At 46.0% G+C, this 71,744-nt stretch overlaps 1 protein-coding gene across 8 annotated transcripts; it reads right to left on the bottom strand.

The window, feature by feature from the left end:
• Window positions 1–11,104: 11,104 nt before the first annotated feature.
• Window positions 11,105–66,911, bottom strand: Cnot10 (CCR4-NOT transcription complex subunit 10). Of its 8 annotated transcripts, XM_052187056.1 has the most exons (21): window positions 66,810–66,911; window positions 66,619–66,714; window positions 58,105–58,199; window positions 57,254–57,415; window positions 54,441–54,591; window positions 49,534–49,676; window positions 48,575–48,661; window positions 48,158–48,241; window positions 45,003–45,120; window positions 41,405–41,554; window positions 40,237–40,439; window positions 37,786–37,907; window positions 36,511–36,687; window positions 34,364–34,444; window positions 24,777–24,890; window positions 24,196–24,326; window positions 23,406–23,441; window positions 23,091–23,218; window positions 18,320–18,395; window positions 16,886–17,076; window positions 11,105–11,386 (listed from the first exon to the last, which is right to left on the bottom strand). In XM_052187056.1, the coding sequence occupies exons 2-20, from the start codon at window positions 66,638–66,640 to the stop codon at window positions 16,922–16,924; spliced, it is 2,235 nt and encodes a 744-aa protein (XP_052043016.1). In that variant the 5' UTR covers window positions 66,641–66,714; window positions 66,810–66,911; the 3' UTR covers window positions 11,105–11,386; window positions 16,886–16,921. The 8 variants fall into 8 exon arrangements, with proteins under 8 accessions (XP_052043016.1, XP_052043021.1, XP_052043015.1 ...); XM_052187061.1 differs by lacking the exon at window positions 57,254–57,415 and adding an exon at window positions 60,746–60,907 and having other exon boundaries at window positions 66,619–66,910; XM_052187055.1 differs by having other exon boundaries at window positions 66,619–66,910.
• Window positions 66,912–71,744: the final 4,833 nt, after the last annotated feature.

The raw sequence follows: 71,744 nt of genomic DNA, 5'->3' as shown, positions 1-71,744 counted from the left end.
TTTTGTTTTGTTTTGTTTTGTTTTTTCGAGACAGGGTTTCTCTGTGGAGTCCTGACTGTCCTGGAACTCACTCTGTAACCAGGCTGGCCTCGAACTCAGAAATCTGCCTGCCTCTGCCTCCCAAGTGCTGGGATTACAGGCATGTACCACCATGCCCATCTTATTTTTTTCTTTTTATTAATTTTCTTTTCCTTTTTGTTGTTTTGTTTTGTAGCTAGGGTTTCTCACTGAACTCTTGACTGTCCTGAAACTCACTCTATAGATCGAACTAGCTTTGAACTCAGAAATCTGCCTGCATCTGCCTCCTGAGTGCTTCTGGGATTAAAGGTGAATTGTCCTAGAACTCACTGTGTAAACCAGGCTGGCCTAGAACTCATAAATTCAACCTGTGTCTGCCTCCTGAGTGCTTCTGGGATTAAAAGCATACACTACCACCACCAGACTCCAGCCACCCCTTTAAAAGGTGGGCAAGCTGGCCAGCCTGGTGCACCTTTAATCCCAGCACATGGGGAGCCAGGTGCAGGTGGAATTTATATGAGTCTTAGATCAGCCTGGTCTACATGGTGAGCCAGTTAGGGCTACACAGTGAGACCTTGCCTCTAAATAAACAAATAAAATAAATGAAAGTAAAATAAATATTGGGTGGACACAGAAGTGTGTGTGTGTGTGTGTGTGTGTGTGTGTGTTTAATCCTAGTGCCTGGGAGGCAGAGACAGAAGGATTTCCAGGGCTTGCAGGCCAACAAGTCCAGGCAGATGGATGAGTTTCAGGCTGGTGAGAAACCTTGTCTCAGAAAATAAGGCGTTGGCCAATCCAGTTCCAGGGGTTCCAATGCCCTCTTCTGCTTCTGGCTTCCACAGGCACTGCGGGCACGGGGTGCGTGTACACACATACAAGCAGGCAAAAACAACACATGAAAGAAGTTAGCCCAAAAGGCAAGATTAAAAAAAATAAAGGAAGGAAGGTTTGGGCTTGAAGATATAGCTCAGAGGGAGGTGCCATATTTGATCCTGAGCACTACCAAAATTATTTAATTGATGATGAGATGATGTTGATGATGATGATGGTTTGATATTGGCTTTATACACACACAACTTGTGTAAGTGTACCCACAACACACGTTCACACACAAATACACATACAAACACGAATAATAAAAAAAGGAAAGCTGATGATACAGCTTAGCTGGCACGTGATGCCCCTTCCAGAAGTCTACCCTGAAAAGATAAGAAAACTCCCCAAGCCTGCAGTCCCAGCCCTTGGTGGTCCTGGAGAACCACCAGTTCCTGGCTGTGTTGAATTACACAGAAAGACTAAATCTCACCCACACAGATCCCAGCCACAAAACCCATAATAACGCTACTAACCCACAGGCACCTGGCCACCCAGGTTCTGCCAATTCCGAATCAGTTCTCTGCCTCTGCTCCTGGGTGTCTCACCCCGGCCATTTCCCCATGCGTTTCCTAAGACGGTGAACATTATCTTACACAACCCAAGTGCCGTTATCAAAATCAGGAAATCCTGTGTTGATACAAGTCTACTATCTAATCCACAGTCCGTTCACATTTCATCGGTTGTCCCAATAATGTCTTGTCTGGGTTTGTTTTTCCTTCCCAGGATCCCAAGTGCAGAGTCGTCAGGCTCCTGGATCCAAGACAGCCCCCAGGATGCCTTCTTTTGGGACCCCGCAAGGTCTCCATTTGGGTTTCTTTGTTGAAGCCCATGTGCTCATAGCCCACATGTTCAAAAATCCCCCTCTCTTACCGCCTCTCACCTCTGTCAGCAGCTCTGTGCCTCCAGACCCAGGGGACGGACTCTTTGCAGGGTCTTGTAAAACCTTAAATAAACCACGCGAACAAATTTCACTTTGACCACTATCTTGTTAAAATTCCTGAAAAAGTTAACTCATTGGGACCGAAGTACCTTAACAAAAGCCAGGCTGTGTGCTCCCATCCCTGACAGCCTTTTATGTGCTGTTTAATGATTTTTTTTTTTTAACAAATACTTTCTTTTGCCCTTAAAGTTCGATTAATTGAATCTTAATTCAGTGGGACTGCCCTCTCGGTCTGGCAGTAGATCCTCACGGGTGCACTTAATTAGGGTTCCTGTTCAAGTAAGAGTGGGACTGTGAGGGGTACGCTACTTAACACCCCCACTTTGGGTCTTAGGGAAGAGTGGCTTCCCTCCTCTGCCTAAGAGAGGCCGGGATCTATCCACGCTGACTTGGTGGACCTACTAGGACTTCCCTGGGGTATACAACACCTCACACCCTTAGGTCGATTTTTCTTTCCTCGCTTCCTGCTTCATAAAGGATTCGTTGAAGGCTGGAAAGATGGCTCCGGGGTTAAGAGCACTGGCTGTTCTTCCAGAAGTCCTGAGTTCAACTACCAGAAACCACATGGTGGCTCACAACCATCTACACTGCTATCTGATGCCCTCTTCCGGCCTGCAGGTATATATGCAGACAGAGCACTCACAAGCATAAAATAAATAAACCTTTTAAAAAAGAACCCATAAATGATTAGTCTTCTTTTTGGGATTTGGTTTGGTTTTTTTTTTTTTTTTTGTTTGTTTGTTTGTTTTGAGACAGGGTTTCTCTGTGTAGCCATGGCTGTCCTGGTGGCCCCAAACTCAGAAATCCGCCTGCCTCTGCCTCCCACCATCACCCGGCCCTAGTCTTCTTTTTAATTTGGCATATTGTTGTGACTGTGTGTAGGTATATGCATATGTGTGCGCAGACACCCAAAGAATCCAGAAGAGGGTGTGGTATCTCCCCGGAGCTAGCATAACAGGAGGTGGTGGGCTGACTGACGCTGGAAACCAAACTTGGGTCACCCGGAGAAGCAGTAATTACTCTTAACCACTGAGCTCTCTCTGCACTCTGGCCCTGCCAACTTCCAACGTCACTTGGATGAGGAGACGGCTCAGTGGACAAGAGCACGTGCCACCATGAACCATGACCCGAATCCAATACCCCGGGGACCCCCAAGTTGGAAAGGAACCCACCCAGTCCTTCCTGTCTTTCAGGTTCCACTCATTCGTGGCAAACATATATGCTCCTACAGGTGCTGTTCCTTTGTGTCTCTCCACTGTGTGACTACACAGAAATGCGATGCTTTTTTTTCTTTTTTTTTCTTTCCTTTATTTATTTATTTTTTTTGGCTGGGTTTCTCTGTGTATCCTTAGCTATCCTGAAACTTTCTTTGTAGACCAGCCTTGGCCTTGAACCCAAAGGAATACAAGTGCCTTTGCCTCTTGGGTGTTGGGATTAAAGGCATGCACCACTACTGACTGGAAAACAATTTAAAAAAAAAAAAAAAAGGACTTTAGGGCTGGAGCGATGGCTCAGAGTTAAGAGCACTGGTGCTCTTCCAGAGGTCCTGAGTTCGAATCCCACAACCCCACCATGACTCATAAACATCTATGAGATCTGGTGCCCTCTTCTGGCCAGTGGGTATATATACATGCAGGCAGAACACTATACATAATAAATACAGGTTTTTAAAAATAGACTTTAATACTCATTAAAAATGTTCTTGGCCCGGGCAGTGGTGACACACGCCTTTAATCCCAGCACTTGGGAAGCAGAGGCAGGTGGATTTCTGAGTTTGAGGCCAGCCTGGTCTACAGAGTGAGTTCCAGGACAACCAGGGCTACACAGAGAAACCCTGTCTCCAAAAACCAAAAAAAAAAAAAAAAGAAAGAAAGAAATTTCTCATACCAGAATGACCAGGAACTTATATTGCTAAAGATGAACTAGAATTTATTTTTCTTCCCCCACCTCCTCCTGTCCCTGCTTTCTGTCTGTCTGTCTGTCTATTTGTCAGGGGGGTGCTGGTTCAGATCCTCTCTTGCATGCTAAGCACATGGTACACACAGGCTCCCTCTGGGGTCTTCTCCTCCTGAACCCTGGTCGGTCACCCTCCTTGTAGCTGTCTTTGATGGCTCCCATTGTAAGAATTGTGTTTTATTTTTCACTTAAAAAAATTGATTGTGGCCAACGTGATAATGGCTACGAGCACTGGTTGTTCAGCAGAGGACCTGGGTTTGATTCCCAGCAGGCACCCATATGATGGCTCTCAGCAAAATATGTCTCCAGTGCGGGGGCATCTGATGCACATACATGGTGCAGACATGCCTGCAGTCAAGACAGTCATACACATCAGAGAGAGAATAACTTGCTTGTGTGTGCAACCATGTGCATACTCCATATTACACCCGTGTGAACGCGTGGATTCCCTTCTACCTTGATGGTAGAGCCAGGGCCTCTCTTGTTCTATCATTGTATTGGGCTGGGGTTAATCAAATCTGGCCTTTTTTTTTTTTTTTTCTTTTTTTTTTTTTTTTTTTTTTTTTTTTTTTGATTTGGTTTTTTCGAGACAGGGTTTCTCTATATAGCCCTGGCTGTCCTGGAGCTCACTCTGTAGACCAGGCTGGCCTCGAACTCAGAAATCCGCCTGCATCTGCCTCCCAGAGTGCTGGGATTACAGGCGTGCGCCACCACTGCCCGGCAAATCTGGCCTTTTTAAAAAAGATTTATTTGTTTTTATTTTTATGTGCATTGGTGTTTTGCCTGCATGTAAATCTGTGTGCAGGTATTAGATCCTCTGGAACTGCAACTACGGACAATTGTGAGCTGCCATGTGGCTGCTGGGACTTGAACCTGGGTCCTCTGGAAGAGCAGCCAGTGCTGCTACCCACCAAGCCCTCCTCCAGCCTGGGTCCTGGCTTTGCTGTATAGCTTGCAGGGATCATACTCAGGTCCCCAGACTGATATGGAAAGTGCTTTGACCCACTTGCCCACTGAGCCATTTCCCAAACTCCCCCATGTTTGTTTGATTGTGAGACAAGGTCTTTCTACAGAGCCCAGGCTGGCCTTAAACTCATGGTAATTCTGCCTCAACTTCCCACAAGTGCTGGGACTACAGGCTTAATGCACCAACCACCCCTGGTTGCTGTAGTGACTGAATCAGAGTGAAGGGTCAAATGTGTACCCTCCATCATCCCAGACAGCGAGTAACCTGGGAGGGAGACGGTTTAAAGGAATGGGTCACCACCGCTTGGGGTATGATTTTATGCACTGTTCTTATAGAAAGATAGGACGGTAAAAGGGGCCTCTCCTGAGCCAGGCGGTGGTGGTGGTGGCGGTGGCACATGCCTTTAATCCCAGAACTTGGGAGGCAGAGGCAGGCAGATTTCTGTGTTTGAGGCCAGCCTGGTCTACAGAGTGAGTTCCAGGACTGCCAGGGCTACACAGAGAAACCCTGTCGCGTGAGGCCTCTTCCCACTTTCCTCCGCAGCACAGCTAAGTCTCTCTGTCTGGGTGTGAGCACATCCTTCATTTTATAGTGGAAACAGGTTCAGAGAGGCCAAGAAGCACAGGAGGCTCACACAGCTAGGGAGAGAGGGAGCTGGGATTTGGTGCGTTTGTTTTGTTGTGTTTTGTTGTTTTGTTTTTCTTTTGTCAGCTCACCTCTGCCCCCGAGTGGCAAGCTTTAGAACTAGAGTTGAAATCCAACAGGTAAAATGTGCCTGAGATACCAGCACTTGGGAGGCTGAGACAGAAAGATCACCATGAGTTCCAGGGCAGCGAGGGCTACAGAGTAATGGATATTCTGCCTCAAACGAAGCCAACAGATGAAGTATGCTTTCATGAAATCAGTTTACTTTTTATTTAGATAAATGAGGCAGAGGCCGAGAGGCCAAGAGGCTGAGGCATATCTGTGAGTGTGGTCTATATGAAGTAGAGGAGTAGAGGCTGGCCATGAGTATGTGGAGAGGGGGGGGAAGGGAAGCAGAGAAAGAGCAAGAGAAGAAACGACAGAGGAACGAGAGTAGAGAGACCTTTCTTTAAAAACCGAACCAAACAAACAAAACGGCAAAACTCAGAGGAAGCACGCCTGTCTTTCGTCTTCCTGCTATCCGCCGTGGCATTTACTTTTAAAATCTTCTGGTCCAGCACGGCCAAGAGAAGCCAATGTTAGGGGCTGGAAAGCTGACTCAGCAGTTACGAGCCCTGGCCATTCTTCCTAAGGACCTGGGTTCAACTCCCAGCACCCACGTGGGAGCTCACAACGGTCTATAACTCTAGTTCCAGGGGATCTGACACCCTCACACACAGACTGACACTCAGGGAAAACACCAGTGAATATAATAACAGTAATAATAACAACAACAATGACAGAAACCTGTTTAAAGGGCACGCATGTGTATCCTCTCAGCACACACTTGGCAGCACACAACTACCTCCAGGTCCATGGGATCCAGCGCCCCCTTCTGCCTCTATGGCTCCTGCACACATCCAGGCAAAACACTTCTACACATACAATAAATGTTATAAATGGAAAATTTAATGTTTTTAACTTATTATTTGAGAATTTCATGGATGTGCACTATCTATTTCAATTCTATACATCTCCAGTCCACTTTCCAACTCAATCAGGACCCCTCCTCCATACTACCCTACCAATCTCATGCTCCTTCCTTTTATTAAAATTGCTCGTTGAGGGCTGGAGAGATGGCTCAGGGGTTAGAGCACTGACTGCAATTCCAGAGGTCCTGAGTTCAATTCCCAGCAACCAACCACATGGTGGCTTACAACCATCTGTAATGGGATCTGATGCCTTCTTCTGGTGTCTGAAGACAGCAATAGTGTACTCATATAAATAAATAAATATCTTTAAAAATAATTTCCCATTGAGCCCAATTAGTGCTGCACATATGTATCTGGGTGCCGGGCCATGCACTGGAGTGTGGGCAACCTACCAGAGAACATATACCTACAGAAAACTGACTCTCCCAAATAGACTGTTTAATCTTTTTTTTTTGTTTTTTTGTTTTTTTGTTTTGTTTTCCGACATAAGGTTTCTCTGTGCAGCCCTGGTTGTCCTGGAACTCACTCTGTAGACCAGACTGGCCTTGAACTTAGAAACCCGCCTTCCTCTGCCTCCCAAGTGCTGGGATCAAAGGCATGTGCCACCACTGCCCGGCTAATGTCTTTTAGATTTTATGGGTATGAGTGTTTTGCCTGCATGTCTGTCTGCATATTACATAAAGGCATGTGGCAGCCAGAAGAGGGCCCTGGATCTCCTGGGACTGGAGTTATGGATGGTTGTGCCATCAAGTGGGTGCTGAGAACTGAACTCAGGTCCTCTGCAAGAAGGCCAAGTGCTTGTAACTTCTAGACCATCTCTACAGCATTTATGTATAATATGTATTAGACACACATATGCATACTATATATATAACTGGCTGGTCTTGAACTTACAGAGGGGACAGGTATCCCCATTGCTCCGTCTGTCCTTCTGTCTCTAAGTGCCCTCTGAAATGATACTTCTGTGAAGATGCTATGGAGGGCACCCAGGGCCACTGGGCTATATCCCAAACTTCAGTTACTCTTCTTCTGCCTCTTGGGTTGGGCTCCCACTCTTTATCTAAGTTTGCTGTGGAGTTCTCTGGACTTTAGCCTGTGGCTGGGGCTCCCCTTCCAGAACTGGGTACTGTGCTTTGCCAAGAGCAGGTTCCTAGCTGGGCTTTAAAAGGCTGAATGACCTTCACTTGACCAATAATTGACTTTCAATTATTATCATCATTATTTTTTTTTTTTTTTTACCCTCCAGCAACCGGAGAAGTATACGTTATCGTTGTTGTTATTTGATTTTTTCTTGTTTTAAGACAAGGTCTTTCTTTGTAGCTCTGGCTGTTCTGCAGCTCACAGAGATCTGTCTGCCTCCTGAGTGCTGGGACTAAAGGCACGGGCAACCTAGACATCTTTCTGGGTTCATTTGATATATATATATATTTTTTTTTAAAAGATTTATTTTATTTATATGAGTACACTGTAGCTGTCTTCAGATACACCAGAAGAGGGCATCAGATCTCATTACAGATGGTTATGAGCCACCATGTGGTTGCTGGGATTTGAACTCAGGACCTTTGGAAGAGCAGTCAGTGCTCTTACCCGCTGAGCCATCTCTCCAGCCATATATATATATATGTGTGTGGGTTTTTTTGGATTTGTTTTTTTCAAGACAGGGTTTCTCTGTATAGCCCTGGCTGTCCTGGAACTCACTCTGTAGACCAGATGTATGCCGCCAACGCCCGGCTGTCGTTTGATTTTTGAGACAAATTCTCACTCCATAGTTCAGTTTGACCTGAAACTCAATATGCAGCCAAGCTTAAACTTTTGAGCAATCTCCCTTAGTCTAGGGAATATAGGCACTATAGGCGTTTGCCACAATGTCAGATACTTATCAATGGTATTTATCTAATTAATAAATGCTTGGCTGGCCAGGCAGTGGCGGTGGTGGTGACGCACGCCTGTAATCCCTGCTCTCTGGGAGGCAGAGGCAGGTGGATTTCTTAGTTCGAGGCCAGCCTGGTCTACAGAATGAGTTCCAGGACAGCCAGGGCTATATAGAGAAACTCTGTCTCGAAAAAAACTAAATCCAACCCCCTTCCCCCAAATAAATGCTTGCCTGGCCCAGCGATGGCATGAAGCCATAAAATATTGTTCTTGACAAATACTTGGAGTATGTAGCTAAAGCAGTATTTTTTCCTTTCTTATCCATTCTTCAAAACCTCACGCAGAAAAGACCTGGAAGAGTACACAAAGAAGGATCTTAAACCCTCACCCACAGAACAAAGATAAGTCAAGGAACCGAAGCAAATGAAATACATTAAGTAATGTATTCTGGCAAAAATTAGAATCTAAACAATGAAAAAGCAAAAAGCCGGAGAAGAAACGGCTTACACATTTACTCAGCTAAGAAATCATTAACCACGGAAGTGACCTGAATAAAATAAAGCTATTTAAAACAAACTGGTTGAATAATTAGTCAAATAAGTAAAACAAAATAAATAGAAGACGTGGATAAAGTGGAAAGGAACGGATGAAGCAAGTTTAGTTATCAGAGAAGTAAAACGGAGAATTTGCTCGGCTGGGTGGCTGGACAGGGCAGGCGCGCCTGTTTGGCGCTGCGGCTAGGTGGCGCTCGACGCCCCGGGGTCCAGGCGGGTTCCCGGGTGCGTCCCGAGGGGATCCCGTGGGCGGGCCATACCCCTTTGCACTGTGTCCCCTTCCCGCTGGGAACAGCTCGGAGGTCGTGCGAAGCATCGCATCGTGTGCAGGATACCCTGGTGATAAGGACACAGATTGCAGCTGGACCACAGATGTTCTGATGATTCTGATTTCCTTGGTGGGGCAGCCACAATAAAGTTTTTTTCTCATAGATTAAAGGGTCGGCATGTATGGAGTGAACTCCCCACCTGCGGGGTTGCCTCTGTTAGCTTCCCGAGGTTCCGGCAGAGATGTTGAGAGTGGCATGCTGTTGGCAGCTGGCCATTGCCGAGTCCCAATCAGGGCCGCGATGGGAGGTGCGGGTGGGGGTGGGGATAGGAGCTGCTCACATGCTAATGTGGCAGTGACAATCACGCGGGGCACCCCTGCGCTGGGAGAAGCCAAGGCTGAAACAAAGCATTAGCATTTTCTCCAAGAGAAAGGACTGCATTCCTGGGAGGGGAGCAGGGTTCTCCCCATTCACACTCGGGACCACACAGAGTGCCTCTCGCGCCAAATGCTGGAAGGTTCGGTTTGGCTTTTCTTTTGACCCGGGCGATGCATACGAAATGTAGATATTTCCCTAAATGCCGGCTTTGACATTTAATGCGTTCCTAAGTAGTCTGAAATGTGGACGGGATTAGGAGGAGGTTAGGGGCCCACCGGGACACTCGGGCAAATCCCCCTAAATCCTCCAAGACAATTGTGTGTCACCACACGGATTCGCTTTGCCCCAAATGAGGAGGCTAATGAACTTCACTGCCTCCTTCCGTGGCAGCCCACTCCACTCGCACCCACTCTGCGCCCCTCTCGAAGCTTTGTGCCTGGGCGCGTTCCTTTAGGCCGGGCCAGCAGGCTTCTAGGATGCAGTCTGACCAATAACTAAGGACTTGTCCTGGGCCACTGCTTAACCTTCACTCCACAAGGGCTGAGGGGCACAAATTCTGAGGGCCCTAGAACTCTGGGGCTATGTTATAGGCCACCCCATTTCAGGCCTCTTGTAATATTGCTATGTCCAGAAAGAAAAATAGCATATTATTTTATTTTACATTATGAGTGTTTTGCCAGCACATCACGTGCCCACAGAGGCCAGAAGAGGGAGTTAGGTCCATTGAACTGAAGCTATAGGTGGTTTTGAGCACCTGTGGGTTCTGGGAATCCAGCCCTGTCCTCTGCATAACTCCAGCTCCCCTCCCCCATGCTCTTAACTTCAGTATTCTTTCTCTCCCCTGCCCCTTTGAGACAGGTCTCATTATGAAACCCTGTCTGGGCTGGAATTTGCTATACAGAACAGAATGGCTTCAATCTCACATATTTTAATGTCACTCAAATTTTGCAAATTTTTGTTGTTTGTTTGGTTGAAACAGGACTTTTCTGGGTAGCCTGGCTACACTGTGTAGTCCTGGAACTCACTCTGTAGACCAAGCTGGCCTTGAACCCAAGAGATCTGCCATCCTCTACCTTCCAGTGTGCTGAGAGGCAGGTGGATCTGCGAGTTTGAGGCTAGTCTGGTCTACAAAGCAAGTTCAAGGACATCAGGAATAGAGAGACCCAGTTTCAAAAAGAAACATCACCAGTGTGAGGATTTATGCCATGGGAGAATCTTGGCAGATTACAGGCAAGGTATACCAGAAAGATCACACCATGCAACATATCTGATGCAACAGATTGAGGGGGAGGAGAAAAGGCAGTCTTGGAGAAGGGACAAGAGAGACAGAGACATCAAGAGAGAGCTAGAATGATGGCCAGAACTTTTTTGTTTTTGTTTTTTGTTTTTTTTCTCCAAGACAGGGTTTCTCTGTGTAGCCCTGGCTGTCCTGGAACTCACTCTGTAGACTAGGCTGGCCTTGAACTCAGAAATCCACCTGCCTCTGCCTCCCAAGTGCTAGGATTAAACACGAGTGCCACCACTGCCCAGCAAGCCAGAACATTTTAGTGACACAGTTCAGTTGCTAAGGCAACTGAGTCTTTGAAGAAAGGCTTTGGGTGCACCTGATTGCTATAACTCATGGCCCTCAAAAAAATAAAAACAAAATACAAGAAAAAAAAAAACCAAAGCAATTATTTATAACGGTCTTGGGTGCTAGGTCCAATCTCCATTACTATGGTGGTTTGAACAAGAATGACTCCGACAGACTCATATTTGAATGCTTGATCATCAGGGAATGAGACTTCGCGAAAGGGATTGGGAGGTGTGGCCTTGCTGGAGGAAGTGCATCACGGGGGTGGGGGTGGGGGTCCAGTGTTTCTCCCTGTGCATCATGGGTCAGGCCGTAGCTCTCAGGATGTCACTTCTCCAGCACTTCTGCCTTCCTGCCATGCTGTTCCCTGAAATGAAGATGATGAACTGAACCTTAGAAATCGTAAGCCAGCCCCAATTAAATGTTTCCCTTTATAAAAGTTGCTGTGGTCATGGTGTCTCTTCACAGCAATAGAACAGTGACTAAGACACATGCCACAAAATGGCTAAGAAAATAAAGTTTTAGTTGTTTTGTTGTTACATCAGCCTAGGCTATGTGGGACACCCCACACACTTATTTTTTTGGATTTGGTTTTTTCGAGACAGGGTTTCTCTGTGTAGCCCTGGCTGGAACTCACTCTGTAGACCAGGCTGGCCTCGAACTCAGAAATCCGCCTGCCTCTGCTTCCCAGAGTGCTGGGATTACAGGCGTGCACCACCACTGCCCGGCCACTCCACACATTTTGTTTTTGAGATAGGGTTTCTATGTGTACTCCTGGCTGTCCTGGAACTCATTCTGAAGCCAAGCTAGACGCAAACTCAAAAGTTCACTTGCCTCTCCCTCCTGAGTTAAAGGTATGCGCCACCATGGTCCCACTCCCTCTTTTTTTTTTTTTTTTTTTTTTGGTTTTTTTTGGATTTGGTTTTTTCGAGACAGGGTTTCTCTGTATAGCCCTGGCTGTCTTGGAACTCACTCTGTAGACCAGGCTGGCTTCGAACTCAGAAATCTGCCTGCCTCTGCCTCCCAGAGTACTGGGATTATAGGCGTGTGCCACCACCGCCCGGCTTTTTTTTTTTTTTAAGATTTATTTATTTATTATATGTAAGTACACTTTGACTGTCTTCAGAAACCCCAGAATAAAGAGTCAGATGGTTGTGAGCCAACATGTGGTTGCTGGGATTTGAACTCAGGACCTTCAGAAGAGCAATCAGTGCTCTTAACCACTGAGCCATCTCTCCAGCCCTCCCACTCCATATGTACACACACACACACACACACACACACACACACACACACACACCAGGGCATCAGGGCAAGAACTCAAATAGGCAGAAGCAGCGGCAGCAACCACGGAGAAACATTGCTTTGGGCTCGCACCCGGGCTTAATTTGGGATACCATTTTTTATACTGGGCCCAGTGGTAATAAAGCCCACAATGGGATGAGCCCTTTCCACATGCATCAACCATCAACCTGACGACCCACAGCCTTATCTGTGGGACAGCGTGGGGGAGTCCATTTTCTCAAGTGATGTCCCCTCTTCCCAGGTGACTGACTGGTCTGTGTGGAGTCAGCCCACACAGGCCCTTTCTTCCCATGCAAAGCTCAGGCACAAAGCCTGCCTGTCCCAGGGAGGGAATCGAGTACCAAGGACTGACATGGGGCCCAGGACATTTCAGTAGCTTTTCCTGTTGGCCTCCAAGAACGAGGGTCAGGAGAGACTCTGCAAAGGAGATGGCACCATGTGAACTCAATCGTTCAGGGCACACAGGCCATAGAGGGTGAGTGGATTCATCCAGTCTGTGGGCCAGGCTTCTCTGCGACCACCCAACTGTATTTTAATTACTAGTATCCTAACTGTTTTCACTTACTGTGCCACAGCACAGGAATGGAGGTCATAGAACTGGGTCTCTCCTTCCTCCAAGTGGAATCGTCGGGACTAACCTCAGCCCGGCTGGCTTGTTGGTGAATTACTTTTTCCACTCAACTATTTGATCTGCCCCTTTTAAGAGATGGAGCCCTATGGAGCCCAGGCTGGCCTTGTTGTACCTCGTTTGTGAGTCTAAAAGACCAACCAGGAGACAACCCTGATGCAATCACATTAGGGTTTCTTCATTACAAACTCGAGTTAGCTTAGTCACCGCTATCCCACAGGATGGACGGTTTGGTGAAGCAGCCTCAAACCCTCGGCAGAGCAAGGCTTTACAGGAAATGGGAGCAGGGGGTATCCAGCCTGGCAAGCATCTGATTAATTGAATGACTATCGTAAGCTAACAGGTTGGTGCTCTGAAGCAAGACCACGAACAATCAGAACAATCACAAACGGTCTGAAAGTCCATCTGAAACAATCAGACTGATCTTTGACTGACTGTTGCTAGGAAGTAGCTAGGGAGTAGCTCTGACTAAGTCTGTCTCGAAAAAACAAACAAACCAAAAAAACCCAAAAAAAGCCAGGTGGTGGCACACGCCTGTAATCCCAGCACTCTGGGAGGCAGAGGCAGAGGCAGGCAGATTTCCGAGTTCGAGGCCACCCTGGTCTACAGAATGAGTTCCAGGACAGCCAGGGCTACACAGAGAAACCCTGTCTCGAAAAAAACCAAAATCCAAAAAAACCCCAAACAAACAAACAAACAAACAAACAAACAAACAATTCTGAGTCAGTCGTTAACAATTTGGGCCTTGATCAGCAATCCGTTGTCTTGGTCTCAATCTTTTCTTTTCTTTTTTTTCCTTGGTTTTTTTGGAGACAGGGTTTCTCTGTGTAGCCCTGGCTGTCCTGGAGCTCACTCTGTAGACCAGGCTGGCCTCGAACTCAGAAATCCACCTGCCTCTGCCTCCCAGAGTGCTGGGATTACAGGCGTGCACCACCACCGCCCGGGCGGTCTCAATCTTTTCTTGTCCATTCTTCCCATCCATCCTAGCTCCCTCTCCAGGTAACTTATTCAATGTAGCTGTGGATATCTACAAACATCTGCCCAGCACCATGCCAACAGTGGAGGCAATTCACCTTTTCTAAAGGATATCTACAATATTTTCCAATTTAAAGTTGTCAGAATGGCAATCTTATAACATACACACCTTATTTTGTGAAAAATTATTCAATATTTTAAATTCTTGCTTGCATCTTGAACTTGGTAGGTAGCAAGGCAGACATAAACTCCTATTCCACCTTCTACGTGCTGTGATTACAGACTTGTACCACCACACCTTTGTAAAAGGATCTGCAATGTTCCTTGAACTTGCCTGGTAAGATTCCCAAGACAAGAACAGGCTGAAGCAGGCCAGATCAGGGATGTGCCTGTCTCTCTGGTTTTGACTTCTTTTTGTTTTTTTTTTTTGTTGGAGGTAGGTTTCTTGTTGGTTTTTGTTGTTGTTTTTTCCAGACAGGGTTCTCTGTGTAGCCCTGGCTGTCCTGGAACTCACCCTGTAGACCAGGCTGTCCTGGAACTCAGAAATCGGCCTGCCTCTGCCTCCCAAGTGCTGGGATTACAGGTGTGCGCCACCGCCTCCTCCTGGCTGTTGTTGTTTTTCTTTTCTTTTCTTTTGTTTTTTTGAGATAGGGTATCACTATGTAGCCTTAAACTTAAGGAATTGGCCTGCATCTGCCTCCGGATTGTTGGGATTAAAGGAGTGCTATGCCATATCTATCTATCTATCTATCTATCTATCTATCTATCTATCTATCTAAGTGTATTTGTGTAAAAGTAACTTTTATCCGACAAATGCAATTATTTTCTTTCTTTCTTTTCTTCTCTTTCTTTTTCTTTCTTTTTCTAAGACAGGATCTCTCTGTATAGCCCTGGCTGTCCTGGAACTCACTCTGTAGACCAGGCTGGCCTCGAACTCAGAAATCTGCCTGCCTCTGCTTCCCAGAGTGCTGGTATTTCAAGCATGTGCCACCACTGCCGGGTGTGCAATTGTTTTCTTTTTCTAAAGATTTATTTATTTATTATATGTAAGTACACTGTCGCTGTCTTCAGATACTCCAGAGAGGGCATCAGATCCCTTTGTGGATGGTTGTGAGCCACCATGTGGTTGCTGGGATTTGAACTCAGGACCTCTGGAAGAGCAGTTGGTGCTCTTTACCGCTGAGCCATCTCTCCAGCCCCAATTGTTTTCTTTCTTTCTTTTTTTCTGAGACAGGGTTTCCCTGCATAGCCCTGGCTGTCCTGGAACTCACTCTGTAGACCAGGCTGGCCTCAAACTCAGAAATCCACCTGCCTCTGCCTCCCAAGTGCTAGGATTAAAGGTGTGCGCCACCACTGCCAGGCTTCCCAATTGTTTTAAGAGGGCTACTGCTGAATAAGCTAACCTTTTCTAAACTGTCAGGCTGCTTCAACTCAGCCGTTCTGGCTCAAGCTCCTCTTTAGGCTGATTGATTCAATCTGGCTTCTCTCTGTTTCTCACTGAAGTGCTCTGCTTGGCCTCAAACTCTGGTAATTCATTCTAATCTTCTGGATCCTTCTCATTCTCTGGCTCATTCTGTCTGCACCTGTAACCTGTCTCTGTAAAACTACACACACACACACACACACACACACACACACACACTCTGTGCTGCTCTTTTAAAATAACCTTTACTGTCTCTTCTCCTGAGAGCTGGGTGTGTCCTATCTGACTCATTCAGTTAAACCTTTCTCAGATTCGTCACTTTGTCAGCCCCTCACCTAAACATCACTTTCAAACATGGCTGGTTCCTTCTATAGACTAACCCTACCTTCACTGTTAGGGATTAAAGGTGTGTACCAAGGATGTGTCTGTATTCCAGCCGGATCATACTGTAATCCAGGACATGTTTGCCTTCTGGCTGGATCACATAGACCCAGGTCTTTGGATGTGATCGCTTATCAGAGCAGCCATGTTGTTTCCACATATGTGAGCAAGCACTGAGCTCATCTGTTGCAGGTGCTTGCAGAGACCAGAACATGCTGTCATATACTCCTGGAACTGGGAGCTATAGGCAGTTGTGAGTCACGTGGTGGAAGGAACAGAACTCTGGTTCCTTACAAGACCAGCAAGTGCTCTTCACCACTGAGCCATCTGTTCAGCCCCACGGTCAGGAATTTTTCAGTAAATGATTCCTATTGTATTATTTGTCTCCTTTAAACTCAATTATATCCATCCTGTGGTGTGTGAATGAGAAAGGCTTCAGAGGCTCATAGATCTCAATGTTTGGTCCCCAGGGAGAGGCACTACTTGAAAGGATTAGGAGATGTGGTCTTGTTGGTGGTAGTGTGTTCCTGAGAGTGGGCTCTGAGGTTTCAAAAGCTTACACTGAGCCCAGAGTCTCTCTTGGTCTAGGGACCAGGATGTGGCTCTCAGCTCCAGGGCCACATGTGCCACCAGGCTCCCTGTCACAATGATAACGGACTAACCCTCTGACACTGTAAGCCAGACCCCAGTTAAACGCTTTCCTTCCTAAATTGCCTTGGTCATGGCATTTCCTCTCAGCAACAGGGCAGTGACCCTGTAGGTGAGAATGAACTGACCTCACCCCTATACCCCAGGGTCAACTTCTAAAATGGCTAGAACTGATGTTTCTTTCTGTTAGTTTTTTTTTTTTTCTTTCAACTTTGACAATAAATCTGTTGCTAAACTATTCCAAAACAGACTATGAAACTGTTCTGATAAGAATATGTTTTAATGCCTAGACAAAGACATACCAACACAATGGTTCACAATTAAAAGACTGGCAGAGATTAAATAAAAACTGAAAGTGGGTTATGAGTCCTTAATTTTAAGTAAGCCTCTGGCATAAAACCCAGCAGGTACAATAGTCTCAAACTGCCTTCCATCCCAGCAGCACCATTGCCACTGTGCTTCTTTACTGGCTTTCCTGAAGAACAACTGAAAGGCCCTGAACATACCCTGGGCCTCAGGTGACAGCTCCCCAAGGTAAGCTCTCACTTCCTCTGCACGGTGGTGAATGCCGGCATTTGGATGGGCTGGATGGGGTGCACAGGCTGGAATACTGTCTTCTTCCTTACATCAGAGTGCGCCTTTACTGCAGGGAGCAGCTGGTTCCGCTTGATCATCTGCAAGGCCAACTGCGTATTACCTAGAAAAAACACAGTCCATTAAGGAGAACCAGGCACACAGCATTGTATAGAACCCTAAAAAGGAGAAGGAGTCCTCGATGTCTCTGCTCTGCCGCCCTGGCTGTGCATGACGACAAGCAACAGATGCCCAGACAAGTTTTTATATATAGGCAGGCTGTACAAAAGAAGGGGTTCAAGGGATTCAGGACCAGCAACTTAGAGAAGTCCTGGCTTTCAGTCAGCTAAGCCCTCAGAGTGCCAGACATTTAATATCTCTTCAACTACAAAACAGAAATGACTGGAGAGATGTTGCAGAGGTTAAGAATACCGGCTGTTCTTCCAGAGGACCCAGGTTCGATTCCCAAGTGCCTGGCTTTGATTTGACAATTCTTGTAACAAGTGGCATTGTGATTCATGTTCTCTATTAAGAGTCAATCAGCTGCCTAGGAAAACTTTCATGTTCAGTTTAATTTTAATTTTGATGGTCAGAAGTTAAAGATTTATTTATTTATTGAGTACACTCTAGCTGTCTTCAGACACTTCAGAAGAAGGGATCAGATCTCGTTATGAATGGTTGTGAGCCACCATGTGGCTACTGGGAACTGAACTCAGGACCTTCAGAAGAGCAGTCAGTACTCTTCCCGCCCCCCCCCCCCCCCCAAGACAGGGTTTCTCTGTATAGCCCTGGCTGTCCTGGAACTTACTTGGTAGACCAGGCTGGCCTTGAACTCAGAAATCCGCCTGCCTCTGCCTCCCAAGTGCTGGGATTACAGGCATGCGCCACCACTGCCTGGCGAGCAGTCAGTACTCTTAACCTCTAAGCCATCTCTCCAACCTGAGGGTCAGAAGCTAATACTTGGCATTTTTCACAGACTAAAGGGTACATTTTAATTTGTGAGCAGGAATCTGCATATCAAATCCTTGCCGACTCCTCTTTTCCCCATCCCATCTGTTCAGCTCCAAAGGCAGTGTGTATGTGTGTGCGCGTGTGGTCAGAGGACAGCTTTGTGACTAAGGCTCCCGTCACTGTTGTCACTGAGGTACAGTACCCTTCGCTATACTTGTTACTTAGAAAACTTGGGTCATGTTCTCAAGGACTCAGGTGCTTTACATCGCATGATCACATGACTCTCCTGCCTCCTCTCAAATGCTTTATTAAGTACAAACCAACACGCCTTGTTGCCTTGAGTTTGAATCTGCAGTGATGGCAGACACCCAAACTCTGGAGCACTTTGAAAGTCAACACCCTGCAGCCTCACTCACCGTTCTGCAGCTCCAGGTAGACGGCCAGCAGGATGGCCTCAGGGGGCACCTCTTTAGGATGGGTCATCGATGCCGCCTTTGCCCATGAGAGAGAGAGACAGTGAGAACCCACAGTTCAGATACAGCTCCAAGTACTGTGACACACACAAGGTCCCCAGACACACTCCCCACGGGACGCTGGCAAGCTGACTCCGGAGTCCTGCTCTAGGGCCGCTTGGCAGCTCTGCTGCCTCTCAGCTGCCTTTGCTCAGGGTCTTGTTCTGTGCCCAAGGTGGCCTCACACTGAGTGTCCTGGGCTTGGGGCTACTATGCTTGGCCATCTGTGGCCAAAGGGGACGATAGGCCTTCAACACAGGGTGATGATCCTGCCTCACACCCTGGGTACAGGGCACAGGAACATACCACCTCCCTTGGCATTATCTTTTCTGGAAACCTACTGACTACTAAATATGTACTTCCCTCATGTATGGCATGAGAATGGAGGTTCCCAGCCCCACCTATTTACCCAGCACTGCTCTTGGCTCCCCAGTCCTTATTTATTTTTTGAGCCAGCAATCCCAGAGTATTCAACCAAGAATAACCCTGAACCTCTAACCCTGACCTCTACCTGGCTCAGAGTTACAGGCCTGTAAAAAAAATTTTTTTTAGATCAGTTTACTTTTTTTTTCATGTATGTATGTATGTATGTATGTGCACCACATCCATGCCCAGCAAACTGAGGAGGTCAGAAGAAAGCATCAGATCCTCAGGAACTGAAGTTTATAGATGGTTGTGAACCACTAAGTGGATGCTGGGAAACAAACCTGAGTTCTCTGCAAGAATAAGTGCTCCTAATAGCTGAGCTATCACCAGGTGGTAGTGGCACACCCCTTAACCTCAGTAGATTGAGGGTCAGAGGCAGTGGGTGTCTGAGTTCAAGGCCAGCCTGGTCTACAGAGTGACTTCTGAGATAGCCAGAGCCAGAGTTAAAGAGATACCGTTTCGAAAACAAATGAATAAAAGCTGGACAATCTTTCTAGTGCCTAATTCCCTTTTCCCTGTTTATCCTTTTGTGCATGTGTGGGGCAGTGTATGCGCCACAGTACACAGCAGAGGCCAGAGGACAACTGTACAAGCTGCTTCCACAAGGGGTCCTAGGGGGAGGTGAACTTAGGCCATTAAGCCTGACAGCAAGTGACTTTACCAGTGAAATGCCTTCCTAGCCCTGTTTTCCAGAGGTCAGATCCTTGGAGCTGGAGTTACCAGGTGACTGGCAGCACCTAACTGGGGTGTTCTATATGCTCTCACTGCTGAGAAACCTCAGCAGCTCCACAAATTTGGCTTTTTATCTTACAGCTCTTCTTCTTGAAAGGGTCTCTTACTGCATAGCCAGGGAATGTCTGGAGCTTGCTATGCAGGTCAGGCTGTCCTTAAATTCAGAGATCTACCCGTCTCTTGTCTTCCATTGAAGGCCACCATGACCGGCTTATTGTTCTGAGACGGTAGAACCTGAGGCTGTTCAAGCTGACCCTAACATTTCAACCCCCACCTTCTGTCTCCCCAGTAGGAGGACTGCAGGGCTGCACAACAGATTGCCTCTCTCCTTTCCCAGGAGCTCACTCTGCCTCTGCTGTTTTGCACATTACTGAGTCTGCACCAGGTTTACTCCTGTCTCTTCAGAACAGAATTTTTTTGGGAATGTGGAGGTTCAAGACAGAGTTTCTTTGGGTGGCAATGGCTGTCCTGGAACTCTGTAAACTAGGGTGGCCTCAGAGTCAGAGTTTCACCTGCATCTACCTCCTGAGTGCTGGAATTAAAGGTGTGTACCAGAAGGCCTGGCTGTTTTGTTTGTTTAATTGTTTCTGTTTAAGTCAGGGTCCCTCTGTGTAGTCCTGCTGTCTTCTACAGGACAGGGAACAGTTGCACTTACAACACCCTCTGCATGAAAATGCACTTGGTGGGGCAGGGGCTTCACCCTTAAGACGGGGAGGCAAAAGGAAGGACAGAACCTTGAGGTTAGCCTTGGCTACAAAGCGAGACTCTACTTCTTTTTTTTTGTTTGTTTTTTTTTTTTGTTTTTTTGGATTTGTTTTTTTTTGAGACAGGGTCTCTCTGTATAGCCCTGGCTGTCCTGGAACTCACTCTGTAGACCAGGCTGGCCTCGAACTCAGAAATTCTCCTGCCTCTGCCTCCCAGAGTGCTGGGATTATAGGCATGCGCCACCACTGCCCCGCTTAAGACTCTGCTTCAACAAACACACACCACATGCTTTCCTGAGTGAAGTAACTCCCAGATTCAAGCAAAAGCTGCCACCGAATCCGTGTCAGCAGTGCAGCTCACCAGCAGTTCCCTCTGATGCTGGCCTGCTTAAGAATGGGAGTCTGGGTGTTAAAACCCCAGGACAGACACCTGGTGCCTGTCCCTGGCAGTCTCAGGGCTCTCTCCCCACCGCTCTGCTTCTTCCTTTAATCCAAGTAGGAAAATATTCTTGTACGAATACTTCTTTCCCCCCCTTCAATTTCCTTGAGGCAAGATCTCTCAGTGTGGCCCAGCCTGGCCTTGAGTCTTTCGTAAGACCATGAGTGCCCACCACTGTGCCCGCCCTGCCCACTAAGACAGGAGGCTCCGGATGGTGAGCAAAGCTCAGTCAGGCGGCAGAGAGGCAGCGGCGAGCCCGTGAACACAGTGGGGGGTTGAGAAGTCTCTTGCTGTATGGCTGCTCTGTAAGGTAGACGCCTACCTGAGGGGCAGACAGCGTGACGTGCCCTGGAAGGCAGGCTGAGGGTGGGCACAGACGTGTGGCTGCTGCTCATCTCACCAGAGCTGTGCCGCCTCTGCCACCACTGCCCCACTGTGCCTGCCCGATCGGAGACCAGACTCACTCTTATGTGAGGGGCACTCACATGTGCCTCTGCCATCACAGACGGCTGGCTAACAGCTAGCTCTACAAGGCCAAAGTGTCATCTGTGCCTGCACTGTGGCTTTATGTGGGCAGGAGCACTACTACACTTTGTGGATACTCACATCTTTATTTGTTTGAGGGAAAGGGGTGTTGAGATGGATCGGGGGTAAAGAAAATAAGTTAATAACCTCAAGCTGTCTTCTAACTTATACACATGCACAGTATTCTTCTTTAAATCCCATTTTCTCTTAGGGCTGGTAAACACAGGTCATTTGTTGTTATTCCTTGCACTGACCATAGTCTCTCTCTATAGCCTTTCATAGAATAAGAGAATTAAAGGAAACGGGGCAGTGATACTGCACGCCTTCAATCTCAGCACCTGGGAGGCAGAGGCAGGTGAATTTCTGAGTTCGAGGCCAGCCTGGTTTACAGAGTGAGTTCTAGGACAGCCAGGGCTACACAGAGAAACCCTGTCTCAAAAAACCAAAGAGAGAGAGAGAGAGAGAGAGAGAGAGAGAGAGAGGGGAGAAGAGAGTGGGAGAGGGAGGGAGGGAGAGAATTCAAGGTAACAACTTTCTGAGACTTAATGGCACTTGGCTGCTGATTATTCGGAATCAGAGCCTGACTCTCTAAGTCACTGTTCTGCTGTCCTAGACATGGTGGACCTCCCAATTAACAATGGCCCTGCCACTGGATTAACCCAAAGAACCGAGACCAATAACAAACCTGAGACCCCGACAGGGCTGACCTCATCTATCGTCTACCTGCACTACGAGAACCTGATCAGGACTAACACACTAACTGCAGGTCAAAAGCCCTGCTGGCCACAGGGCCTGGGGTCAGAGGGCATCAGAAAGGCCCATCACTGACAAGATGTCTCACCTCTTTGCAGTTTATAGCTTACGTGCTCAGCATCTCAAAGTTTCCCTGGAGAGGTCAGCATCAATTTTTTGATTTTGTACTTGAAATGCTGACTAAATAAGAGCAAGCTCTCAGATGGTTACTTCCCAGGGTATAGCCCGTCACTTGTCCACACATCAAGGTCACCCGTGTGAGCCCAGTGTATAGGAGATGCCATGTCTCCTGGGAGTTGGATCAGACTCAGTGTCAGTCTCCCTAATAATGTGGGAATGCAGGTTCTCTCATGATGTCTTTTTGTTTTGTTTCTTGAGATGGAGTTTCTTTGTGTAGCTCTGGCTGTCCTGGAACTGGCTCTCTGCCTGCCCCTGCCTCCTGAGTGCTGGGATGAAAGGCATGCACCATGATCAATACCATGACCAAAGAAGTTTGGGAAGGAAAGGGTTTATTTTCACTTCTAGTTTACAGTCCATCATCCAGGGAAGTCAGGAGGAACTCAGACAGGGAAGGAACCTGGAGGCAGGAGCTGATGCAGAGGCCATGGAGGGGTGCTGATTACTGGCTTGCTCCTCATGGCTTGCTCAGCCTGCTTTCTTATAGAACCCAGAACCACCAGCCCAGGGATGGCCCCACCTACTATCAATCAGTAAATAAGAAAATGTCCTACAATCAGATCTTATGGAGGCAATTTTTTTCATTGAAGAGTCCCTCTTCCCAAATTATTCTCGCTTCTGTAAAGTAATATAAACCAGGCAGCACACAGGGTCTCACTATGTGGCTCTGGATGGCCTGGAACGCTTTGTAGGTTGGCCTAGCCTTGAACTCAGAGATCTACCTACCTATCTCTACCTCCCAAATGCTGGGATTAACAATGTGCTCCACCATACTCCCAAGAATATTTTAAACATGGAAAAATATTTCGGATGTTTAATAAATTGGCCATAAACCTCAATCAGAAATCACAAGCTCCACAAACTCCCCGGCCCTTGAAGGGCTGGTGTCACGAGGCCGCCCTCTCCCGTGTCCTCTCACCTGATGCAGACATTTCCGGGCCTTGTCGTACTCACTCCTCAGGCAGTAGGCGCTGCCCAGGTTGAAGAGCATCACAGTCCGGGCAGAGTTGACAGAACTGGGGTAGCACTGAGGGGCGCGCTTGCCAGCTGAGGAGAGAGCGTAGACAGGGATAAGGGGTTGTGTGGAGGACAGACAGCTCCGCTCCACGCTGAGCACTTGGGACAAAGCACTATTCCTCAGGCTGACAGATACACGAAGGACACAGAGATGCAGGGTCTAAGTCTTTGGGATACAGGCCAGGCTACTTAAGGATTTACAAAACTTCTTACTTACAGGATTCCATTGCTTCATTTTCACCCTTGTCTGATCCTACAAATACATGAAAATAAATCTGAGGGCAGGGCAACAGCACATCTTCTAAACACCTACGTTTCTTACCAAATAGGAAGTTAACGTGTGCAAGTACTTGCTTTTGGTGATGTGGAGGCTCTGTTAAAGGTGTCAGGATGCGACCCCACCACCCCACGTGATTAGTCATGAGGAGGGGACAATAGGGTCTCACATAATTAGACACTTAAACGTGACTGAAAACTGTTTGAAAACCATGTCTCCATTCCCTCTTGCACAGTGGAATCAGTTCAAAGAAAAAAGTGTCAGAACCAAACCAAAATAAATCTTAAGCCAGGCAGCTGGCACAAGCGCCTGCAATCCTAGCACTCAAAAGGTCCAGCCAGTCAGAGGGCGGCATGAGCCCAGGAGTTTGAAGCCAGCCTGGCAAACAGTGAGATTACATCTCTTAAAAAAACAAAAATAAAACTTGGGGGGTGGGGGGGAGGAGGGGTGTGGGGTGCAAGGAAGAAAGGAAGAAAGGAAGGAAGGAAGGAAGGAAAGAAGGATGGAAGGAAGGAAGAAAGGAAGGAAGGAAGGAAGGAAGGAAGGAGGGAGGCTGGAAGGGAAGGGAAGAGTCAAACAGAGCAGCCTCTGAGAGAATGGCCGTAGCATGGAGAGCAGACTTCTAACTCCCTTCCCTTCACAGCCATGCCCTGAGGTCCCTCACATCCTCAGTTACACAGGGAGGAAGTGGCAGCAGTGGCCAGTTCTGATCAAATGTGTCCTCAGTAACCTTGGTCCTGCTCATTTGAAGAGATCCCTAGGGAGACATCAGTGACATTCTCTGGGTTCAAGTGTGTAATGGCATCAGATATTCTGTCGAGGGAGATGAGGGCTTCTGCGGCATATAAATGGCCCAAAAATCTGAAATGAAAATGCAAATTCTAGTCTGAATAACAGGTCATCACAGAAATGTTTAATGTATAGAGACAATGGGCATGCATTTCACATACTTCACCTCCCTGACCAGAAAGCTAAGTTTATTTAGGCTATTCTAACCCATCAAGAAGGCTAACTCTCTACAACAAGCCTATTTCCTGAATCCCAGCCATGTGTTCTCTGTGTAGCCCTGGCTGTCCTGGAACTCACACTGTAGAGCAGGCTGGCCTCGAACTCAGAAATCCACCTGCCTCTGCCTCCCAAGTGCTGGGATTACAGGCGTGCGCCACACCACTGCCCGGCCAGGATTAACGGTCTTAACCTGCCCATGTGCTTTCTTCACTGGCACATATCCCACTGGAGGGGAAACACACCCATGTAGAAAGCAATCAGAAACTTTGAAACAAGCAAGAGTGCAGGTGAAGTCATACTTACTTAAGAGAGCCAGATAGCTTAGGCTGCTGCAGGAGCTGATCAGCATGGTTCAAAGCCATGAGGTTATCTCCTAAGGCCAGGGCCACATAGGCACTGCATGCAAGGATGGAGCACCTACAACACAAGAGAGGAGGCCGGACTCTGGTTACTCATACGTCAGCAGTGCCTTCGTCCAGTACCAAAAGCCCGTGAAAACAACAACAATGTAAGGACTGAGCAGACTATACGGATCTGAGAGCAGGAGGGAAGGGCTGGAGGGAGAGCAAGGCTGGGAAATGATTTAATTATACCATAATCTCAAAAAAAAAAAAAATCTAAAAAAAAAAAAAAAATACAGTGAGAATAAGTAAAACACAAAGGCTTAAGGGTAAAGTGACATGTAGGACACATGTTTCCAAATACACTTTTCAAATGTGCATATATGTACATATGTATCTACATGCTAGGTAACACACTAGAATCCCAGTACTAGGAAGAAGACAGGGATAGGAGGCTCTCTGGTTTGAGACCAGCCTGGGCTGCATGGTGAGCTTATAAAAATAGTTCCTATTTAATATATAATTTTATTGAGGTTATAATTACATCATTTCCCTCTTTTCTCCCGCCACACCCTCCCATGTATAGTCTTTCCTGCTCCCTTTCATATCCATCGTCTTTCCCCCAAATCTTCATGTCATCCTTCTACAGGGCCATGCTAATCTCTGCTTTGGTCCAATTTTAGTATCTATGCCTCCAACTAAGAGTCTTACTCTAAGGTGCAGAGTGCGTGTCATCCTAGCAATGGTGGTCATGGGGCAAGGGTCCCCTTGGAATTGCACTGCGGACTTTATTTCCTTTTAGACAAGACTTCAGTATGTGTCCTGGGTGGCCTGGCTGCCTACCTGTCCTCAGAGTTACAGTCTAGACAGGCCTTATACATGAGGCGCGCCCCCTCCCCCAAATCAAGTGCTCAAAGACAGGGTCTTACTCTGTAGTCTAAGCAACTCTCCTGCCTCAGCTTCTCCAGTGTTAGGATTGGACCCATGAGTCACTCTCTGGCATGTATTAGAGAGACCAGGGTCCTCAAACCCAGACCCACCTGCTCTGCCTCCAGCGCCAGAATGAAAGCTCAATGCACTGCACGTGGCTTTCTCCGATCCCTTCCCCCCAATTACTATTTTTTATGTATGTGCAGCACGCATGCGCATGCTTAGTCCTTCATAGGCCAGAAGAGAGCATCAGATCCTCTGGACTGTAGTTGCAGATGTTTGTACGTCACCAAGTAGGCACTGGGAATTGAACTCAGGTCTTCTAGTGTTCTTAGCTGTTCAGCCATCTCTCCAGCCTCCTCTAATCTTTGTTTGTTTGAGACAGAGTCTCTCTACATAGCCATGGCTGTCCTGGAACTCACAACCAGGCTGGCCTCAAACTCAAGATATCTGCCTGCCTCTCTCTAACTTCTGAATGCTGAAGATTAAAGGCGTGTGTCACCACAACACCAAGCTAGGCTGCGCCATGGCCATGATCCCTGGGGCAGGCAGGTCTTGGCTGGCAGACTTGAGGGACCAAGGAAGGGAACAATGACTGGTTAGGCATAGCTCACCTTCAGAAGCATGTCAGTAGTTAATACTTCTTCTTTTGGCTTGTTTACTTGACCTTACTAATTTGATTAAGTAAGTGGTGTTTTAAGACAAGGACTCGTGTAACCCAGGTTGCCCTAGACTCATTCTATGGCTAAGGACGGCCTTCAACTCTGATTATTCTTGCCTCCACGCCCGAAGAAGAGCTGAGATTATAGGCATGGGTCATCATACCTGGTTGTTGAATTGTTTCATCCAGTTCCAACTAGCCTCCAACTCACAAGTAACTGAGGACGTCTTTAATTTCTGACCTCCCTGCCCCCACCTTCTGAGTACTAAGACTGCAGATATCTGACTACTTTGTGTGGCTGGGGATTTAGCCCAGGGCTTCATGGGTGGCAGGTAAATCTTCCAACTAAGCCACACCAATCTTCTTACTCCAATTTTATTGTAGAGCCTTTTTACTTGAATAAAATGATCTTTGGTGTGTGTGAACATGTATGTGCTATATTACATGGGTAGTGGCCAGAGACAGTTGGTCAGGGTGGGTCTCTCTTCCTACCATGTAGATTCTGAGAAGTGAATTCAGGTCTTATTGGTGGCAAACACTTTCACCCAGTGAAGTAACATGCACATCTGAGCTAACTTCTAGGGCGGGTCCAAACCCCTCTGTGTTTTTATTTAAGAACAGCAATGTTCATACATTCTCCAGGTACACAGTGCACCCAGAGGCAGAAGCAAAAGGATAGTGTGTGTTAGGCCACCTGGGATACACTTAGAAAAATAAAATTAAAGGGAGGGGTACTAGAGACGTGGCACAGAAGCTGAGTACTGGGTGCTCTTGCAGAGGACCTGGGTTCGAGTCCCAGCACTGTCTGTAACTCTAGTTCCAGGGAATTGGACACTATCTTCTGTCCTTCATAGGCACCAGGTACACACAGCAAAACTACACATACACATAAAGAAAAAAATTTTTAACAGTCACACATGTGGCGGGTGGTGGTGGCGGCGCACGCCTTTAATCCCAGCACTTGGGAGGCAGAGGCAGGCGGATTTCTGAGTTCGAGGCCAGCCTGGTCTACAGAGTGAGTTCCAGGACAGCCAGGGTTACACAGGGAAACCCTGTCTTGAAAACAAACAAACAAACCAAAGCAAAACAACAAAAAAACTAGTCACACATGTATTGTTAGAAAGGAAAATAAACTTATTTAGTATGATGACTGAATGCAAACCCTTACACTTGTAGCCAGAGGGCGAGTGTCTCTAGCAGCTGAAGACGACCACAGCGGTTAGATGCTCACAACGCTCCATCTTATCTTTATCCAGTTTTACCTATGGCTCTTCCAATGAGGGCAAAAAGCGAGTCCTTTAAGAGCAGTAGCACAGTTTTCCACACTTATACAACACTGTGCTATTCTCTAGGAGGTACAGGTAACTTAAAGAATATGGGCTATGCCAAGCATGGCGGTACACATCTGCATTCCAAGTTGTTGGGAGCAGAGGCAGGGGGACAGTGTTCAAGGCCACCCTGTTCTCGAGAAAAACAACAAGCTGGGTGTTTTGGTGCAGGCAGGCCTTTAATCACAGCACTTGTGAGGTAGAGGCAGGTGGATCTCTGTGTGTGAGTTCGAGACCAGCCTGGTCTACAGAGTGAGTTCCAGGACAGCCAAGGCTACATAAAGAAATTCTCTCAAAAAATAAATAAATAAAATAAATAAATAAATAAAAGAAAGAAAGAAAGAAAGAAAAAGAAAAGAAAAACAACAAAAGCAAAAGCTTCAGTAGACCCCTCCTTCCTTGGCTCCGACAGCAAGTTGTAGCTCCTGGTGCGCAGAACAGGACCACATGAGGCAGGCTCACTGGCAAGCACTGACCCTAGCCTTTCCTGACAGTAGTGGCTGTTACTGCTCCAGTCTACTGTCAGTCTCTCTGGGTCCAGAAATGAGTCATGCAAGTTCTGCAGCAGGGCAGTTTTCCAGCAAGCCCACATCATACCTATGTGTAAGAGTGAATGCTACCCCCAACCTTTACCATAGTACCATTAAAATTATATTAGCAAAATCAACCTCCTAAAACATTTAAATATGTCAATATAAAACTGGGGCCACTGATGGTTTGGTAATAAATTACCTTGGCTAACATTCAGTCCTCAGCACCAAAACCCAACAAATCTGGCTGGCAACCAGATCAAGGGCTATAGAGTTAAGGCAGATTCACTACCCTGTACCAACTTTTATGACACCTCTTCCTGAGGCCTGATAATCCACTCCAGATCACTTCTTAGCACCCTCTCCACTCAGTTTCCTGTTAGAAAATAGTGCTTCCCATAGACTGAACAACAAAAAGAAACACCCCCTGCTCTATCTACTAAGCCCTTGCAGAAAATCATTTTACTTTTGATCACTGCTACTTAAAATACTCCCCCTCCCCAACATACACTACACCCTGGAGTCACTGTCTGATCCGTTTACCTGACTGCTCAGTGGATCTGACAGCTCATCGGACTGGAAGATGGAAGAGGCAAGGGCAGAGACGCTTGAGCTTCTGCCCCCCTCCCCGTGGAGAATCTGACAAACCCCTCACTCTATAGCAAGGCCTGAGGATCTGGCTAAGTCCCCCCCCCCCCCCCAACAACAACTAGAGAGAGAAAGAAGGAAAGGTGAAGAGGACGTCTCCTTAAGCAGCAGTCACGATCAGTGGCAGAAGTCGAGGCACTAAAAACCATCTGACGGGTACCCTGGGGACTAAAGGAAAGCAGTCCAGATACTGCAAACTCCAACCAAAGGTAAAGAGGCTGACACGGTCAAAATCACTATTTTCCAAAAGAAAATATGTTTACAATGCAATTTCACAACAAGTATCATTTGAAAAATTTGCTAACGAAACCAATCAATGCACAGCAAAGGGAAAAATGTAAGAATTCAACGAAACAAAAATAGAATAGTCCTAAACTACAAGGCTTATTCTACTTCTCTACAAGTAATCATGAAAAAGTTACCTGTCAGCTATAATCTGACTCCTCATTCTCTTGCCTTTACCTCCGGAGTGTGACACCATGTCCTCTATGCTGCGGTGGGGATCAGAAACAAAGGTTTTCTACTTGCTAGGCAGTCTACAGAACAAGCCACAGTTGTAGTCCTAAGAGGCCCCTCCCACATCCTGAGTTCTGCAGAGCAGCCTCCTCAGCCAGCCTCTTCATTCACTTCCCTGGCCCTCCTAGGGCCTAGGGCTACAAGTATGGACCTTATGCGTGGCTAGAATACCCACACCTTCAGGAGACAGGGTCTTACTATGTAGCCCTGGCAAGCCTGGAACTTGCTAAATAGTCTAAGCTAGTCTTGAACTCATAAAATCCGCCTGCCTCTGCCACACTAGTGTGGGGGTTAAAGGTGTGAGCTACCACATTCTCAGGATTCCTTTCTTTCCCTGGAGGCACATGGGATGCTGCTAAGGTGGACACAGTGCAAATGAGGCACAGGACAAGGCAGGCTCTTTTCTGCAGAATTTACTGGATAGGCAGGCTTTAGCAGGTCCATACTCAAGTCATAAAATAACTGTAACCTTTGCACTGGAGATGCTAAGGCAGGAGGATCTATGGGTCAGTCATAGTATGACTATGAATCAATCAGAAACAAAATAGAAAAAACAAAAACCAATTGAAATGAGGAGAGTAGGTTGGGCCCTAAGGACAGAACAGAAAAGACCAGGCAAGGCAAACCACCTAGCATAGCAGATCTCACCTACTCCAACCCTGCCTGGGACAAACCTCGGAAACATTGTCTCCTGCTGTGTGTGTTATCAGTCGGCAATCAGTTGGACTCCTTTTCTGAACAACAATCCTTGGGAGGTCTTATAAATCATTGGAGAAAGAACTCAAAGAGTGTCTCGCCAGGATCTAGGAATTACCTAACCTTCCATGATTTGTACAATAGCTACACTGGGCCTAATTATGTTTGTCCTGAACATTTCCTTTTATCCAATCTGGGACTTCTTACTAAAAAAGACAACTTAGAATTCACTTTTACACTGTGTGCTTTGATTCTAACTTTCTGTCCTTACGCTTCCCATGCTAGTTCCAGCACTGTTTCCTATACCTTCCTAGCACTGCTGTCGTCTTCCAGATTCTGGAATTCTTGAACTTATTCAAAGATGTATGCAATCTTTTTTTTTTTTTAATTTATTTTTGGTTTTTTGGATTTGGTTTTTTGGAGACAGGGTTTCTCTGTATAGCCCTGGCTGTCCTGGAACTCACTCTGTAGACCAGGCTGGCCTCGAACTCAGAAATCTACCTGCCTCTGCCTCCCAGAGTGCTGAGATCACAGTAGTGCGCCACCACCGCCCAGCTAGATGTAAGCAATCTTAAATTATGCGCATGTGTACTGAATACAGGCAAAGCACCCATATACACAGAAAAAAGGGAAATACAGTAAGCTTCCATGACCTTGGATTCATCAACAGGCTCCCCTATATTCCTTTCCCTCCTTCTCTCTCCGAGCCAGGGTTTCCTATATCCCAGGCTGGCCTCAAACTCACTAGGTAGCTGTGGGTGACCTTCAACTGCTCATCTCCCAGGCTCTACTGCACAGCACTGAGATGATATGAACACATCTACATGAATACATCACCACCTCACTCCTCTCCTTTTTTAAATGACAAATTTTCCCTATGTAGCCCTTGCTGTACTGGAACTCACTGTTTAGACCAGGATGGTCTTGAACTCAGAGAGAGATCCGTCACCTCTGCCTCTGAGTGCTGGGATTAAAAGTGTGAGCCATCACTGCCTAGCCCTCTAATTTATTTTTATTTTAAAAATGATTTATTTTCATTTTATGTACATTGGTGTTTTGCCTGCATGTATGTCTCTGTGAGGTTATCAGAACCCTAGAACTGAAGTTATAGTTATGAGCTGCCTGTGGGTGCTAGAATTTGACCAAGGTCTTCTAGAAAAGCAGCCAGTGCTCTTAACCACTGAGCCATTTCTCCAGCCCCTTATTTTTAACATCAAATAAATTTCTGGAGGTGCTGAGCATAGAACACAAGGTCTAGGACACAGAGGCCACCAAGCTTCAGCCAGCCCTGATCCATTATCTATGATAATAGTATCCTTTGTTGTTGTTTATTGACTTTATGTGTGTGACCCCATATGCATGCAGGAGGGAGCCTATGGAGTCCAGAAGAGGGCATCAGATCACCTGACACTGGAACAACAGCTCACTGATAAACTAGCCTGCATTCAAATTGGGCTTAAAAGCCATTCTATAGTAAGGACAAACAGAAACCATCTTTAAATAAGGGTTCTTAAATGTTTTGTTTTCTAGCCCATTACCCACAAAGGTAATAGAACGGTAAAGGTAATAGAGCAAAGAGGGATATGGACCTGTTTAAAAATATTTTTTAGAGCAAATCTAATCTGTGTTGTCAGGATATCAGTAGTTTAGTTTATACAAATCAGTAGCGGCAGTTCGATCCATTTAAAAACACCATTTCTGAATCAGCAATGGCAGGACTCAAAAATACCATTTACAAATTAGTAATGACAGTTTGACCTAGAAGAAATCATAAGGCTCTGCTACTAGGCCTGAATCTGCAGAAGTGGCAAGAAGCCACCAGAACACCACCAGATGTTTTTTGGTCTCTATGAAGTCATGACAAACGATGACCAACAAAGAATAAGGTGTACCAATTTTACCCAGCATTGTCAGTAAAGCCCAGCGGTGACATGTCGTGTATACATGAGCAGGGATTTTTGGAGACCAGAGCACTGGATCCCTTTGACCTGGAATTACAGTAGGTTGTGAAACTACTTGACCTGGGTGCTGGGAATGGAACACCAGTTCTTGGGAGGACCTACATGTTTTTTGTTTTTAATATTTTTTTAATAAAATATCTTTTTAAGATTTATTTATTTATTAAGTACACAGTATTTTGCCTGCATGTATGACTATATGCTAGAAGAGGGCACCAGATCTCATTATAGGTGGTTATGAGCCACCATGCAGTTGCTAGGAAGTGAACTCAGAATCTCTGAAAGAATAGCCAGAACTCTTAACTTCTAAGTCATCTCTCCAGCCCATAACATGTGGTTTTTAAGGATTTGTTTGCATTATCTCATGTGTATGAATGTTTTGCCTGTATGTATGTATATGCACCATGTACATGCCTGGTATCCATGGAGGTCAGAAAGGGGCATGGGATCCTTTGGAACTGGAAATACAGGTAGTTGTGGGTAACCTAGGAGTGCTGGGAATCTAATCCAGGTCCTCCACAATACTCTCCAAACCCCAGCACGTGCTTTGCAGCAGCACTAAAACCACACCTGCAGCCCCATCAGTTCATCCTTAAACACTTCCTAACTGGGGGAAATCAGTATTTTTAAAAAGATGTATCTTGACTTTGTGTATGAATGGCTTGTGTGTATACATGTGGCCCATGTGTGCTGGTGTCCACAGAAGCCAGGAGATGGCCTCCCATCAACTCCTGGAACCATGCTGTGAGCCGATTGATTGTGAGTGCTAAAACTGAACCTGGGTCTCCTCTGGAAGAACAGCAATGGTGGGATCAGGGGTGGGAACTACCATGCCTGACTTTATATCCTCTGCCTCCACTGTCACTGTGCTGTGGTTACAAGCCTGTGTGACCAGGGCTAGCTTTGGGGATAAAAACACAGGACTTTGTAGGTGCCAAGAAAGCATTCTACCAACTAAACCACATCCCAGCCTCCAGCATGCTTTGGAAAGACTCTGATTTAACCCAGAATCTCCTAACTACCTCAGCTACCACCTGTCTTTAGCCTGCTTCAGACTTGTCTTCTTTTATGTGCAAATGAAAATTAAAACTCAGGCTGGTGAGATGGCTCAGAGGTTAAGAGCACTTGCTGTTCTTCCAGAGGTCCTAAGTTAAATTCCCAGCAACCACATGGTAGTTTATAACCATCTATACTGTGATCTGCTGCCCTCTTCTGGCATGCAGGCACAAATGCAGGCAGAATGCTATATATATATAATAAATAAATCTCAAAAAAAAAAAAAAAAAACAGAAAAATTGAAACTCAAGAGACTGATCTTAAAAAATGGTCAGGATGGGGGCTGGAGAGATGGCTCAGCAGATAAGAGCACCGCTCTTCCGAAGGTCCTGAGTTCAATTCCCAGCAACCACTTGGTGGCTCACAAATATCACATCGGCTGGCTGTGTTGGGAGCACTGTCCTGTGCCATCAGTGTTACTGGGTACAAGGAGATGACTTGGGGGGGAAGCCTTTACTGGCTAAACCATCTTGGTGGCCCAGTGATATTAGAAAATTAAAAACCAGACAAAACAACAATAACAAAACCACACCACCAACAAAATCCCAAACCCAGAAGCACTTAGGAGGCAGAGGCAGGCTGACTGCAGACCTCCTGCTCCCTGAACTAGACTATTTGGTAGATTTAGTGCTCTTAAACCCTGAGCCATCTCTTCAGCTCCTATTTTTGAGACTTTTGTTTTCTTCAGTCCTTTTTTTGTGTAGGAGCCAACATCCTTTGTTCAGCTCTCTTGAAAACTTACTCTTTCAGAGAAGAAAATGTTGTCCAGTAAGAGGAACCAGGATCCTAACCAGGGGTGGGCTTAGCTCAGCTGTGACCATGAAGCACCGGCCCATCCTGCACAAGTCCCTGGCTACCTCGCCAGCACCTCGGCCTCCCGACCCCGATTCGTTCAGAGAAGCTTACAGGGGTTGCAGCTGACAGTGGGGCAGAGCACAAGCTGTGGGAGTGAGTGTGGGGACCCGACTGCTTCCCACACCCATGGAAGAGGCAGGTGTGGCTGCGCACCCTGGAGCTTCAGCAGTGAGGCAGGGGAAGGGAAGGCTGGATTGTCAGTTAGGTCGTGTAGGACGCTCACAGGCCGAGGACCGTGCTGTGCAGAGGTCCCAGCCAGTGCAGACCCACACAGTGGGCCACATGTACAGATCCTTAGTGCGCATACAGTAGGTGGTGAGGTCAGGGGCACGTGCTCATCCCAGTGGACGCTCACTGCCTCAGATACTCACTTGAGGTTTTCTAATTCCTGTTTCCTCAGCGGAGAAGATGGTGGAGCAGGAATGAACTTATCTCCATCATGGCTTTTGCTGCTGAAATAGAGAAAGATTCTGAGGTATGAAAAGAAACACTAGTGTGTTTTGTTCTCCTGTTCCTACTCCACCACACCAACCCAGTTCTGACAACAAAGTATGCAAGTGGGAGCAATGAATGCACCAAGACCTAGCACTAAAACCTATTAACTTCATACAATCCTACTGTACCGACCTCTGTACTACCATATTTTCCCTAGTATACAACAGTTACTTGTATATAATCTCTAGCTGCAAACATCACTACTACATAAGCACATTCACACACTTTAACTTTTTCTTCTTTCTTTTCTTTTGTTGGTTTTTCTAGACAGGGTTTCTCTGTGTATCCATGGCTAGCCTGGAACTCACTCTGTAGACCAGGCTAGGGCCTCAAGCTCATGTGATTCACTTGCTTCTGCCTCCCAAGTACTTTAAGTAGGATTAAAGGTGTGCACCACTACTGGCCAGTCTGAAATTTCTTTTTCTTTTTTTAAAAAAAGATTTATTTATGTATTTATTACGTGTGAGTACACTGTAGCTGTCTTCAGACACTCCAGAAGGTCAGAGCTTGTTATGGATGGTTGTGAGCCACCATGTGGTTCCTGGGATTTGAACTCAGGACCTTCAGAAGAGTAGTCAGTACTCTTACCCGCTGAGCCACCTCTCCAGCCCTCTGAAATTTCTTTACTAAATAAACTGTTTTGTGGCTCAGTTGACAGAGTGCTTGTTTAACATGCATGAAAGCCCTAGGATCCATGCCGGCATTGCATAAGCTAGGCATGATGGTGTGTGCCTTTAATTCCTAAGATAAGGGAGCGGCCAAAGGACCAGAAGTTCAAGGTCACCCTCAGCTACCTTGTGAGGAAGTCTGGTCTATCTGAGACCCTGTCTCAAAATTTCTGTAATGAATACTTAAAAATGTGTAATAATCAAGAAAAGTGTTGTAACGGAGACGCAGTTTCTGGGTGATATTAGGGAGCAGACCTTCCAACCGGACATGGTGGCTCACACCTCTGATCCAGCAGCATCCAGGCTGAGGTAGAAGGCTCACTACATATGTGAAGCTGACTTGGGGGGAAAAAAAGGCTTTTCTTTTCTTCCTTACTTTTTTTTTTTTGAGACAGGGCTTCTTTGTTTAACAGCCCTGGCTATCCTAGAACTCAAATTGTAGACCAGGCTGACCTCTGTCTGCCTCTGTCTCCTGATTGTTGGGACAAAAGGTGTGTGCCACCACATCTAGTTGGCACTTTTTAAAAAAGAATTATATACTTTTTAAAATGTGTGTCTGTGACTATCTGTGGTCACAGAAATGGAGCACACACAGCGGCCTGCCTGCCTATCTCCCAAGTGCTTGGGTTAAAGGCATATCCCACCCCACCCTACCCCAGGTTGGCTCCTAATAATCAACAAATGTTGAAAAAAAAATGCTGTCTCTGATACACACAAGACTTTCAAATGTCCCCACTGTTAACCCAATGGCTTGGCTATGGCAGTTTGGCGAAGCTAAGCCAGGAGGAACAAAAGAGAAGCTGAGAGTGAGCCGGTGGGTGCAGCGGCTCCTAGGCCAGCCAGGAGCGGGGCTAATGGTAGCCTGCTCCCACCTCCAACTGCCGGGAGGGAGGGGCCAGAGCAAAGGTCTACCGGCAAGGGCAAAGGTAGGGGTATGTTTTCTTAAAACCACATGCAACAGAGTTCTTCCTCAGCTTCTGCTTCAGTTCCTGTCTCAGTTTCCCTCAGTAGTATGTGATCAAGACCAAACCCTTGCCTTCATGAGGTGGGCCGAGTAAGAATGGCTCCTTTAGATTCATATAAGATCTGAATCTTAGTCAACAGGGAGTAGCACTATTTAAAAGGAACAAGAGGTGTGGTCTTGTTGGAGAACTGTGTCACCAGGGGTGGGCTTTGAGTGTTCAAAAGCTCAAGCCAGGTCCTGGCATCTCGTTCTTCCTGCTGCAGTCACCATGTCTGCCTGTGTGCCACCACACTCCCTACCATGACAAGAATGGACTAAACCTCTGAAACTGTAAGCAAGCTCCAATTAAATACTTGCTGAGAGCTGCAGAGGAAGGTGACAGGGTGAGTACCTGCACGTCTCACTGCTCTCCATGCTCTCGGCGTTCCCTCCAAGCTGGCTGCCGCTCTTGGAGCCGTTTTCCTGCTTGGCATCTTGCTGTTCTTCAGGTAACAGCAACAAGGCATTTCTGAGACAGATGGCTGCAAATTCCACACTGGCTACAGGAATGGCTGAAGACTGCCCATCACTTCAAAGAACAAGACAAATAAGCTGAACAGACTGTGGAAGAATAAACCGGACTCTGCTGCTATAAGGAATCATTAACTGTGATGGGGTACGCCTTTGATCCCAGCACTTGGAGGCAAAGGCAGGCAGACCTCTGAGTTCAAAGCCGGCCTGGTCTACACCCCTAATCCTTTTAAATAGTACCACTCCTTGCTAAGACAGAGAAATCCTATCTCAACAAAATAAAACAAAACGGAATCATTAACTGTTCCTGAACTTTCTCTAATGGGCAAGAACTTTAAAAGAAGCTGTTCTAAGCAAATGGTAAAGAAGCCAACCCTGAATCCCAGACAGGACATAAAACTACAGAGGCCTGTAAACACACATGTCAGAACAGGATGAGATTGCACTGTCAGTACTAACACAAGAGAACTGTCAGAGAAGCCATGAGAACACACAGAGGCCCGCTAAGAAGGCACAGGGTGTGGGCTGGGCTGGAGATAGCTCAGCGGTTAGGAGACCGGCCATTCTTTTAGAGTTTAGCTTCCAGCACCCACATGGTGGCTCAGAACTACATGTAACTCTGTTCCAGGAGACTTGATGCTCTCTTCTGAACTCCATGGGAACCAGGCATGCATGTGGTGCACATAAATGCCCACAAAAATCCACCCCCCTAAACTTAAAACCTAAGTCAGCACATGGTCAACATTGTTATAATTTTTTCCGCTTGTAAATACTTTTAATCAGAGGTTGGCTGAATCCTTGGATGGGAACTTGCAGACAAGGGTGTGGAGCAGCAATTCTCTAGGAAGCAGACATGATCTAAAAAGGAGACACAAAAATGCCCTCTTCTGGACATTCTGATTCATGGCAATGAAGTCTGCTTCTTTAGGATCTGGACAGTTTCAGCACCCAAGGATGCACTAAATCTTAATTACAGTAGACAAACCAATTCACTGAGGACTCACTCAGTGTGGGCCTGTTTACTGACGTAGCAATAAAATGTCCCCACAGAGCAATTCCTCCTGTGCAATGATCAAGCCCAGCCACTTCCCACTAAAGCCACAGCATTAGCAGTGTCATTACAGAGACACTGTAATGTCTCTGGCCAAGTACTTACTTGTAGACAGTGTTCTGAACAGACTGTGATGCCAGAACTATTTTACGGTGATACCCTTGACCAACAATAGACTGTACAATTCCCTTTTTGGTGGGAAGACCTTTAGTTTCTTGCTCAGAAGTCTAGAAAACAAATTGTAAGAAATGGCATAAAATACGGTCAAATAATTTACAAGCATTGTTTGTTGTTGTTGTTTTAAAGATTTCTTTATTTTATTTATAAGTTCACTGTAGTTGTCTCCAGACCTACCAGAAGAGATCATCAGATCCTATTGCAGATAGTTGAGAGTTACCATATGGTTGCTGGGACTTAAACTCGGGACCTCTGGAAGAGCAGCCAGTGCTCTAAACCTTCCTCCAGCCCCAATTATTATGTTTTATAAATGTACTTATTTTATGTACACAAATGTTTGCCTGTTGATATGAATATGTAGCACGTATGTACCTGGTACTCATGGAAACTGGATTCCCCTGAACTACAGGCAGTTGTGTACCACTATGTGATTACAAACCTACCCTAGGTTCTTTGCAAGAGAAGCAAATGTCTACCTCTCCAGCACCAAATTTTAGAATTATTATTATTATTATTAATTTTTTTTTTGGATTTGGTTTTTTCGAGACAGAGTTTCTCTGTATAGCCCTGACTGTCCTGGAACTCTGTAGACCAGGCTGGCCTCGAACTCAGAAATCCGCCTGCCTCTGCCTCCCAAGTGCTGGGATTACAGGCATGTGCGACCACCGCCCGGCAAATTTTAGAATTATTAAGAGTGTGTGTTTTGTGTATGTGAGACAGAGTTTTATTCTGTAGTTCAAGCTGGCCTCAAACTTGTAATCTTCCTGCTTCAACCTCCTGTGTGCTAGCATTACTGTCATAGCCACTTTGTGAGTCTACATTTTCCCCCTACTGTGTATTCGTATGCGTGGTGTATATGTATCTGTTTGTGAGTCTGGAGGCCTGAGGTCAACATCTGGAGATGTGCCGGGGCTTTTTTTTTCCTTTCTCCCATTTGTTTATTGAGGCAGAGTCTGTCAACAGAACTGTGGTGGTCTGAATTGGTATGGCTCCCACAGACGCTTGTGTTTGGATGCTTGGCCACAGGGAGCAGCACTATTAGGAGGTGTGGCCTTGTTGGAGTAGGTGTGGCTTTTGTGGAAGCTGGCTTTGAGGTACTATATGCTCAAGCTATGCCCAGTGTGGTACAGAATCTTCTGCCTGAAGTCTTTTGTAAAAACGTTTTTAAAAACTAAAGTACAAGAGAGATGGCTCCTCGGTGGTTTAGAGCCCTGGTTGGTCTTGCAGAGGACCCTGGTTGTTTGCAGCACCCACACGGCAACTCAAGTTTCAGGGGCTCTGATAACCTTTTCTGGCCTCTGTAGGCTGCACACACATGTGGTGTGTACATATATAAGCAGGGAAAACACACATATTCATAAAAATAAATCTTAACAATGAAAACCCAAAAGTATAGGGCTCAGCGGTTAAGAGCACCGACTGCTCTTCCAGAGGTCCTGAGTTCAGTTCCCAGCACCCACATGGTGGCTCACAACCATCTGTAATGGCATTGGATGCCCTCTTCTGGTGTGTCTGAAGAGAGCAATGGTGTACTCATAGAAATAAAATAAATCTTAGCCCTGTGTTTGAACCAGCACTCATAATCCTCCCCCCCCCCCCCCCGCCCCCGCCGCCTCTAATACATCATCAATGCCTTCCAAGAGCCATTAGTCCCCTCTCTGCCGCATTCAAGTCAACTTCTTTAACACTGGATGAGAAACTGCCCCGCACAGGCTTCTTTTAAACCCATGGTTCTTTCCCTTGCTCATGAGAAAAATGCTGCTCAGTAGAGAACCGCAACACCCTATGGAACCGAGGGTGGGCAGGTGTGCCAGGGGCCTTAGGAAGCCAACTGCTCCAACCTTCACTACCAAGGGAACTTGGGAAGAGAGGTGAGGGGAACTCAGACACCTGGGAATTCTTATTTCACCCAATTCACACTGACCCCGCTCAACCGGAGATTCAGAAGGCTGCTACTAACCCAGAGATAACAACTCTTGGGGCAGCCCACTTTTAGACACTGAGAACCGGTGTGTCAGAGAAGACATGCAACTGTCTTCTCTGTGCGTCACGGGAGGGAGTGTTGTTGAATGCACCCCTGCCCATACTCCATCAGAACCAGATGTTCTCGGACCACCTAGGACACAGACCATCCTCACGCTTGCAGATGGCACAGCCCAGGCACAGCAGGAGCCACCACTGCTCTGACACAGACTCCTCACTGGCATCAACCCTTTGCCAAGAATTAGAGCTAAGCAAGCGACTATTAGCAGAAGACTTACATTCAGTAGCAATGAAAAAGGAACTGAGGTCGTAGATTCCCAAGTACCCTTTGCTCTCCACGTACCAAGTGGAAAAGAGGAGAAACAGAGGTTCAAAGAGCTATCAAGTAGTACTCACCCCTTTATTGGCAGCAATGCAGCACTCAGCCAGCCGCAGCCAAAGTCGAGGATTTGCATGGTAAACCTGAACAGCTTCAATCAGACACTCAAAGGCAGCGAGAGGCCTTCCGATGTGCAGCAGCTGGACCCCGCAGTTATATAGCAGCTCATACCTTTTGTTGGTCAGCAGTGTACACATGGGTCTCCCAGAAAACTTTTTGCCTTGTGATAAGATTTGGAGAATAGATCAAGTAAGCACTTCCATGTTTAGTATCAGTAACTCCAATGTGAAACTGACGGTTCTCTCCAAGGTGGTCTCTCCATGCCTAACTACACAAGTACTTGCCAGGCATGTCAGAGTCTGTGCCAGGAAGGACAGAGATGTCCATGCTGTGTCAACTCTTCTGTCAGTGTTGCTTCAGGGAGGCAAAGAGCTGAGCGAGTCACTGGCTTTCTGAACTACAGCACCTTGCCCTCCTTCAGACTGCTTGGCCATTTTGTTACCATGTACTACAGTGAGTCAGAGTCCACAATACGATCACTTGCCATTTAAAATATAGTTTTCATCAATTAAATACGTGTTTCTGGTTTTAAAAATTAGGAAGTTGCTTGATTTTAAGCATTTCTGCTTAAAGAGCCATATAATATGAACGTAAGTGACAAACTGCAGCAAGCTGCCTTAAGGCTATTAGATGCCACCAACCACCACTTGGGAAGTTCTGCCAACAATTTATAATAACGCTAGCCCACAGTCCAGAAATCCGAATGGCTAATCAAAACCGGATGACATACCCCCTAGGATTACTGATTCAATCCATAACCAACTGAGGGTGTGTGTGTGTGTGTGTTCATGTGGAAGCCCAAGCTTGAGGTCAAGAGTCTTCCTCAATCATTCTCTTGTCTTATTCTTCCTGGCAGGGTCTTTTAATTGAACTGAAGCTCCCTGAAAGAGCTAGTCAACTTGCTCCAGGATCTCATCTTTGCTTGCTAAGGCTGGAACTACTGTCCAGAGCCAAGTCTGTCCACTGGATGATTGCCATTCCTTCAGCTATGACATCTTAAAGCAAAAGTTGTCTCATCCTCCAAGCCCTGAATGTATTTCCCATCCCCCAGATCCCTTTTCTAAGGCTCACTATTCCAATCATGTGTGTCTCAAGAAGCCCTGCAGGTCCCCAGAGCTAGTTTACCTGGGTCAGTGCTACCCGCGCTGAGTTGGGCACAGACGTTGTCATTTTCCTGCAGAGCCTTCTTGAAGTAGAAAATCCCCAAATTGTGCTTGCTCATGGCAAAATGGATACAACCAAGATTATTCCAGAACATGCACCTCAAGCATTCACCTGAAAACAACACAGACCACTTTATCCATACAATTTGTTTTTGTAGTCCCTCATGTGAACAGCAGACCTAGTTGCTGTCAGTTAGCTAACCTATTTGGAAAGGCAGTTAGTCCCTACAGGACAGTCATGAGGCACAGTGCAAACCGGAGTGCTGGACAGGGTGACACCCTGTCTTGGTAGATTTCTTAAACAACCCTGAATATTTTCTTATTGGTCTTATATTTTTTAGCGAGTGACAAAAACAAAACAAAACAAAACAAACAAACAAACAAACCAGTAACTTAATATATTTGCCATATATCCACCTGCAATCCTGAAATCCTGTACAAACTGCAAACAGTGACGCATCTAAACATGGGAGGCTAGAGTTTAGCTCAATGGTAAGGCTGTCTTAACATGTATAAGGTCCTGAGTTGAACAGGCATTCACATGGAAATGGCTAGACTACACTAAGTGAGGACTAGCAGGAGGATGTATGCAGTCCAACAGTCTACTGAGCCTGCTTCGCTTTAGCCCAAGTGTCCACTCTATTTACCCCATCTATCCCCTACCAACTACCAACTGCCTCAGACAGGACCCTGTGCAGGAACTCTCTGTAGCTGAGAATGGCCTTCTAATTCTTTCACCTCTACCTCCTTGAGCGTAGGGATCACAGATACCAGCACACCTGGTTTGTGTGGTGCTGGGGATGAAAGCTAACTGGGCTGGATTTCTTTCTTTTCTTACTTTGTTTCTTTCTTTCAAAAAGATCTATTTATTTATTTCATGTATATGAGTACACTGCTGCTGTCCTCAGACACATCAGAAGAGGGCATCAGATCCCATTACAGATGGTTGTGAGCCACCATGTGGTTGCTGGGAAATGAACTCAGGACCTCTAGAAGAGCAGTCAGTGCTCTTAACTGCTGAGCCATCTCTCCAGGCCTGGACATTATTTCCTAGATTATGCATTATCTCATCTGGCCTATCAGCTGCCCCTTGACTAGTAAGTCAGAGACTGTCACAGAAGCCTTTATCACATGTATGTTAGAAAAACTCATGCCCACCAACAGTTATCATTTGTTCTGTGACTTGATCTTGCATGGTTTTTTGTTTTGTTTTGTTTCAAGACAGGGATTCTATGTATAGCCCTGGCTGTCCTGGAACTCACTCTGTAGCCCAGGCTGGCCCTAAACTCACATGGATCTCTGTCTGTTGAGTGCTGAGACTAAAGGTGTGTGCTAATACATGTTTGTGTTTTTAATCACAAACTGAACATATTTTGTGGTCAAATCTTTAGCTATCTCTCCAAGATTGTGGGTAATGTTCAAGCAAGCCTTCTTTGTCACAAAGTAGAATATTCATCCCAGTTTTCTACTGTGCTTTCATTTTTTTTTTATTTTTAATCTGCATTGGTGTTTTGCCTATATGTATGTATATGTGAGGGTGTCAGATCTTGGAGTTACAGACAATTGTGAGTTGCCATGTGAATAGGGAATTGAATCCAGGTCATCTAGAAGAACAGTCAGCACTCCTAACCACTGGGCCATCTGTGTTTTTATTTTATTTTTACATTCCAATGCTTTACCTTGTAGATTTCTTTCCCCTTTGATTTAATGAAAATAACCTAAACTTAGCTTTCACTTTCTGAATGAACATTCCAAAACCACTTCCTGAGGCTGTGCAGTGGCAGAGGTGATAGCACATGCACTTGAGAGGAAAGGGCGGCTGCATCACCGTTCAAGGTTAGCCTTGGTCACACAGCCAGTTCCAAGGTAGCCTGCTGTATGTGAATCTGGGTAAGGTGTTTCACGCCTTTAATCCCAGCAGTAAGAAGGTAGAATGAGTCAGATCTCTGATTTGAGGCTGGCCAGAGTTATACAGTGAGACGTCTCAAAACAAAAGAATATTAAAGTGAATGTGCTAACTAGCATGCCATACTTTACCCTCATGACACAAAACCCCAGATTACGACGAGTTGGTAACAGTACATTCACTGTCGATTTCCCAAGGCTGTATGCCCTAAGCTTTAAATGAGACAGGAATATTAAAAAGAAGATAAGGGGACTGGGGATTTAGTTCAGTGATAGGAAAGCCATTTCATGAATCAGATGCTGGTCTGATCACAGACAGCATGAAGAAGGCTGGCCTGGGCTGAACAGCAAAGCCCTATCTCAAAGAAAAAACAAACAGAAGACAAGAGTAAGCACACTAAAATGTTTCAACAGACTCATTCTAGGTATGGCATATGGGCAATTTAAACTACATTTTTATCTTCTAAATATTCTTTAAATAACCAACAAAACTAAAATTTACATAATGGATAAAATGAAGGATTTCAACACTAGGAAGCAGTGAAACACAGTCTAGACACTTGTACTGACTCAGTCCACCTCATGCCCGGCTCTCGACCCGAGGCAGACTTCCCTCACAGCGGACTTGTGGTTTGAGAGGTCATTTTATACCACCACAAAAACATCAGAGATAAAATTCTGGGGGCAGGCTGGGGATGTGGTCACTCGGCTGGGTGCCTCCTAGCACTCCTTAGGCCTGGGGCCAGTCCCCAGCAACGCATGCGGGGTGTGCAGGCACGTGCCTGTACTTCCACCACTGAGGAGGCCGAGGACCAAAACTCACTGAGCCAGCCTGGGGTACATGATACACAAGACACAAAGCTACAAACCCAGGAGGATTAGAGTGGTTGTTTACAAGAATGTGAAATAGTAAAGTAGAGACATTTTCCACTCTCCAGTGAACTCAAGACAGCAAACTGGGGCAAGGTGGGACAGGTTTGAGGGTACAGGCTGTATGCATCTGAACTGAATCCAAAACAAAACCTGAGCACTCACACACAAAATGGAGCAGGAACAGGTAAGGTTAAAATAAAGCAAAGATTTAATGAACCCTCTTTTTTTTTTTTTAATAAAGTAATTTTTTTAAATTTTTATTTATTTATTATATGTAAGTACACTGTAGCTGTCTTCAGACAAGAGAAGAGGGTGTCAGATCTCTTTACGGATGGTTGTGAGCCACCATGTGGATGCTGGGATTTGAACTCATGACCTTTGGAAGAAAAGTCGGTGCTCTTACCAGCTGAGCCATCTCTCCAGCCCAATGAACCCTCTTTCTTTTTTTTTTTTTTAAAGGGTTGAAATGAACTTTTTTTTATTCGAGAACCCTCTTTCAATGTGGAAACAATGTATACACTAAAATCTCAATAAACTTTCTGCAGGAAGAGATATGAAACCTTTTTTAAGAGAGTTTTGACAGGCAGCTCAGGCTAGCCTCAAATTCAAGATCCTCTGTTCCAGTCTACCCAGTGATGGGATGGATCAGAGTGTGCTACCAGGCCAGGCTCAGAGCATGTCTCTAAAAATGAACGCAAGTCCTTCTCAAGAAGTCTGTGGTATGTAGGTGGGGGCCCGAGCAAGCAGGCTAGACCATGTCAGGTTCCCCAGTCCCCTCCTACCTGTCTTCATGAAGCCTGGGTGTTCAGCAATGTTGGAACTGTTCAACAGCTTCACCGCCTTTCGGTAATTGCCCCTTAAGTACTCAAAATTGCTTTTAAGAAACAGGGAGGGTGCAGACTGTAAAGGAATATAAAAGTGACTCAAAATTTGTTTTCAGTCGTCTTATGCATACTGCTGAAGTGTTTAGGACATAAATCAATCAGCTGAATCATGCCACAGAAAACAATTTCTAAACACTCACTGACCTGCTATCTATTTAAAATACCAAAATCTCAAAAGGACTGTGTCCACCTAAAAAAAACAAAACACTATAACATGTATGCACAGATTATCAACAGAGTTTCCTGCGCCCAGTGTCCTCCCCCCCAACATGTTCACTCATCTCCACCTAAGCCTCTCTTTTTTTTTGTTTGTTTGTTTTTGGATTTTTTGTTTTTTTCGAGACAGGGTCTCTCTGTGTAGTCCTGGCTGTCCTGGAACTCACTCTGTAGACCAGGCTGGCCTCGAACTCAGAAACCCACCTGTCTCTGCCTCCTAGAGTGCTGGGATTACAGGCATGCGCCACCACTGCCCGGCTTCGCCTAAGCCTCTTAAGGAGTTGGGAAACACAGAACCCTGGGTCTGGCTTAACTGAAAGCCAGTTTTACAGCACAAATCAGGACTATTGTTTTCATGTTTATTGCAAAATCGATGGTCATGGTAGTTCAAATGAAAACGACCTCAAAACCGCATACATTTGAAAACTTGATCCCCAGTTACAGGAGGTGTGTTACTGGGCCAGGCCTGTGGTTAAAGAGTCCGTATCATTCCTAGATGGCTCTGTCCTCCTTGTGCTCCTCATCAACCGTAAGCTCTCAGCTTCTGTTCCAGCATATGCCTGCCTGCTGCTGTGCCCTTGCCATGATGGCCATGAACTCTACTCCTCTGGAACCATGAGCCCCAAATTAAACAATTCATCTGGTAAGTTGTTGTGGTCATGGTGCCTCCTCAGAGCAGCAGAACAGTAACATAGAGTGGTCTTCCTTATTTCTTTTTGATTTTAAAGAAGATTGTATGGTTTGAATAATGATCTCCACCAGCTCAGATATTTGAATGCTTGGTCCTCGACAGGAATGCGGAGGTGTGGCCTTATTAAGGAAGTATGTCACTGGGGTGGGCTCTGAGGTTTCACAAGCTCAGGCCAGGCAGTCTCCTCTTCCTGCTGAGGATCCTGCTATACAACTTGCAGCTGCTTCTCCGGGCCACGGCTGCCTGGGTGCCACCCTTCTCCCTCCTGTGCTGGTTATGAACTAAGCCTTAAAATGGTAAGCAAGCCCCAGTTAAGCGCTTTCTTTTTATCAGTTGCCTTGGCCATGGAGGCTCTTTACAGCAAAAAGGCAGTAAGACAAAGTTTTGTATATTTTTTTTTTTTTGGATTTGGGTTTAGTTTTTGGATTTTGGGATTTTCGAGACAGGGTTTCTCTATATAGCTCTGGCTGTCCTGGAACTCACTCTGTAGAATAGGCTGGCCTCAAACTCAGAAATCCGCCTGCCTCTGCCTCCCAGAGTGCTGGGATTACAGGCATGCGCCACCACCGCCCGGTGTGGTACCGAACTCCTAATACATGAATAATCCCTCCAGCTCCCTCCCCCTTTCTTTTTTTAAGGACGTGGTCTCGCGTAGAAACTAGTCTTGACCTTGCTATCTAACAGAGGATGACCTTGAACTTCAGACCTGCCTCAGTCTCCACCCAGAGGCTGATACTGTAGGCCTGGGCCTCCACGTCCAAGCTTTTTATTTATCTGCACACTATGGAGGGATGTCTTTTTTTTAAAGATTTTATTTTCACTTTTAATTATTATATGTATATGAGAGCACAGTACTATTGGAGGTTAGAGAAGGGTTTTAGATCCCCTGAAACTGGAGTTACAGGCAATTGTGAGCTGCCTGATGTGGGTTCTGGGAAATAAACTCACACTGCAAGAGCAATGAGTATTCTTCTCTCCAGCCTTTTTTTTAACAGGATCACACTTCTGGCCAATATGGGCCCTGAATTCCTGATCCTCCTGCCTCTGCCTCTTAAGTGATAGAACTGTGTGTGTATGTGTCTGTCTGTCTTGTCTGTCTGTCTCTGTCTGAGCTTGAGGCTAAACCCAAGAACAACTGTGTGATGCTAGGCCAGTGCTGTCTCACTGAGATATCCCCAACCTTTCTCCTTCCTTAGGATTCAAGTTCTCCTTTCATTAATTCCCAATAACCAATTATTCTTCTAAGTATAAAAAAGAAGCCATGTTACTATATGAAGAGAAGAAATTCCAAGCAAAGTTTTGTTTGCAGGCACCAGTCTTTCTATTCTAAAATTCTTGGCTTGGATTCAGTACCACTCTCATTGATTTATCTTCACACTGGAGGGCCTCCAAAGAGCACTGATTTAGAATGCAGACGCAAACAAAGGTGTTTACTCACTCACTCACTCACTCACTCACTCGCTCGCTCACTCGCTCGCTCACTCACTCAGAACATGCTCCCCATCTATGGCCTGGTCCTTTCTCTCTCTGCCTGGCCTTCTGTCGGCCCAGAGATCTGGTCACTAAGCAACTGCAGTCTCAGGGATTATTCTAGGTAGAGGTACTTCAGGTATAAGCAGTAAACTGCACAACATCAGTTTTTAAAAACAGGATTTATTAGCTGGGAGGTGGTAGTGCACATCTTTGATCCCAGTACTCAGGACTCACTCCTGGTCTACAAAGTGAGTTCCAGGAAGGCCAGGGCTACACAGAGTAATCCCGTCTCAAAAAACCAAACCAAAATCAAACCTAAAGAAACAACCCCCCCAAAACAAACAAAAAAGCCCCCCCAAACCAAACAACAACCCCTCCTTCCACAAACAAACCCCAAGATTTCTTTACTGAGTGTACGTGCCCGTGTGCAGAGGCCACAAGAAGGCGGCAGGTGTCCTACTCTCTTTCTATTCTGCTGAGTCTGTTGAAACTCCCCTGAACCTGGAGCATGTTTCCGATGGTAGGCTACAAGCCAGCAATCCCAGAATCTTCCTGCTCATCTCAGAGCTGGGGTTACAGACATGTGTTTTACCTTTGCAAACTGACAAATCCTCACAGTCTAAATAAGAAAGCCAGAAACTGACAACCAAGAGGGAAGTCCGGAAGAACTTACATTTCCAGCTGTGTTCATGACAGACTTAATTTCCCTTTTGCATGCCTTCAGGGACTTCATCTGGATGTACCCTCTGACTTTGTACTGTCAATGAGGAATGGAAACACATAAGAGGGGTGGGTCACATAATATTTTGCTTGCCAGTCCAGGACATAAAATCTCATTTGTGTACAACACAGTCAAAAGGCAGTCATATGCAAATGCAACTTTACAATGATCTTAAATATGTTTCCTTTTCTTGTCCTGTGCAGCCTGGGACAGAAGCTATGTCTTCTGCTTCATGCACTGCAGGCCATCATTCAACATCTGAGCAAAACCTACAAATTCAAATCTGCCTAAGATAATTTTAAAATTCAATACATCACTTTATCATACTTCTATAGAGCCACTACAGTGAGTATCCCTGAGCGTGCGTACCTGGTGTATCTTGGACTTGGCGGCCTCTATCAGCGCTGCACTCTCAGCCCTAGGGTTGGCTCCGTCTTTGCTGCTGTTACTGCCCGTCTATAAAGCAGGAAGCACAATCAGTCAGACAGTTACCACTGGACTCACTCCAGCGGAGCTAAGTACAGAGGGCCCAAGCCACATCCCAGAGGCCATTTCCAACCTGAGCCACCGCAGAGCCCTCTCCTAGGGACCGGGAGTCACCTGGCACGCTAGCAGGAAACTCATAGATGAGCATAACCATGGGCCCACTTCAAAATCGTAGGGGCCACTCAGACTACCCCTGAAACCCAAGACAGGCCCTGTCTCTGTACGCCCCTCTCCACTGTGAACACTGCCAACACCACTGATGCCTAGCGTCCTGAAGAAGCCCTCAATCTCCCACCGTTCTGACTTCAGACCCACTTTCCCTGCAGAGGGAAAATGCCCCCAGTCACCCTCCACACTTCCAGACACTGCTCCCTTCCTGGTTCTCCACCATTCACACTGTTGTGCTGTTTTCTCCACCAGTTACTCAGCCCCATCCCTCTTCTGATAGGTCAGACTGTTCGAACTCACTGTACTCTACCCGGAGGACAAGGACTGCATGCAGTGTTCCTACTGTCAGATCAGAACCTACCACACACATACACACTCTACTGAACTAAGGCCTATTTTACCAAATATTACAAGTACCAAATAGGAAAATGAAATTTTACAACACAAAGTTTAGGAATAATGCTGAGAGCATTCAACCAGAATCTCTAACATATGCCTGTTGGATTAAGAAATGTAAAACACGCAAACATTAATAAATGGAACATTTTTGCATGGCAGTTTATAAGGGTCAGACAGACACTAGTCACTGTGAATCCCATCTCCATAAGCTGCTAGGATACTATCTCACGCAACAGACACTGGTCACACTTCTAAGTCCAAGGCCTGAAACTCACCTCATTCTTCCCGTTTTTGCTGCCGCTACCCTGTGAAATCATTTTTTCTAGGACAGCAAGAAGATGCAGAGCTTTCTCAGCTTGGTGGGTTAATATATACAAATCTACGAGCAGAAAGCACACTGCTTGGGCAAATTTTTCTTCTGGCAAAACAAACACACAAATAGGAAAAATTACAATCCAAGATTGAGCATACATCTGTTTACCCACAAACAGGACACAGCCCTGTAAAATGAAACACATAGTCCCTCAAGCAAAAGATGCCACTAAAGCCATGACTGAGAGCAGCATGCTATCCCAGCACCACCCTTATTCTACTGGGTATCCAGGCCTCTCACGGGAGTCAGTGAGCAAGCGTTCTTTGTATGTCTATACATGTACATATACATGTACAATCTACACATATACATTGTATAGTCAGCCATGTAGTGGGAAGAAGTCTCAAGTCCAGTACTGACACACAGCACTTAACTTCTAATTTGTATTTATTCTGTGTATACATGTGTGTGGTGCAAATATGGCCCAGAGCATGCATGGCAGGACAGAGGCTTGGCGTGATTATTGAATCCCTAGTTAATCTCTATCCACTTAGCTGACTGCAGCACTACCTGACAGCATGCAGCTACCTCATAATATGTCTGTCTTGCTCTTTCTTCAACAAGAGTGACAAGGGTCACAATTTCCCATTTAGCTCATCCCCATACTCCATAGCCATCCCTGGCTCATAGCATTGGTCTATGCACTCAATAAATGTGCTATATGAAGAACATGAATAATCAGGGTTATAACTCAGATACTCTGGAAGAAGTGCAACTATAAAGATAGCAGAAAGTTCAGTGTCTGTGGGGGGAGAGAAGAGAGCCAGAAAACAGGCTTTTGGGGCAGCGGCTGTCCTACCCAGGCAGTAGGTACTTAGTCTAGGTGTACAAAATGAGCACCAGGAGTAAATCCTAATGTAAGCTAGAACTCTGGAGACAGCACTGCGTCAGTGTGGCTCACCCACTGGAACATCACACTGACAGCACCAAAGGGCAGCTGCTCTGAGGCGTTACGAATGTTGACAGGGAAGACAATATGAAATAGCTGTACTTTCCTCTCAACTTTGTTATGAACCCAAAACTGCTCCAAAGAAAACAAAAGACAAACAAAACCAAAGTAGTAAAAAATAAAAAATTAGCTGCACATGATGTTCTATGCCTTTCATCTCAGCACTCAGGAGAGGCAGGGAGATCTCTGAGAGTCCCAGGCCAGGCTGGTCCACATAGCCAGACTACAAAACAGATCCTGTCTCAAAAATAAAAGAAGAGGCTAGAGAGGTGGCTCAAAGGGTAAGAGAGCTCGCTCTCCCAGAGGACCCACATTTGGTTCCCAGCACCCACATCAGGCAGCTTACACTGCATGTGACTCTAGCTCTCGGGTACTGGATGGCTCTGACTTCCAGCGGCTCCCACTCTGACCTGTAGCTCCATGGAGGAACTTAGTCCCCAGTCACAGCCTATGCCTCTCTCCTGGCCAGCCTACCAGTCACTGAGCCGTCAGGACTGCAGAAACAAGCAACTCAACAGTTCCTGAGAGTCAGTTATCAACTGCTTGCCCAGTTGTCAAAGTGCCACTGGGCATCAGCACGCTCCACCACCTGTTGTACAATGACCATCAACACACAGGTGCCTGTAAGTCAGTGCTGCTCTCCTCTCTAACCATGTGCCAGCCTGCTGCTGATCTGGTGGCACCTTCTTTTCTGCCCCCCCCCCCCAGATTTAATAACTCTATTGCAGAAGCTTTGTACAGAACACACTGCTCTAAAGAATCCACACAGCAGGTAACAGGTACATGTGTACATGTACGTTTTAGAAGACAAGTAACAAAACTGCAGAGATGGACCGTGTAGTCCCAGAACATGGGAGCAGGAGACATGCACACCAAGACTGTATTGTATTATACTTGAGACTATTTTCCATAGCATCTCTACAACTAGGATTCCTTACCTTACAACCATACAAACAAAAATGGTAATACATTGCTTCATATGGACACAGACATTGGGGTATAGTAAAAATTCTTAAGTTTTTTAGAAAATAACTCATTGGTTTTAGCATCCAGATCTGAAATTTAACTATGCAGGACATACATGTAGAAATACATGTAGAAAGTAAAAATGCCCATCTTTGTAGTATCTCATTCACCTAACAAAATAGTCACAGTGAGTGACCATGAGGTATACTACTAGAACTCTACTCACCATCCCTAGCTGTGTCCCTCAAATGCGGACCATGTACTTGTATACCCAGGAGTTGTTGGCTACCTCCTAAGTTTTTTTTTTTTTCTTTTCTTTTTTTTTTTTGGGGGGGGTTTTTCGAGACAGGGTTTCTCTGTATAGGCCTGGATGCCCTGGAACTCACTCTGTAGATCAGGCTGGCCTCCAACTCAGAAATCTGCCTGCCTCTGCCTCCCAAGTGCTGGGATTATAGGCGTGCGCCACCACTGCCCGGCTCTCATTAAAGTCTTTAAGGGGCTTTGGACTGACTCAGGGTCACATGCACACTGAGCTTGTGCATCTCACGCTGAGATGTAACTGGTGCTCCTTCCTAATCCTCAGCCCCATCTTTCTCAACACTACTCAAGGCCAGTATCGGTATGTTCTCAAACAGAGAAAGAAAACCCTATGCTGTCCTCTACAATTCCAAACTGTTCTTTTTGTTTTGTTTTTGTTGTTGTTGTTTTCGAGACAGGGTTTCTCTGTGTAGACCTGGCTGTCCTGGAACTCACTCTGTAGACCAGGCTGGCCTCAAACTCAGAAATCTGCCTGCCTCTGCCTCTGCCTCCCATGTGCTGGGATTAAAGGTGTGCGCCACCACCGCCCGGCTCAAACTGTTCTTTTTTAAATGTTTATTTTACATTCATGAGTGATATATGTGTATTCCTGGTGCAGAGATTCCTGTCTTCCATACACATTTACACACATGCTCAACTGCATACCTGTGTACATAGAAAATTACCAAAATCCTTTGTGTATGCATGTGTATTCCTGGTGCATGCTGAGACCAGAACAGGCATTGGACCCCTTGGAACTAGTTAAAGACAGTTGCTGGCTACCATGTAGGGCTAGGAACCAAACCCAGATCCTCCACAAGAGCAAGGACTCCAAACCACAGCCGTTGGTACAGCCCTCCTAATCTTTCATGTAAATTAAGGTAAGAAAGGCTCCAGATCCCTAAGGGAGTATTTAGCAGCAAAGAGACAAGAAGTCTTTCTACCATCTAACAGTTCATTTTTGCCCTTCCCTCTGTCCCTTCCTTCCTTTTTGATAGGGTCTTAAGAAGCCCAGGCTGGCCTCAAACCTAGAATGTATAACAAGATGACCCTGAACATCTATCTGGTCCTCCTGCAAGAAGTCCAGGAGGCTAGGACTGCAGGCATGTGACAGCATGTGAGGGACCTTTAAAACTCATGTGGGAAAACTGGCCTTCTCTAGCCTAAAAACAAATTTAGAAATGTGGAAACAGCTTTATTTTGTTGTTTTTGGTCATTTTCTCTATGTGTACAATGGTGCGCAGCTGAGTATGTGTGTACATGTGTGTGGAAGACAGAGGAATCTCTGCTGTTCTTCCTTAGCACTGTTCACTTTAGTTGTTCTACCCGCACATATGTCTGTGTACTCCATGCATGCTGGGTGCCTGATGAGGCCAAAGCAAGCATCAGATCTTCTCAGAGTGGCAGGTGGCTGTGAACAGCTAGGTGGGTGCTAGGAATTGAACTCACGCACTGGAGCAGCTGGTGCTCTTCCCTACTGAGCCATCTTTCCAGTCCCTGACTCTAGTTCTGAGACAGGTACCTCACTAGCCTGAGCTCTTTAAGAAAGCCAGGCCATCTAGCCAGCAGGCTCAGCCCACCCACCTAAGTGTGCCTCCCCAGCAGGAGGTTAGAACCATGGACCCCAGGCCCAGCGATTTTCATGTGGGTTCTGTGCACCTGACCTCAGGCCCTCCCAGTTACAGTGTGGAAGGCAAGGCTCCTTCCCAGTAACAGTGCCCCTCTGTGAGGAGCTGCTGAGAGCCTAATCTGTGGCTTCCCCTTTAGGAAATACAGAGACCAGCCTGGCTGAGGAGCTGACAGGCTCCTGACCTTCAGGAGCTAGAGAGCAGAGTTTCTGAGAACATAAAGTTTTAACGATCAAAATGACCAAGCTGTTCTGACCTTTCTGATCAAAACAAGACAAAATAAAAGAAACAGTTCCCTCAATCACCCCCCTCCCCCTCCTGCTACTGGGTCCCAGAGAAGGCCACAAACTGGCAACAATCTTATTGCTAGCTGGGCAGTGGTGGCCCACACCTGTAATCCCAGCACTCTGGGAGGCAGAGGCAGTTGGATTTCTGAGTTTGAGGCCAGCCTGGTCTACAGAGTGAGTTCCAGGACAGCCAGGGCTACACAGAGAAACACTGTCTCGGGGTGGGGGGTAGGGGGTGGGGTGGGTGGGGTGGGAGACCCAAACAAACAAACAAACAAACAAACAAACAAAAACCCAAACAATCTAATTGCAAAAGTCCCTCTTGACCTGTAAATCTAAAAATATATTACTCATAGTAATCCACCCCCCTTGCAAAGAGGGTATAAAAGATGATGCTTTCTTTGGGGTAGACTCTCCCTTCAAGAATGAGTGACCCCACCTACGTGGAACAATAAACCTCATGCTCTTGCATCAATCTTTCGTCAGCTATGTGTGAGGGGTTGTGTCCTGAGCTCAGACCCTGAAGGGTCTGTTGAATTACAACAACAGGACAAGCACTCTACAGAATTATGCATTTCTCTCCTTTAAATGCTGACATATAGCTCACATTTAGGTCATCTAAATAAAAGCCATAGAGAAATTAGCAAGAAAGAGGAGATTACTGGCTCAATAGGTAACATACCAAAAGGTTCTATGAACTGATAAAGTTTTTCACCAACAGCTATGGCCTCTGTGTACTGGCGCAGGTGATAGAGAATGACCGCTTGGTTATAATACAGCATGCTATTCTCCACGTCATCTAATCCATCCATCTCCTCAACAGCTGAGTGGACCTGCAAAACAATCCGGGCAGATGTGCTCTAACAACAGCAAGGAAACAAACAGCAAAAGTCAAACAAGTCAGCTGGGTGTGTGACACACCCCTGTAAGCTCAGCACCTAAAGCTGAGGCAGGAGAACACACACAGGGTCAAGGTCAGCCTAGGCTACTCAGTGAGTTCCAGGCCAGTCTTCTGAACAGCTGTGAGTGCAGATGTGTGCTGCCAAGCCCAGGCCCAACACATCTTATTCTCATTTTCCTACACTGCAGTACCTCTGTCAGGCTAGTGGCACATGTGCTAATCCCAGCACTGGGAGGCAGAGACAGGCGGATTCTTGGGTTCCAGACCAGCCTTCTCTACAGAGAGTCCAAGGACAGCAAGAGGGACAGCAAAACTGCCTGAAAAAACAAAATACAAAACAGCAACAAAATAGTACCTTCAGGTTTTAATTAGTCCCCAATCAAAGCTACATAGTGAGAATACGGATATTTATCTTATAAATGAGAGATCAGTCTTAATTATGTTGTCCAAGACCAAGAGATATTTAAGAGTCTAGTCCCATAGGGGGAAAAATACTGTTTTAAAAAATAACAAGCAACAAAACCCAAGCAACTGCATTGTAGTTGGTGGTTAGAATAAGCCTTTAAAAAAGGTTTTGCTTTTATTTCCTGTGTATGAGTATTTGCCTGCATGTATATATGCATGTACACCTCAAAGGCAAGAAGGTGGCATTGGATCCTATGGAACTGGAGTTGTAGATGGTTGTACGCAGTGGGCAGAGGGGAGCAATGGATCCACTGGAACTAGAACTGCAGGTAGTTGTGAGCTGCCATGTGGATGCCAGGAATCACACCTGGGTCCTCTAAACAAGCAGCCAGCCTTCTTAATCACTGGTCATCTCTCCAGACACAAGACAATGACATTGTAAAAAGATGACTGGACTACTGCTGTGTGTGCACACGATGAGGGGGAGGGCCAGTGTCACAGTCACGTATGGAGCCCAGAGGACGGGCTTGTGTCGTACGTGTGTCTACACTCTGAGCAATCGCACTGGCCTAGCATTTTCATTGTGTCACTCCTGCCCACTTTTAGGTTTAATTATTTAATTTCTGTGTGTGACTGTTTCACCTGTAGATACGTGTGTACAAGCATGCCTGTCAGGTCCCACATGGCTACTGGGGCTTCTCTGCAAGAGCAGTAAGTGTTTTTAACTCTAAATGCTAAGCCCTCTGCAGCCCATCTTCCAATTTTTAAAAAAAATAAATTTCTATGCTGGGCGGTGGTGGCGCACGCCTGTAATCTCAGCACTCTGGGAGGCAGAGGCAGGCGGATTTCTGATTTCTGAGTTTGAGGCCAGCCTGGTCTACAGAGTGAGTTCCAGGACAGCCAGGGCTATACAGAGAAACCCTGTCTCAAAAAACCAAATCCAAATAAATAAATAAATAAATAAATAAACAAATAAATAAATTCATTCTGAGATGGGTCTCATTCTATATGGCCCAGGATGACTTCGAAAAACACAGTAATCCTCCTGCCTTAGCTTATCAACTGTTGAGATTATAGACCAAGATTGTATTTTGTTATCATTATTTTTTATTTGATTGAAAATAGGGTCTCACTATACAGCTTTGGATGTCCTAACATGTTAATAGAGTTCTGCCTCCTGAGTGCTGGGATTAAAGGTAGGCACCACATGCCTGGATTACTGCCTGTGTTTTTGAGGCAGGGTCTCATTACATAGCCCTGGCTTAGCCTAGAACTCGCTTTGTAAACCAGGTTGGCCTAGAACCTCTTTACATTTCACAACAAGTCTCTAATTATGTACAACACATGTAACTAAAATTCTAGCCACATTAAAACTAACATTTCTTTGCTATTATAAAAATTAAAACACAGGCTGGAGACATGACTCAGAGGTCCTGAATTCAATCCCCATGGTGGCTCATAACCATCCATAACAAGATTTGGTGCCCTCTTCTGGCATGCAGACACACATGCAGGCAGAACACTGTATATATAATGAATAAATCTTAACTTTTTTTTTCAAAAAGAAAAATTAAAACAAAATTCTTGTCTAATATCATTGGATGAATTCTACGATTCATGCAGTGCTTTAACATGCATGGACTTGACCACCTTGGTGTTGATGGCGCTGAACCTGAAGCTCACAGAACACAGTGGTTCATAATTAGATCTCAATCACTAATATTGAGCCCAACATAGCAGGCGAATTCCCAGGGAAGACAAGACCCTGGCTGACCTGCTCAAGAGAGCTCTTCATTAATTATTCAGCCACTATCTCTATATTAAGAAGTGTCTTAAATAGAGAAACTCTTCCTGTAGTATTTATTTTATTTAAGACCCTTGCTGTGTGCTCCTGTGTAGGCTAGATCAGCATCAGGACTCTCCTCTGCTGATCTCCAACTCTTCCTGGATACAGGGCTTCTCACTGGCCTTGGGCTTGCTAAATAGGCTAGACTGGCTGGACAATGCCTCCCTAGTGTTGGAGTTATATATAATATCAATTAAATCTATGCAAAAATTACAGAAACAAAGGATTCAGATCAGTAGAAATTCTGTCATCAACATCAGGCAAGAAAAACATTTATTTTCCTTAACTATTTGTATTTCACAGATTAACACAACAAACTTTTATAGTTAAATTCATTTATCACCTGATTCTTCAGCTGGTTAAGTGTTTGTCTCAAATTATCTGTTGTTGTTTGATTATTTTTAAAAAATTCAGCTACTGCTGTATTCAGAATAATTTTGTAATCATCTTTGTTTATATCTTGGAGACAGGCAAGGTGTTGCAGACAGGCATCATAATTTCCAGACTAAAAAGAAACAAAAGACAAACAAACCACACATATATACACAAAATTCCATATCAGCTTTAGGAACAACACAGCTTTTCCATGTTCCCCTCATCTTTCCTTGTGTTTTAAAGCGCACGTCCCCTTGGTATTCAAGTGAAAACCCTACGTAGGTGCGCAGTGTGTCAGGGATTGTCTCCGTCTGCGGGTAAGAGCCACTGCGCACACAGCAGACACGAGGGGTAAGTGCACATACTGCTGGCAGGGTTTGGAGAGCAGAGGCTAGCCAAGAAAAGGATGCCATTATTCCAAAGGCCAGATTCTGGTAAATATGCTTTGAATGCAAATCAAATTCTTCTAATGCATATTTCAAATGTATGTACGTATATAGCATAGGGTTTTTTTCATATTGTTTAATGTCAGAAAGGCTATAATTCTGACAACAAATAGTTGGTGTTCACTTTAAAGTACAGTTAAGACAAAGTCTGAACAGAGCAGGGAAATGGAAAGACCGACCCACACATTCACAAATCTAAATTTAAAAGACTCAAACAACGCTGGAGTTAAAAACATGTTTGTGAAAACAAAACTTGGGGGTAGTCCAAAGTACTTCTAATCTTTTTACCACATTTACATAAAATTAAAGCTAATTCTCCCTAAAGTTAATTCCTGGCTTCTGATGGGCAGGTGGGGAGGGAGCTGCTCCTTACTGTGAAGGCCTGGAAAGCACCGCTGGACAGCTCCTTCTCCTGGTCAGCAGCCCCAGACGACTGGCCTGCCCCTTCATGCTTCTCTGCTCCCTGATCTGCAAACACACAACTTTCTTTAGAAATGGCGGTGGGGACTGGAGGCGGTTCAGCAAGAGAAATACATGTTGGCATGCAAGCCTGATACCCGAGTTTAATCCCAAATCTTACAGGATGGAGAGAACTGACTTTACAAGTTATCCTCTGACCTCCACCTGAGTTCCACAGTTCATCACGTTTGCCCACACACAAGAATCGAAGCCATACAATGATATCTGTTGGCTTCAGATAGATACAAATCCTATCTGTTTTGTTTTTTTTCGGGGGGGTGGGGGGTGGAAAGTAAGTTTAGAGATAGTGTCTCATGCAGTCTAGGATAGCCTCAAACTCAGTATTTCACTGATCTTCCTTCCTTCTACCTCCTAAGTGCTGGGACTTAATTAAGAGTGTATGTGACCCTACACACGTGTGTGTGTGTGTGTGTGGTGTGCGTGCGCACACGTGCGCGCGCACACGCGTCTGTGTGTGCATGTGTCTATGTGTGCATGTGTCTGTGTTTGAATGTCTGTGTGTGTGTGTATGTCTGTGTCTGTGTGTCTGTTCTGGGAACTTAGGACCTTGAGCACTTGCTCTGCTTACCAGACTTCTTGTGCCCCAACAAAATTTGGCCATCCATCCCTCTAAGTAATTAAAATAGTAAAATTAACAGTAAAAAGTAGAAAGGGGATTTATTCAATGTGTCCCCATTGGGAAGAGGGATAGAGTCCTAAAAACTTCCTCGGAACTGCTTCAGGGCTCTGAGGTAGGCTGAGGTTTACGTAGAAACCAAGTTATATGCTTACACACACACACAAACACACACACACACACACACACACTCACCATGTACACTTCCTGTGAAGCTATTTCAAGGGGAATGAAATGCAACCGCCTAATTTATGAAATAAATGTGAGTTAAGACAATAGTGAGCCGGGCGGTGGTGGCACAGGCCTGTAATCCCAGTACTCTGGGAGGCAGAGGCAGGCGGATTTCTGAGTTCGAGGCCAGTCTGGTCTACAGAGTGAGTTCCAGGACAGCCAGGGCTACACAGAGAAACCCTGTCTGGGGCGGGGGGGTGGGGGGAATCCAAAAATAAATCAAAAACAAGACAATAGTGAGTTGGGACTGTAGTGACCTAGTGGAAAAGCTCTTACCTACTACATACAAGGTCTTGGGTTCAATTCCCAGCAACACCAAAAATGAATAAGCAAACAGGAAGGCATTCAGTTGGCAGAATGCTTGTCTAGCACCTCTGAGGCCCTCAGTTCACTCTGCATCCCTGAATAAACTAAACACAGGGGTGCCGAGCACTCCAGAGGTAAAGTCTGGAAACTTAGTAGTTAAAAATTATCTTTAGTTAGCAAGCTCAAAACCAGACTATGACAGGAGATTCTTAATTCAAAAAATGTTGTTGGTTCAGAAAGCTGACACAAGAAGATTGTTGGAAATTCAAGAGTTCAAGACCAACCCAAGGAAGATAGTGAGACCTTGTTTAAAAATAAAATAAAGTGTTTAATTTAACACCAGCTACAGGGTGACTTGTAAAGTGTTCCATACTTAATACCAAAACCAATCCAAAGTAAGGTAGTAGGGGTGTTGGCTGAATGGTACGGATGCTTGCCTGGCGCCCCAGAACCACTGGGAGGTGGTAGGGGAGTGACTAGGGGTAGAACAACTGTAAAAATATGTACACAGACAAACAAGACACATGCCTGCATGCATGCATGCATAGGCGCGCACACACACACACACACACACACACACACACACGCGCGCACGCACACACACACACACACACACATCTGAACATGGCAGAGAATCAAGGGTCTACTCCCGACATTAAATAATTACCTCTGGGATGGAGGCTTTCCCTCCACTTCACACTCCTCTTTAAATTCTCTTGACTACTAGGGAGATGGCTGGGCGGCTGACTCACGGCTACCCTTTTTTTTTGTTTTGTTTTTGGTTTTTTATTTTGTTTTGTTTTCGAACTCAGAGATCCCCCTGCCTCTGCCTCCCAAGTGCTGGGATTAAAGGTGTGTGCCACCACTGCCTGGCACAACTACCCTTTTAACTCCAGTTCCAGGGCACATAACACCCTCTTCTGAACTCTTGAGGGCACCAGGCATGCAAAATACTCACACACATAAAATAAAAATTTAAGTATAAATTATTATTACTTTGCTGTGCCTTTCTATTTTTTGAGGAGGATAGCCCAGGATGGCCCTGAATTCGCTCCACATGGTCAAAGCCAGCTCTGAAGTGCTGATTCTCCTGCCTCCATCTCTCAAGTCCTGAGACTGCAGATGTGCAGCACAGCACTAGGTCCAGACAACATTCCCACTGAGCCACCTGGGCTAAACACCACTGAGTTCAGTTAAGAACTCTGCTAACTCTGGGGAGGTGGAGAAAGGAGGACTGAGTCTGAGCCCATCTTGAGTTAGACAGTGAGAGACTGTCTCAAAACAACACACACACATCTGAGACACGGTCTTTTTTTGGGCAGGGGATTTGTTTTTTCAAGACAGGGTTTCTCTGTATAGCCCTGGCTGTCCTGGAACTCACTCTATAGACCAGGCTGGCCTCGAACTCAGAAATCCATCGGCCTCTGCCTTCCAGAGTGCTGGGATTACAGGTGTGTGCCACCACCGCCTGGCTGACCCTGGAGATTTTAAGCAGCTATCTTCCACTAAAATCAGATTCATGTGGACACAGCTGTCATCATCCCTAGAAAACAGAAAAAAATCTCAAAATTCCCCAGGAATTTTGTACCAGTACCTCAAGGTAAAATGACCAGCTCCGAAGCTCATTTCTACGTGTATTTGAGAACTGAGTTACATAAATACTCTTTTACATAAATATTAGTCAAACCATAATTTACCTACATCTTTTACTTCAGGATAACAAAAATACTTCAATGACATTGTTTTTTTTTTAAAGATTTATTTATTATATGTAAGTACACTATAGCTGTCTTCAGACACTCCAGAAGAGGACAGCAGATCTAATTACGGGTGGTTGTGAGCCACCATGTGGTTGCTGGGATTTGAACTCAGGACCTTCTGAAGAGCAGTCAGTGCTCTTAACCACTGAGCCATCTCTCCAGCCCCCATTGTTTTTGTTTTTGAACTTCTTGTTCACTACTGAGTTGGGACCTGGTTTTCCAATGTTTTAAGAAACAAACACTATGTATAGCTAGTGACTCCTTACCAGACAGAGTTTGCACATAATCCCACAGTGTGTCTTTACTTGTCCCAAAGTAGTCTCCATTGCCAATGGAGAGCAGGTAGGGCCACTCCTCTAGAAGCTTCATTTTCTGCCCTGGACTAGTGAATACGGCTGACACAGGCCAACCGAGTTCTTGGATACACAAACCTTGAAACTCTTTAAACTGAAAGATTTCATTTCTAACAACAACAAAAGAACAACAACCACAATCTCCTGGGACATACCCCCTTATAGATTTCAACTACACAGAAAAGAAATTTGCCAGGCGGTGGTGGCGCATGCCTTTAATCCCAGCACTTGGGAGGTAGAGGCAGACGGATTTCTGAGTTCGAGGCCAGCCTGGTCTTCAGAGTGAGTTCCAGGACAGCCAGGACTATATAGAGAAACCCTGTCTCGAAAAACCAAAAGAGAAAGAAAGAAATTTAACAGCTCTTCCAAACTGAAAGTCAGTTAACTGAAAGCACAGACATATTCCAACACAGAATTTTAACACTTCAAAGCTGATTTGAGGATGACTACAAACTGTACTGTGCAAACACAGCCCCAGGGACAGACATGGAAAAACTGAAAACACTATGCTGAAAGGGTAAGATACAGACACAAATTAGCAATGCCTTGGCTAGGCAGAATTTAAACAATGTTTTTACATTTTGTTTTGTTTGGGTTTTGAGACAGGCTCTCAAGTAGCCCAAGCTAACCTCAAACTCACTAAGTAGCCATGGATTAACCTGAAGGTCCTCTTCCCTCAACCTTCCAGAGCACTAACATGACAACCCTCACCGAAGTCACCAGGGAGCTTTTAGGACAGCTCATATGTGGTTTCTACCATCCAAAGGGAAAAAAAAAAAAAACAAACCAAACTCCACATGGCTTTAATATAATGCATGAGTTACATGACCAAAAGAGTAATGTGGACTTAGGAGATGGCTCTGTGGGCAACAGTGCTTGCTCTACAAGCGTGACACCGTGAGTCTGAATCCCCAGACCACATAAAAATATGGGAATGGATGCACATGCTGTAACCCAAACAGGACTAGGACAGCTCCAAACAGGAGTCCCACCAGCTTAGCAAAAAGTTAGCTTCTGGTTCACTGAAGAATCCTATATCAGAGAATAAGATAGTGGAAGATGTGTCCTTTCCTGGCTTCCATACACTTATGTGCATGTACTACACACACACCACACACATATACCCTCCATGGGGGAGGGGGAGAACGAGAACACAAAAGGGATTATATTCTACAGTTCTAATCCCACAAACCATGGTCCTTTAAGAGGAGTTGGAAAAAATGGGAGAGCATGAGTTCCAGAGACCAGAGTAAGGCACTGCCTAAGTGCGGTGCCACGTGGAGGCTGGGACACTGAGTCTAAGGCCAGCTTTGAATACTAACAAGCACATGGTGAGCTCCACCTCCATTCTGCTCTTTGGTGTCTCTGTGTTTGGTTTTGTTGAGGCAGGGTCTCAGGAAGGCCTGGAATTTACAACATTTCCCAGGTTGGCCTTGTGGGCCATTCTCCTGCCTCAAATTCTCAAATTCCCAAGGCGTGTGTCACCACAGCCTGCTGACTTCTACTTGATCACTGGATCTCTCTCACACACATAGAGGCACTGCCGCCACCCATCATGTACCACAGCCATGGTGCCTCGCCAGAGCCTGAAATGCTGCCATTTAATCTTGGACATCCAACATCCATCAATGAAGTAAATTGGGCACTATGACACACATCTGGAATCTCAGCACCTCAGGAGGCTGAGGCAGGAAGAGTTTGAGTCTAAGGCTAGCTTAGTTGATCTACTGGCTGACCAACTGCCAAGGAGACAAAGAAGAAAATCTCTTCTTCCCTGATAGATGCTCTTGACCAACTGAAAGGAGAAAGCAGGAGGAAACTACGTAAACAAATCCACTCCCCTATGTGTTACTTTCAAAAACTCTTTCCAGAGGCTGCATGGCCTGGGGTGAGGCCCCTTAAACAACCTCCCACAGCAAGTGACTGTCATGGCTTCTCAGAGCTCTCGGTGGATCAAGAGCAGGGACAGAAGTCACTGTGTCTCCCCTTCACTTCCGGGACCCTGGGTTGGCACTTTCCAAATACATTTAACATGTCTCTTCTGCCTCTTTTACCATTACCATAAAGAAACACTAGCTGGCGTGTGTGTGTGTGTGTGTGTGTGTGTGTGTGTGTGTGTCAGAGACAACTTAGAGAAGGCAGTTTTCTCCTTCTCCTACATAAGTCCTGGGGATGGGACTCAGGTGTCAGTCTTGAAGGAAAACACCTTTACCCAGGGAGCCATTTCAAGGCCCTTAGCAGACATTACCAGGCTGGGTACAGCCAGGTGGGAGTGCCGCTGCCAGCTGCTTCAGCACATGTCTTTGATCCCAGCCCTTTGAGGTGGAGGCAGAGGCAGGTGGATTTCTTGTGTTTGTGGCCAGCCTGGTCTACAGAGGGAGTTCAAGGACAGCCAGGGCTACACAGAGAAACCCCATCTTAAAAAACAAGCAAACAACAACAACAAAAGAAACCCCACCACTACCACTACCAGCAAAAATCCCAAAAGGCTGGGCATGGTGGTGCATGCCATTAAAATTCCAGGCCTTGGGAGACAAGGGCAGATGGGTTTCTGGGAATTTGACACCAGCCTGGTCTAAATAGGGGATCCTCAGGCCAGCCAAGGGTACTAGTGAGACCTTATCTCAAAAGGTACAAAACCCAACCAACCAACCCCTACCACAGGCGATGTCACTGAGCTTTACTAGCTCTAGGGGAAAGACACCATCTCCATGCTTATTGTACACATAGGAACACCGAGCCTTAAAAAGGCTTCTCGGGACACTAAGGTGACCCAGTTCTTGGTCATCTTGAGTGTGACGACCCAGTTCTTGGAAGGAGAGAATTGGTGGGAGAGAACTGACTCCCACAGAGTGTCCTCTGACCTCCACACGTGTATTAGGGACTGCACTCTGAGAAGACAGAGTGCCATAAGAAAATGAACAAGCGGCAGCTGGACAGCTGTCTCGTGGATTACAGCTCCTGAGGACCCAAGTTTGAAAGCTCATAAACCATACTGAAGAGTAAGGGTTTGGCCGGGCAGTTGTGGTGCTCGCCTGTAATCCTAGCACTTGGGAGGCAGAGGCAGGTGGATTTCTGAGTTCAAGGCCAGCCTGGTCTACAAAGTGAGTTCCAGGACAGCCAGGGCTACACAGAGAAACCCTGTCTCGAAAAACCAAAAAAACCAAAAAACAAACAAACAAAAAAAGCATTTACAACAATGAAAAAGAAAACAGATCTGTGAAGCAAACAGGCTGGCTAGAAAGAGACTTTCTGGAGACTGATGGGAACACATACGATTTTAAAGAGTGTGTACTGTTTGTCCTAATAACCACATCAGGCAGCTCAGAACTCCCTGCAACTGGAGCTCCAGAGGAGCAAAAGACCTTCTTCTGGGGATACCTCTCCACATATGCATATACCCACACAAAGACACACACACACACATTAAAATTTAGTCTTTAAAAAAAAAAGACTAGTATAAAAAAAACAATTATGAAGACCGACCCAAAGGCCAGAAGCATACCACTTAACTCACAGAGATTTGGAGTGCCGTCCTCAGAGGCAGACGCACACTCACTTCACCGTCTGAAGGAGCGCCTGCACAGTCTTTGTGAAGGAAGGAATGAAGCAGTGAAGGAATGCTATGTGACTGAGGTGGGACTCAAGCTGGGCAGTCCTGGATCTAGTAAGACGGTTCCAGGGAAACATTTGCAGCGGCCTCAGTGAGTCGGAATGTTAACTGGGGCCTAGAAACACTTGCTTAATTAACAAGGATAGTGCTGGGGCCCTGTCTAGGCTCGGACAGGCAAAGCACACCCTTCATGCATCCAAAACCAGTCAGATCATTCTTTCTCCTTATTCAGATGTTCGAACACTATCCCAGCAGGGGTTGGGTCAGCAGGTGGGGCAGTGCGTAAAGACGCTTGCGGCCTAATGATCTGATTCAAGTCTGATGACTGAATTTGATCCTTGAAAGCCAAGACATGCTAATCATCTGGGTGCTGGGTGATTAAGAGCACATACTGCTCTTCTGAGGGCCCAAGTTTGATTCCCAGCACCCACAACTACCTGTAACTCCAGCTCCCGGGGGGGGGGGGGGGGTACCCAACTCCTTGGACAGCCCCTTCAGACATTTGTCTTCATGTGCGGGCACTCAAAATTAAAAATAATTTTAAAAAAAGGAATCACCTCACAATAGACTTTCTCTGACCACCTAGCTAAGATGCTGTGGCAGTGGGTATGGTAGCACACACCTTTAATCCAGCACTCAGGAAGCGTTAAGTCCAGTGGGTATGAGAACAGCCTGGTCTGCTTAGCAAGCTCCAGGACAGCCAAGGGTGTATAGTGAGATCCTGCCTCAATCACTAACCAATCAACCAACCAACCAACCAACCAATCAATCAATCAATCATTTCCACCAGACACTCTATTAGCCCCACTCTCTAAACATTACTTTCTTGAAAGAAATATAGCAGACTTTCCAGGTAATGAATGGGCTCTCATAATTCCCTAATGGGAAAAATTCCCGATGGGGCACCACAAAACCCCCATAGAGATTAAGAACGTAATCCTGGGGCTGGAAAGATGATGGCTCAGCGGTTAACAGCACTTGTTGCTCTTGCAGAGGACCAAGACTGGGTTCCCAGCACCCACAAGTGGCGGCCCACAACTGTGTAACTCCAGCTCCAGTAGACGCAACGTCCTCTCCCGGGTCTCTGCAGGCACCTGTACTCACACACATAATAAAGACTGTTTAAAAAGCAGTTAAGACACACTGAGACGTCACGTCTAGTTAGACAGTTTTCAGAAGGATTCCACAGGACACGCTGACCAGAGGGAACTTTCCGTGGCTGAGCCTGGGGACCTTACGGCAACCGTGTGTGCTCGGGAAGACCTTCCCTGGAAGCGTTTGGACAGCGGCGTGGCAAATTCAAGCTTCCTGGGGCAGAATTATCTTGGAGAGCAAGGCAAGGACGGGCTGCAGTGCAATCAAGACTGGTCACAGTAGGAAACCCACTGGGCTCACAGGAGAGGCAGCTGAGCAGAGTGAAGGGCAGAAGCACACAAGCCAAGTCAAGTGGCCCTCGGGTCCCCCACGCGGGCCCTGCCGTCCCCGCGCGCAGTGTGTCAGCCCCTGGGTCGCGGCGCGGGCGTCTCACCTGCAGGCTTGTCTGCAGCCATCTTCCCTCCTCGGCTCGAGTTCTTCCCTGCAGGTGACGTGGCCCCGACTCCCGCCGCCGGGCTGGTCGCGGGTCCTGCAGGTGGGGGACAACTCTTCAGCTCAAGCCGGCTCCAGTCGCCTCGGGTTCGGTCGTGGGCGGGCCACGGGCTGAGGAAGTGACGAACTTACTGTTGGTCGTCTAGCAACAGCACCAACACATCCGCCAGTGCGGGGCTGTTTTCCCCGCCATCCACCGCTCCCGCCCAGAAGCGTCCAAGGAAGACGATACTTCCGGGGCGGGGCCAGCAAGGCGGCCAGCAGGGAGTGGGGATTGGGGCTGGCCTCGGTCCCGGAAGCGCGTCCTTGTGTAAACCCGGAAGTGCACTAGCGCAGGTCCTGAGTGAAACACAGAAGGGGAAGGGCTTTTTGTTCCTTGTTTCCCCAAAATGACAGGCTCCACACCTGACGTTTATATGTTAAGTGCTGAGTCTCACATGGCCTGTACGGTCTCACTGTTGTCCCAATGAGGATGAGGGAGGCGTTTTTAGAGGCCAACCCCCCCAAATAAAAGGCGCTTTTTTTTTTTTAAAGTTTCAGAGCTGTTTTGTTATTTGTAGCCAAGTTGGAAAAATGAAGAGTTCCTGCAACTATGCATCCGGTTTCTCTGACTGTGAACCTTGTAATCATTAACTTACTATGGTACGTCGGTCACATCTAAGTCATCAGCTTGATGCATCACTATTACTAAGCACAATGGTTTAGATTCAAGTTCAAGTCCTCTGCAAAAACAATATTCACTCTTAAGTACCCAGGCATCTCCAGCCCATATCCTGACAGAGTTTTTTTGTTTGTTGTTTAAGTTTTTGAGGTAGAGTCTCACTATGTATTCCTGTCTGGCAGTCTTTGTGGCAAAGGCTTTACCCCTGGACTGGTTCTGGTTTTGTCCAATGACCACAGCCTTGGGTTCCAGCAGCACCTACTCCATCCTTCCTTTCCCTTCTAGGGAACAACCAGTATTTCTAATAACAGAGGTTCATATCATGGAGGGAAACAGACGTCAAAGGCATTTGTGTTAGACTTTCTGCTTCTGTGATAAATACTCTGGAGGTGAATTTAAATGAGGAAGGATGGATTTTGACTCAGGTATCAGAGTTTTCAGTCCCGGGTCACTTGGTTCTACTGTTTTTGGGCCCTTGGTGAAGCAGGGCACTGTGCCAGGGGACAAGTGACAGAGTAAGGCTGATGACTTCCTGGTGACTAGAAACAGAGGAAGCAGGGAGAAGAAAGAGCCTCAGGGGCACACCCACCCAGACACTTACTCCCACTCCCACTGGGCTCCACCTCCTTACTGTCCATTGCTTCCTAACGATGCACCAAGTTACGAACCGGCTAGTGGGTGAATCCAAGATAGTTCCAAACTGTTAGAATCCTATTACCACTCTCAAGACTGGAGTCCTGGCCTCCTATATAGAGACTTTTGAGAAAGGGGAACTTCATACATAAACGACAACAGCACTGTGACCCAAATGGTGCTGGGAAGGAATCATAGTAAATAAATAAATAAATAAATAAATAAATAAATAAACAAATAAATAAATCACATTAAGCTGTTTATTTGGTTTATGTTTTTCTGTTTTCTGTGTAGCTGACCGTAGAGATCTGCCTGCTTCTGCCTTCCAAGGTTTGGGCTTAAAGGCTGCACCATCACACCAGGTACTCCTCATAAGATTTTGAAATTTTTATTTTTAAAAATAAGCCAATTTAAAAAATAAGCCAATTACCAGCAGAATAGGTCAGAGGGTAAATACCTGCCGCTAAGCCTGATGACATGAGTTTGATTTCCAGAAGCTAGATGGTAGTAGGAAAGAGATGGCCCCCACGAGTTGTCCTCTGACCTCCACACACACACACACACACACACACACACACACACACACACACATTGTGGTACACCATGTATGTATATACACAAATGAACAAATAATGTAAAAAAATAAATTAAGAAAATCATGGCGAGATAAAACCACAGGTCTCAATAGGTTGCAGAATTAGATTTCTAGCCTAAGGCCAAGGCAAGACCAAACCCTGCCTTGAGAAAAAAAAATTAATGAAATATTTCATTAAAGTGTTTATGGTGGTTCCTAGTTTTAAAGCTAGTTCCTTGCTGGTATAAATCTTGGGCAAAAATATAGAGGTCAGATGTAGTGCTGCATATCAGGATTCTGTCTGAGCTCTGCCCCACAGTTCCCTGGCAACAGCCAGGTGTGCCAGACTCTCTATAAAAGGGGCTGCGTGCCCTCTCCTTGCTCTCTCCCCCTCCCCTCCCCCTCTCTCTTCACCTGTTCATGGCCGGCCTCTACTTCTCTACTCTCTCACTCTCTCTGCCTTTCTCTGCCTCCACTACCCCCTTAACTGCCCTCCCCATGCCCTTAATATACTCTGTTCTATACTATGCCAGTGTGTGTCTGGTCCCTCAGGGGGAAGGGACGCCTCAGCATGGGTCCACCAAGGCACCCCCTTTCCCCATACCTGACTATATCTCCATAGAACATATCCCCCCTCTCTTTATCTTTTTATTAACACATCAACACATATATAATATCCCAGCCCCTGGCTGGCAGAGGCAGGAGAATTTTGAATTTGAGAGCAAACTGGACTGGAAACAAGATCTTATCTCAAATTTAATTTTAAAAAATGATGCAGCCAGGCAGTAGTGGTGCACGCCTTTAATCCCAGCACTTGGAAGGCAGAGGCAGGCAGATTTCTGAGTTTGAGGCCAGCCTGGTCTACAGAGTGAGTTCCAGGACAGCCAGGGCTACACAGAGAAACTTTGACTCTCTATTGGTCTCTCCTTGAAGTTATTTTTTTTCTTTTTAAATTTAATTTTGTAATTTCATGTACATGTGTTTTTCCTGAATGTGTGAGAGAGTCAGATCCCCTGGAATAGGTGTTACATACGGTTGTGAGCTGCCATGTGGGTACTGGGAATCGAACTTGGGTCTTCTAGAAGAGCAGCAGCCAGTGTTCCTAACTGCTGAGCATCTTTCCAGCCCCCTTAAAGTTATTTTTAATCTTACAGTTTTTTAAAGATTTATTTATTTATTTTATGTATATGAGTACACTGTAGCTGTACAGATGGTTGTGAGCCACCATATGGTTGTTGGGATTTGAACTTAGAATCTTTGGAAGAGCAGTCAGTGCTCTTAACTGCTGAGCTATCTCACCAGCCCTTAATTTTACAGTTTAAAGACATTGCTATGAAAATCATTCTTATGCTGGGTGGTGGTGGTGCAGGCCTTTAATCCCAGCACTCTGGGAGGCAGAAGCAGGTGGATTTCTGAGTTCGAGGCTATCCTGGTCTACAGAGTGAGTTCCAGGACAGCCAGGGCTATACAGAGAAACCCTGTCTCGGGGAAAAAAAAAAAACAAATCCAAAAAAGAAAAGAACCAAAAAAACAAACAAAAAAACTTTATTGTAAAATATTCCAAATATATGTCAAAGCCTTGAGCATCACAAGTCCCACGTGCACAGTGTAATCTTGTTTGTTTTCCTCTTGCACTTTGTGTTTGTGGCTAAAGAAAGTTGGAGCAACTCCAAACACTTCTGTATGCAATTTGTGACAAAAGAAATATTCAGGGATGGCCAGGAATGGTTGCGCATGCCTTTAATTCTAGCATTCACTAGACGGAGGGAGCCAAACTTCTTGAGTTCAAGAGTTCAAACTCACGCTGTTCCAGTACAGCCAGAGAAAACCCTGAAGAAGGAAGGAAGGAAGGAAGGAAGGAAGGAAGGAAGGAAGGAAGGAAGGAAAGAAAGAGAGAGAGAAAGAGAGAGAGAAAGAAAGAAAGAAAGAAAGAAAGAAAGAAAGAAGGCAGAGAGGAAGGAAGGAAGGAAGGAAGGAAGGAAGGAAGGAAGGAAGGAAGGAAGGAAGGAAGGAAGGACTGGAGAGATGGCTCAGAGGTTAAGAGCACTGACTGCTCTTCCAGAGGTCCTGAGTTCAACTCCCAGCAACCACATGGTGGCTCACAACCATCTGTAATAGCCCTCTTCTGGTGTGTCAAAACAAATAAATAAATATTTAAAAAAAAAAAAAAGAAAGGAAGAAAGGAGGGAAGAGAAAGGAAGGGAAAGATAGAAGACTTGGGAAGGTGGTTCAGGACTCACACCCACCCTCGAGCCTAACGCCCTGAGTTTGATCGCTGGGAGCTACATTGTAAGAGAGGACGCTTGAAAATCGTTCTCTAACCTACACAAGCACAGCATGGCCTGCGCTCTGTGGCAGGGGCAAAAACAACACATGCACATGTTCTCTCTCTCTCTCTCTCTCTCTCTCTCTCTCTCTCTCTCTCTCTCTCCCTCCCTCCCTCTCCCTCCCCCTCCCTCCCTCAATATATATATATATATATGTACTAGCAGTGTTTGGTGTTACATATCTTTAATTCCAGTATTTGGGAAGTAGCGGTCCAGAGGATCAACATGGGTTCCAGACCAGCCTAGGGGAAGAGTAACACCCTGTCTCAAAAAACCCAAGGTGGTACATGCTTCTCGCCACAGACCTTGGAAGGCAGAGGAGCAGGAGAACCAGACATCTAAAGACAGCAGCCATGGCTACACAACCAGCTGGGGGCCCGCTTGGTAAGGCACATGAGACCCTGTCACAAACAACAGCAATGAAAGTAAAAACCAAACAAACGGGGCGGAGGAAGAGAGCAGGGCTGGAGAGATGGCTCAGGGCCAAGGGTTTGTACTGCTCTGTCAGAGAATGTGAGTTCAGTTCTCAGCACCCACGTCAAGCGGTGCGCAAACGACCCGTAACCAGCTCCGGCACATGCCGTCTGCCTTTCTGGTCTCTAGATGCGCCTCCACTCACTGACATTACCACACGCACAACAAAAGAGAGAAAAACCAATCAAACGGGCTGCCTCCACTTTGCAAGTTCTGGCATTACATGTGTGCGCCACCATACCTGGTATATGTGGTGCTGGGATGGAATCCAGGACTTGATGCACACCAGACAAGTGTCCTTCCAATACAGCTATATCGTCAGCCACAGTATCTTTAGCCTTGTAACTTCTCTCTCTTTGCATGCTGTGCAGACATGCCAATGGAGGGTTCTGGTAGAA

The sequence above is a fragment of the Apodemus sylvaticus genome, chromosome 7 (assembly GCF_947179515.1).
Source record: "Apodemus sylvaticus chromosome 7, mApoSyl1.1, whole genome shotgun sequence".
Classification (NCBI taxonomy): domain Eukaryota; kingdom Metazoa; phylum Chordata; class Mammalia; order Rodentia; family Muridae; genus Apodemus; species Apodemus sylvaticus.
This window is presented reverse-complemented; position numbering and strand designations above follow the sequence as displayed.

What these genes read in the sequence shown, in the direction of transcription:
- Cnot10 (XM_052187056.1), bottom strand. Translation starts at nt 66,640, where the DNA reads ATGGCTGCAGACAAGCCTGCAG. An exon ending in GGCTGCAGACAAGCCTGCAG is followed by an intron (nt 58,200 to 66,618) that starts GTGAGACGCCCG and finishes GTGTGTTTGCAG; the next exon opens with ATCAGGGAGCAGAGAAGCAT. An exon ending in CGCGGGTAGCACTGACCCAG is followed by an intron (nt 40,440 to 41,404) that starts GTAAACTAGCTC and finishes TCTTATCACAAG; the next exon opens with GCAAAAAGTTTTCTGGGAGA.